This window comes from Phoenix dactylifera, chromosome 4 (assembly GCF_009389715.1).
Source record: "Phoenix dactylifera cultivar Barhee BC4 chromosome 4, palm_55x_up_171113_PBpolish2nd_filt_p, whole genome shotgun sequence".
NCBI lineage: Eukaryota > Viridiplantae > Streptophyta > Magnoliopsida > Arecales > Arecaceae > Phoenix > Phoenix dactylifera.
Window position 1 is genome coordinate 32,124,487 of NC_052395.1, and position 54,308 is coordinate 32,178,794.

General features: G+C 39.6%; 3 protein-coding genes and 1 long non-coding RNA gene across 6 annotated transcripts; 2 read left to right on the forward strand and 2 right to left on the reverse strand.

Moving 5' to 3' along the window:
- Positions 1–14,252: 14,252 nt before the first annotated feature.
- LOC103718226 (eukaryotic translation initiation factor 3 subunit M-like) lies at positions 14,253–21,341 on the forward strand. Its single transcript, XM_008806939.3, has 10 exons — positions 14,253–14,559; positions 15,219–15,348; positions 17,192–17,330; positions 17,407–17,616; positions 17,706–17,850; positions 20,016–20,166; positions 20,241–20,350; positions 20,432–20,529; positions 20,674–20,743; positions 20,955–21,341. Exons 1-10 carry the CDS (start codon positions 14,467–14,469, stop codon positions 21,042–21,044), a joined length of 1,236 nt encoding a protein of 411 aa, XP_008805161.1. The 5' UTR covers positions 14,253–14,466; the 3' UTR covers positions 21,045–21,341.
- A 951-nt stretch (positions 21,342–22,292) lies between these two features.
- LOC103718224 (protein SPIRAL1-like 1) lies at positions 22,293–27,210 on the reverse strand. 3 transcript variants are annotated; one of them, XM_008806937.4, is made up of 4 exons: positions 27,044–27,186; positions 24,896–25,023; positions 23,253–23,498; positions 22,293–22,683 (listed from the first exon to the last, which is right to left on the reverse strand). In XM_008806937.4, the coding sequence occupies exons 3-4, from the start codon at positions 23,493–23,495 to the stop codon at positions 22,603–22,605; spliced, it is 324 nt and encodes a 107-aa protein (XP_008805159.1). In that variant the 5' UTR covers positions 23,496–23,498; positions 24,896–25,023; positions 27,044–27,186; the 3' UTR covers positions 22,293–22,602. The 3 variants fall into 3 exon arrangements, with proteins under 3 accessions (XP_008805159.1, XP_008805160.2, XP_026664701.1); XM_008806938.4 differs by lacking the exon at positions 24,896–25,023 and having other exon boundaries at positions 27,044–27,210; XM_026808900.2 differs by lacking the exon at positions 24,896–25,023 and having other exon boundaries at positions 23,253–23,524; positions 27,044–27,099.
- A 1,571-nt stretch (positions 27,211–28,781) lies between these two features.
- LOC103718223 (putative methylesterase 11, chloroplastic) lies at positions 28,782–32,748 on the reverse strand. Its single transcript, XM_008806936.4, has 5 exons — positions 32,283–32,748; positions 30,612–30,848; positions 29,970–30,113; positions 29,628–29,759; positions 28,782–29,464 (listed from the first exon to the last, which is right to left on the reverse strand). Exons 1-5 carry the CDS (start codon positions 32,676–32,678, stop codon positions 29,189–29,191), a joined length of 1,185 nt encoding a protein of 394 aa, XP_008805158.2. The 5' UTR covers positions 32,679–32,748; the 3' UTR covers positions 28,782–29,188.
- A 19,502-nt stretch (positions 32,749–52,250) lies between these two features.
- Positions 52,251–53,373, forward strand: LOC103718222. The gene is made up of 2 exons (XR_605792.4): positions 52,251–52,534; positions 52,977–53,373. It is a non-coding gene; the product is annotated as an uncharacterized LOC103718222 (long non-coding RNA).
- Positions 53,374–54,308: the final 935 nt, after the last annotated feature.

Consider the following 54,308-nt stretch of genomic DNA (forward strand, 5'->3'; position numbering starts at 1 on the left):
CATGTCACAGACCAAGGTCTAGCCACGCTCATGCAGTTGCGTTAAATGCTGCATAAATGAGTTGGGCATGAAGAATGAGAAGAGGTCATGTGAGCCAACCATACGGAACTAAGAAGCCTTGGAGGTTTTCAAAGTCAAACTAAGTTGTAGGGCCTGGTCGCTCGGAATGCTGTAGCACAACATTTATCTTTGTGGCTCGGCACGAGCTGTCAGACTTTTGTGCCTGGACTTAATATAGCCAGTGTTGCGGTGTTTCGCCCCGACAACAGCACAGTCCCCACCGGTCCTGGACAAAGAAAGCGACTGCGTCCCTTCCGAGGTATCGCGGAGCTCGCGCAGGGGGGCTTGGGCGACCCCTTAGGGTTTTGTCCAACAAAAGGGCCCTCGAGAGGAAAGGTTTTGACCTCCTCATTATAAGCACAGACCTTTCCGATATCCGGCGATGTAGGACTAATTCGAGAACCACACTCACAACAGCTAGGTTAATGAAAAACCAAAAAATAGTTGATATTTACTTGCGAGATTCTATGCTTATTGTTGTTGTCGTATTCGGATCGAGATAGGAGCGCAGCTCGAATGGTCCTGAGGTCGGCTGGAGACGAGCAGGCTGGTTGGGGCATTAGGTGTTGGACTCCTCCACTAGATGGCCTGCAAGAAGTCTACTTGTCAGAAGATTTTCAGTGGGAGATCCTCCGATGCCTAAGTCAGAACAACAAGGTACAGTATGGAAGGAGAAATTTTAGCAAAGTGAGGCTCAATTAGAAGGATAGCGTATTGAGTACTCAGGTCCCCGGGTTGTTCTCCTTATATAGGAGAGCTAGCCTTGTCGTTATCTAGACTGACGTACATGCAATAACGCCAGCAGCGGCTGGTGGTACGGCTATGGCACAGGGTCAGTCTGTATGGACAGAGTGCAATGCAACTCTGATGCAGGACGTGGGGCTGCCACGACCAAGACTATCAGCCCTTGTCGACAATGTCAATGTTCTCCGTGTTGGCGATTTTTCGGTTGGAGCCGAAGTTGTTCACTTGGTTATGTCCGAGAACAGTAAGGTTGTCAGGTCCGAGTCGAGGTGTTCAATATTTTTTCTATCACTTGCCCCCCTACTTTCGAGCCCAAATAGTGCTCTCGTTCGAGTGATAAAAGTTGAGCAGTTACCTCGATTGAGAGTGAGACTTTCATCGGGGGCTTAAGCACACCGATTGGTCCCTTCGAAGCATCACCGAATCTGGCCCATCTCAAGATGTCATCATTGCTGGGCGACCCCGAACGCCATTAATATGGCTATCTGGCGAATCGCCCCTGCCATCTTTGGGTGACACGTCTCAATCTACTCAGGTGGTCAGACCGACACTTCAATTGGGGTCATATACGCGCCTTTATAAGGACGTTCCTGACCTTCATGCTCTGCATTTTGCTCTATTCGTCCCTTCGCCTGAGTGCTCTACACTAGGCCCCCAGGTGGTGCTCCGGCGGAGCCCTTCATTCCCAGCTCCGGCGTTCTTCATGCTTCTCTATTCCTGGTGGGTTCTGCTCTTAGCCGCTGGGCTCTCCTCTTGCCTTCCTCTCCTTTGCCTCTTCATCCTTATTTGTCTTCTTCTTCTTCTTTTTGTTTTTTCGCCTTCTTCATCTCTCTTACCATGGACGTCATGAGGGTAGCATCCAAAGTGGAGTCGGTCGTCCGCATCCTTCCCACATCGGCAATCGTACCTTTGGTTGAGTCTGGAGCCTAATAGGCTCGGACCAGGAGATGCCCGTCCTTACACAAGAGGAGATGGACCTGTTCAAGCCTGACATTTTATTTCTCCCAGTTCATCTTAAAGCTCGTTGGTCCCGGTGACTGATTACCTGAATCCTCTTTGCTCGGCTTGTATAGCAAACTCTGAGGGTCGGGCAAGGCTGCCTTTCCATCCTTTCTTCGTTCAGCTAATGAGGGCCTATAGCTTAGTCCCGACTGGTGCCGAATCCTGGCGGTCCTCATCGCTTCTATCCCTTGTCTTTCTTAGGGCATCTAGGGCCTCGATTTTCTTCTTTCGGGGGTGGTTCACTTTGCATAAGCATCTCCAAGACAGTGGCTGGTGGTATTTTCTCCTAGGAAAGATTGTTAGTTGATTCGAGATGCTCCTTCTCCCTTTCACAGGTGGAAAGGGTGGTCTTTTCTTGTCCCCTTCGAGCAGCTATGGAGGTTCGAGACACAAGAAGGGCATCCTGAACCGACTTGAATTAGCTCTCGGGTATCAAGCGACGATTAGAGGGTCTTCGACAAGCTTTTGGGATCCCGATCTAAGGCTCCTGCCTTGCAAGAGCTAATGTCCAAGCAGACCTTTATTAACGTCGGTCTGAGCTCAGTGACACCCTAGGTAAGCTCCTCTTGAGCTCTCCTTGATCACCTCGTCGTATTCTTTTATGACTTCATCCTCAATTTTGTAGTTTTACTGCATGAAGTTGATCCCTCGCAGATTTGTGAGAGGAGGGAAGGCTAAGATGAGGTCGGCCGCGCTCGAAAAAGATGAGGCTCCCTAGAAAGGAAGAAAAGGGGGAGTCTTCTTTGGCTGCCGTCATGGAGGTTGTCGTGGAGTCAGGGCCCCCTCAGATGAAAAAAACAAAGGGGGATCCTCTTCGGTTGCTGCTGCCTTTGTCACTGTGGAGATCGGGACCCTCAAAAGAAATGACGAGGGGAATCCTCCTTGGTTGCTGCCACCCAGGTCGCCATCGAGGCTCCAACTCCCGAGCCCGCAGCCCGGCATGGTCGGGTCCAAGCTTGTCCGCTCACCAGGAGCGCCCTCCAACTCAGGCCGCATTCTCGAGTTTTACTTGAGGTGGAGAAATTCATACCGGAGGGTGCACTTCGTGATTGCTCCACTACGGTGGCAAGCACAAGACCACCCCTGCTGCTCCCAGACTTAATGACCATCCACGCACAGATCATGGCTGCCCATGTCCTTTGGTTGGGGAGTTTGGTTCTGAGGCACTGCCAACGATGGTGCTAATAAGCGGGCCATCGGGCAGTTATGATTTTTTTCGGGCGGAGGATTAGAGGCACGGACGACGCCCCTTGGTCCTGCTAGCTGTGCACATACCGATCTAGACATCCACGCGGATGAGTGCTTCTGTTGCCCAAGGTGACAACCCAAGAGGAGGGTGAATTGGATTTTTCTAAATTTTTGTGCTTTAAAAGTTTCTTAGTTAGTGCGGTGGATGCTTTCTAAATTATTTGATTGAATTAAACTAGAGCAAGATGAAAGATATGCAAGAATAAGCATAAGAACAGCACAACACAACACAACGATATATAGTGGTTCGGTGCACTCCAAGGACCTACGTCCACTCCCCAAGCGTTCTCTTGAAAATTTACTATAACCCTCGGATTACAGTAGGATTGTTTTCCGGGCTCACAATCTAAACCTTTACAATTGGTTTTCAGGGATCACCATAAACCTAACTGTTGGTTTTACGGGCTCACCCAACACCCTAGCGTTGGTTTAACCGGTATTGACTAACAAACCTAACGTTGGTTTTACGGGCTTTAGCTTAACAACCTAGCGTTGGTTTTAACGGGCTTACCAACAATCCTACAAGATGTTGTCTTTACGGACTGTACCAACAAACCTTACAAACAAAGAAGATAGAGAACAATGGATCTAAGCAAGGCCTAAATGAGCAAATTAAATAATTATAGAAGCTACCAAAGAAAGAGTTTAGAATAATAAGTTATCACTTTAATAAGGTTCTTCTCTTCTTTGTCAAGATTGCTTTCACTCTTCAAGGATTGGTGGAAGCTGCTTTAATGTCTCTTGGAATCTGCTGCAACCACTTTCTTTTGGGCCTCTTTTGAATGAAGCAATTAATGAAGCTTGGCCTTGCTAGGGTTGTCTCGTTGAATGGCACTTGATTGATTTTCAAATGTTGCTTTCTCTGATGAATACTCCCTTTTAAATACTTCTCCAACCTCCAAATTAAACCTTCATGACCGTTGGATTGAAGAAACTAGCCGTTTATAGCCATTGGGAGCTTAAAAATAATTCTGCATAACTAGCCGTTGAGCTGTCAGTCGTGCTCGGGTCGACCCCAATTCTGCCTCGGGTCGACCCCTACTCTTCTGGGGTCGGCTCAACAGTGTTAGGGTCGACCCCAATACTTCTGAGGTCCAGCCGCCTGACATAAAATCCAGAGAGTATGTTTTTTTTTTTGCATTTGCAGCTACAGTGTCTCGAGTCGACCCCGCTATAGTGTTTTCAGGGAATACATTTTCTGCATTGCAAGCTTGGGGTCAGCTTTGACCTTTTCTAGGGTCGGCTCCATTGGGGTCGACTCCAATATTCTTGGGGTCGACCCAAAACCTGTGCCAATGACTCAAAATGTACCATTTGAGTGTCAAGATTCTCTGAATGTTTCGGGGTCGACTCCACTCCTCCTGGGGTCGACTCCAACTCTGTCTCAAGTATTTTTGACTCAAGTTCAAGCTCCGTGCCAAGTGTCCCACTTCGTGCCATTTCGTGCCAAACGTATCAGGGTCGGCTCCACACCTCTTGGGTCGACTCCAGCTATGATTCTCTGCATCTAAAAGTTAGACATGCACAAGGGATCCATAGAGAAATAATTTCAAGTAAAATAGAATGCATGGCACAATAATGTTTCGTATTCTTAATAGTAAAAATTACAGAATTGCCCTTTTAGGTATTCTTAACTTGAAACTTTGTCAAAATAAATTTTCTAAGCTTTCTACCATTATCTATTATAAATTTTATCTCATTATTAATTCTAGAAAGTTATTTTGACCGTATATTCATAATGTATCGTGAATGTATCGAGGGTGTGCCATTTATTAATGATGTATCGAGTTAATTTGCATTTCTAATTTGATATGGCCTCAATGGTTATGTTAATCATCAAAATAACATTATCATCCTCAACTTCAATTTCGTCCTTGAGCTAGGCGCACTCTTTAGTATCATGGCCGCAGTCCTGGTGGAAGCGGCAGTACTTCTTCTAGCCCCTCTTGGCACTGGGCCCCTCATCAGATATGGGAGGGCGTAGGTAGCCTCGACCCTCGATCTCTATGAGGATCTATGCCCTCGGAGCGGTGAGAGGGGTATACTCCTTAAATTTTCGAGAAGGTTTCCTAGGCCGTTGTGGGCCTTTCTCGCATCGAGGCGAGACAGTTCGCTCCCTTCACCCCCTCGTGATCCATTTGGCCCTTTGAGGGGGTCTTCTGCTCGCAGACTCACAGCGGGAAGCCATGGCTTCCTCGGTGTTGGCATACTTGTTGGCTCATGCCAATATTTCAGTAAAATCGTCGGGAAGCTCTTTTCTAGGGAGAAGAGGAAGCTCGACAGTTGGAGGCAACTCTTCATCGCAGACATCGCAACTGACTAGTTCGGGCTATGGACCTCTAATATCACCGCGTCGAAGCGGCTGACGTTTTCTCTAAGAAATTCTCTCTCCCTCTGCTTGATGTCGAGCAGCGCATCTGAACTGCGGTATCATCTTCATTTAGAGACGAAGTGCGGTGTGAAGAGGCAGGCGAGCTGCCTAAAGAGTGGATGAATTCGGACCGAAGCCTAAAGAACCAGAATCGGGCCGTTTTGCAAAGGGTCGCAGGGGATGCCTTGCAAAGTATGACGTTAGTGGCTTCATGCAGCATAATGAGAGCCTTGAAGCTCTCGAGGTGGTCAAAAGGATCAGAGGTGCTATCGTACAGTCCCACCTATGACATCTTGAACCGAGGTGGGATCAGCTCTTCCATGATCTGTCAGAAAAAGGGGTGCTCCGAGGAGAAGTTAAGATTGTTGCTAGCCCTTGAAGCCTATCCTTTAAAGACTTGAATTTGCCGGCACATTTCCTCGATCCTCCTATCGAGATCGGCTTCTTGCTGGGGTGGGGGCTCTACGAGGTGAGCAGGCAAGAGGCTCTGGACGAAATCCCCGCTAGAATGGGAACTTAGAGCACGTCATCTCCCATTCTGGCCAAGCGCGCTCCGCTAAGAGTGTCGACTCTGACGTGACCACTCGAGATCCTAGTCTTGGGGGCGATGGTTGACCGAGTGCTTGTGGTGCGCTAATGACTGGGAGTGGAAGTCGGCTGGCCGGATTTCGGTCTAGCCCGTCTTGGTTGTGCTACTGCCTGCTGCAGGCCCTGGACTACCGTGGTTAACGTCCGTATCTGTTGAGTGAGCAGGTTGAACTGCTCCTTGTCTACAAGTGCAGTGGGATGTTCCGATGGAGCAGGTTCGGGTGCCTATTCCAATGGAGCAGGTTCAGGGCTCCATTAATAACCTTCGGGGAAATTAGAGTGAGGCGTTGCAAAGCACGCCACGCGCCACGGGGTTCCCTACGACTTCATGCCAGTCGTCTCTCTCTTTGATTGAGGTCAATGTAGCCAGAGCCAGGTCTTTCCTGTTGTCGTCGTATTCGGGCCGGGTAGGAGTGCAGCTTGAATGACCCTGAGGTCGGCTGGAGATGGGCTGAGCAGACTGGTTTGGGTGTTAGACTCCTCCATTGGGTGGCCTGCAAGAAGTCCGCTTGTCGGAGGATTTCTGGTGGGGGACCCTCGATGTCTAAGTCCGAATAACGAGGCAATAGTATGGAAGGGAGAGATTTTAGGAGAGTGAGTGCTCTGTGAAAGGGTAGCATATTGCATACTTCAAGTCCCCTAGGTTATTCCCTTATATAAGAGAGCCAGCCTTGTCATTATCTAGGCCGACGTGACGTACAATAACACCAGACAGTAGCTAGTGGTACAGCATGGCGGCGTCCAATCCGTGTGGGCAAAGTGCGATGCAAGTATGATGCGGGCCATGGGATTGCCATGATCACAGACTGTCAGGACTATCGGTTGTTGGGGTTATCAGTCCTTGTCGACACGTGCCAATTGTTCTCCGTGGTTTGCGACTCCTCGGTTGGAGCCGAAGTCATTCATCTCGATTTATGTCTGAGGATAGGGATTGTTGGAATATTTCAACAATTTTTATGCATCAGCCAAGGAGCATTAATATTTTGCTTATGTACATTTGTGTCTTATCCATTTTGAATTAAACAAGTGATGGTTAATTAACTACCTTGTTAAATTCGGATTTGCAACTACCAAAAACTGTTTTGGTTAGTTAACTGAATTTGAACAGTTATAACTGTTCATTTTTTGAACAGTCACAACCATTGGATTATAACCATTCGTTGGTTATTAATTTGGGCTGTAGAGACAGAAGAAAGAAATGGTTACAAAAAATCTTTGTTCAGAAATACATTCAGCCTTGCAATCTGCATGTATTTAAATCAAACAGTGTTGTATCCCCATAACGAAATTGCCAAGTGATTTTTCCCAATTGCAAACTAGTGGGAGGCAATATTCGTTTGTGAGATAGACTTACAATCGCCTCACTGTTTTACGACCAGTAGATTCCCAGATTCTTTTCTAACAATTCTTTTCCAACAATTCACAAACAAATATTGTGTTTCAATGGCACAATCATCAAACATGAGTACTACCATCACTTCCCTCAATGTTATGCCGCAAGATCTGTCAAAGCTTGATCGATTTGATGGCAACAACTACAAACGGTGGAAGGAGAAAGTGAAATTTCTACTTACAACTTTGAAAGTTCGATATGTTTTGGTCACTCCATGTCCCGCTGTTTCTACAGAGAATGCTACTAAAGATCAAATTGCTGCAAAGGCCAAGTGGGAGGATGACAACTACACATGTCGTGGGAACATCCTCAACACTCTTACTGATTCTCTGTTTGATATGTATGCACCAATGAAGCAAGCAAAGGAAATCTGGGATGCGCTGGAGAATAAATACAAGACTGAGGATTCAGGAAATAAAAGCTATCTTGTGAGTAATTATTTTGATTTTAAGATGACTGATAATAAGCCTATTTTGAATCAGGTGCATGATTTGCAACTTATTGTGCATCAAATAATTGCTGAGGGCATTCCTATTGATGAGAAATTTTAAGTTGGTGCTGTTATTGCCAAGTTACCGCCATCATGGAAAGACTACCGAAAGATCCTTAAGAGAAAGGGTGATTTTCTCAATCTTGAAAGCCTTCAAAGGCAACTTCGGATTGAAGAAGAAGCAAGACTTCGGGACAAGCAAGAAGAAAATGCTGAAATGACGAAGGCTGCCCATGTTGTTGAGACAGACAATAAAAAGGGGAAAGCGGCCTTGGGCTGGAGATTCCTCAACTAAAGAAAATAACAAAAAGAAAAGGAAGGGAGCATGTCATTTCTGCAAGAAGAAAGGGCACTACATTAAAGAGTGTAGGCTCAAAAAGAAGAAAGATCAAGCCAACACTGTTGAAGAAAGTCTTGTTGCTGTCATAACCGAAGTGAATTTGGTATCTCATAATGCTGGTTGGTGGGTAGATACTGGAGCAACTCGTCATATTTGTAGTGACAAAAATCTGTTCAAAAAATATGAGAAAGTTGGTGACGAGATAGAGCTCTACATGGGAAATTCTTCTACTACTAAAGTTGCTGGAAAAGGCACTATAGAGTTGAAGTTCACATCTGGCAAATCAGTGACTTTACTTGATGTTTTCCATGCACCAGAAATTAGGAAGAATTTGGTTTCTGGTGGTCTTTTGTCTAAGCATGGTTTCAAGCTAGTCTTTGAATCTGATAAGTTTATCTTGTCAAAGAATGGAATGTTTGTAGGCAAAGGCTATGCAGAAAATGGGATGTTCAAACTGAATTTAATGAAAGAAAGTGTTTCTGTTTACATTGTTGATTCCTTTCATTATGGCACGCTAGACTAGGACATGTTAATTATGGTTCTGTCCAAAGAATGGTTAATTTAGGATTGCTTCCATCAAATTTGAAAAATGATAAAGATAAATGTGAAACTTGTGTGAAAACAAAGTTAACAAGAAAGCCATTTCATAATTCGAATAAATTTACTACTCAATTGTTGGAGTTAGTGCATTCCGATATTTGTGATTTGAATAATAAATTGACAAGAGGTGGTAAAAGATACTTTATCACATTTATAGATGATTTATCAAGATATTGTTATGTTTATTTGCTTAAATACAAAGATGAGGCATTAGATAAATTTAAAGTGTATAAAGCTGAAGTAGAAAACACCTTTGGATGTAAAATTAAAACTCTTAGAAATGATAGAGGTGGAGAATACTTTAGCAATGAGTTTGATATTTTTTGGGAAGAAAATGGCATTATACACCAAAGAACAGCACCTTATACACCACAACAAAATGGTGTGGCTGAACGAAAGAATAGGACACTTATGGATATGGTTAATGCAATGTTAGATTATTCTAGCTTACCTCTTAATTTTTGGGGCGAAGCAATATATTCTGCTACACATATATTAAATAGAGTTCCTTCTAAAAGGAACCAAATATCACCTTATGAATTATGGTTTAAACGAAAACCTAATTTAAAGTATTTTAAATTGTGGGGATGTGTAGCATATGTTAGATTACCTGAAATTAAAAGGTCTAAATTAGGACCTAGATCTACTAAATGTGTGTTCATAGGATATGCAATTAATAGTAAAGCATATCGGTTTCTAGACTTAGAGTCTAATACTGTTATTGAATCAAGGGATGCTGAGTTTTTTGAAAATGTCTCTTTTAAGAATTCTAAGACTTCTGAATTTAATCCTTCTAAGCAACAAGTTGCTGTAAAAGAAGAAATTCCTACTAAAGAGGAGGATATAGTGGTTCGAAGGTCAAAAAGAATTAGAAAAGAGAATAGTTTTGGTCCTGATTTTATGACATATTTTGTAGAAGGTAGTATTAAACATATTTTGTATGAGTTTGGACTTTGTTGTAATATGGAAGATGAGCCTTCCACATTGGAAGAAGCTATGAAATCAAGAGATGGCACATTCTGGAAAGAAGCAATTGATGATGAAATGTCATCAATTATGTCAAATAATACTTGGGTTTTAGTTGATTTACCCCCTGGTTCTAAACCGATTGGATGTAAATGGATCTTCAAGAGGAAGAAAAAACCTGATGGATCTTTTGACAAATATAAGGCTAGATTAGTAGCCAAAGGGTTTAGACAATCCAAAGGGATTGATTATTTTGACACTTATGCACCAGTGGCAAGAATTTCATCTATTAGAATCTTGATATCCTTAGTTTCCATATATAACCTAAAGATTCATCAAATGGATGTGAAAACAGCATTCTTGAATGGATTTTTAGATGAAGAGGTATACATGGAACAACCGGAAGGTTTCATAGTACATGGACATGAAAACAAAGTTTGTAAATTAATTAGGTCATTGTATGGTTTGAAACAAGCACCTAAACAATGGCATGAAAGATTTGATAATGTAGTTATTTCTAATGGTTTTAAATTAAAAGAAGCTGATAAATGTATTTACTCTAAAGTTGTTGGTGATGAATTAATCATTATTTGCTTGTATGTTGATGACATGCTCATTTTTAGCAATAGTGATTCATGCATTAATTCTACTAAGGATTTTCTGTCATCAAATTTTGATATGAAGGACATGGGTATTGCCAACACCATACTTGGAATCAAAATACATAAAGATGACAATGGATATGCTATATCTCAAAGTCATTATATTGATAAGATTTTGAGCAAATATAGTCATATGTTTGATAAAGTTTCAAAGGTTCCATATAATCCTAGTTTGAAACTTGGAGTAAATGATGGTCGATGTGTATCACAACTTGAATACTCACAAGTCATTGGAAGCCTGATGTATGCAATGCATTGCACACGTCCAGACATAGCATTTGCCGTGGGCAAATTGAGTAGATACACGAGCTGTCCAAGTTTAGATCATTGGAAAGCAATCTCCAATGTGTTGGGTTATCTAAAAGGAACTAAATCCTATGCTCTACACTATGGAGGAAGTCCATTTGTAGTGGAAGGGTATAGTGATGCAAATTGGAACTGTGTGGATGATGGTTCAAAATCCATAAGTGGTTGGGTCTTCACCCTAGGTGGCGCTGCCATATGTTGGGCATCAAAGAAACAGACTTGCATAACTCACTCAACAATGGAGTCTGAGTTAGTAGCCCTTGGAGCAGCTGGAAAAGAGGCTGAATGGTTAAAAAATCTTTTGATAGACTTGCCATTGTGGCAAAGTCCATTGCCTCCTATTTCCATACATTGTGATAGTCAAGCCACATTGTCAAGAGTGTATAGCAAGTCATACAATGGAAAGTCAAGACACATAAGCCTTAGACATAATACTGTGAGACAATTATTGGAAGAAAACATAATCACAATTAATTATATAAAGTCGTGCACAAACTTGGCAGATCCTTTGACAAAAGGCCTAAATAAGGATCTGATTCATAAAACTTCGGTTGAGATGGGTTTAAGACCAATTGAATAAGTCACTAAAAGATGGCAACCCTACCTATACTTGTTCTACAAGCTCATAGGTTCAAAGGGAAAAACAAGTTTTGAAGGTGATTGTTATAGCACTAAACTAAGCCCATCAAACCAAATAGTATTAGTGCTAGTCCTGTAATGATAATGGGAAGGTTGAGTATAACTCTTAATGAGTTCGCATAAAAGGTGTATTAATCTACAGGAACACCTAAAAGAACTCTACCTATATGAGTGTAAAGTCAGGCCGCTTTTGTTGGGGCTTGGTTAGCCACCTAGAGCGCTCATGAAATTGGGATAACGCGTAAGGCCTCAAATGCGCAGCTGGTATAGAACAAAGAATCGCATATGTTGATATGTGAACATTATCCAGTTTTATCATAAAGTTCGATAGTTCAAGGACATCAAGTCTACTATCCAACTGATAAATCTTTGAGAAATGTTTCACTACGTGAAAGTTCAAACCCAAAAGGTACTTTCTCTTTAAGTATCAACATATACTAAGGTAACCGTAAAATTATTTAAAATTGTGGGGGATTGTTGGAATATTTCAACAATTTTTATGCATCAGCCAAGGAGCATTAATATTTTGCTTATGTACATTTGTGTCTTATCCATTTTGAATTAAACAAGTGATGGTTAATTAACTACCTTGTTAAATTCGGATTTGCAACTACCAAAAACTGTTTTGGTTAGTTAACTGAATTTGAACAGTTATAACTGTTCATTTTTTGAACAGTCACAACCATTGGATTATAACCATTCGTTGGTTATTAATTTGGGCTGTAGAGACAGAAGAAAGAAATGGTTACAAAAATCTTTGTTCAGAAATACATTCAGCCTTGCAATCTGCATGTATTTAAATCAAAACAGTGTTGTATCCCCATAACGAAATTGCCAAGTGATTTTTCCCAATTGCAAACTAGTGGGAGGCAATATTCGTTTGTGAGATAGACTTACAATCGCCTCACTGTTTTACGACCAGTAGATTCTCAGATTCTTTTCTAACAATTCTTTTCCAACAGGTCCATCAGGCCCAAGGTTGAGGTATTCAGTATTTCTCCCATCACCTATAGTTTTCCATTGTCAGTTAAACTCAACTTGGATTCTATGGCAGGAAACCCTGTTGGACCATATGACAGTTCATCATATAAATAGTAGCCATTACATGAAGAAACTAATTTGGGGCTATTTTACTCTTTTATTTTTGGTATGTTACTCTTTAATCGTGTAAAGTTAACCCTTAAAAAAGCCTTTTATCATCAACTCTTTGGTAGGAAATAAGCATCAAAGAACACCTCACGGTAACCCAAAGAGTAAGCTCCTCCCCATTGCTGGAGAAATTGAAAAGGAATCTGAGTTAAAAGGAGAGAAAAAAATATAATCAAAACAAGAAAAGCTTAGAGCTTGTAGGAGCGTGAGTTAAATCAAAACTAAGGATCAGCAAGTGAACTAACCTTCTGGATAATGAGACCTCCGCACGGGCATGTCTGAACCTGTCGTCGGGTCGACCTCCGTAGAATGTTGTAGGCTTGTAGAGTGCATCCTAGAGGGACCTTTGCACGACCTTCGAGGCATTTTGCCATGCATTTCTTAGAACTAATGCTGGGTTTGGTATGCTGCTGAAATGAGTGCTGTAGTGAAATGGGAATTGCAGTTTTGGTGTCATTGTAGTACTTGATGACAACAATTTAGGAATCAGCTTTTTTTTTTTTTTTTTGGATTCACCATTTCATCAGTTGAAGAAATTGTGATTCCACAATAACATTAGAAAAATGATCATTCCCACGAAGATGGAAATCGATGATATTTCAAAAATGGATTCATGAATAATTTTTATGATACAAAATAGCAATAAATAATATATTTGATCGTTGTTAGTCATCAAATAATTATATGAAATAAAAAACAAATACTATAATTAATATTAGTTAAAACTTTTATTTCATTGAAATCATAAAAATATTTAGCAACATATATTTATGTATCATAATTGTATACCATTTATGACTTAAACATTTACTATGTAATATACTGAGAATTGCATAATGCATGTTAATGAAGCACCTTATAAAAAAATGTATATAACTATATACTAATAAATAGTAGAAAATACAAAAATAAAAATGTATTAGATAAATACTAGAAAATCAATGTTAAAATAATATAATAAACTAAAAAGTAAATTAAAATTAAAAAAAGGAAGTAGAGACTATAGCAAACCCCATTAAAATGTCGAACAATACTAGATAAATCGTGGGGTCATGGCAAAAGATTTGGTATAACGCATAGGATGGTTGGATATTACATTACCAAGTTAGCATTAGGAATTTCTTTTGGGTGCACAAGCGGGGAGCCTAGAACCATTTTCCAATAGAATTTTTTTACATAAATATCTTTCTAAATATCGAATTTTGCATAAATATCCTTTTAAAATTGATATTTGTATGAATACCCTAGTAAAACACTTATTTTGCTATTCTATTCTTTTTTTAATCCTTATTTTTGCATATGTACCGACATCATCTAATACTATTAAAAAATTAACGGTTTCAAATTAAAATGACTAAAATATTTTTAATGAATAGATGTATAAAAGAAATAATTATAAGGCGATCGCGATGGAGAATAAAAAAAAATAATTTCAAAATTTTATTTTATTTTAAATTAAAATAAATATGATTTTTATTAACTATATTAGAAGAACTATTATATTAGGAGTATTTGTGTAAAAACAGTATTTTATAAGAAGACAGAAGTAAATATAAAATTTTAAAAATATTTATTTAAATTTAAATTTTATAAGGGTATTCATGAAAAAAAATAAGACTTTTCAAAAAACTATCTCGCATGCCTGATGCGCTGCGTGCAACTGGAATAACCACCAACCGATCTCCTCACCATAGAAACGGACGGCAGAGATTAATAGGCACAGTCGGACACCAGGGAGTAGCCTAGAGGGTCGCTATCCGAACTCCTCCTCATCGGCTGGTTCGCGGGAGAACTAGGGTTGGGATTAGGGTTTTGGGGCGTCCTCCTCCGAACCCTAGTGCTCGTCCCGTGACTCCGAGCCCAGGTTCTTTCTCTTTTCTTCGGATTCTCCTCCATCTTCGGTCCAAAATGACGACGATCGTGGCTACCTCGGAGGAAGATCCGGTGCTCGCCGTCGTTCGGTTCGCCTCGGAGCTTGCCTGGGCTGACGCAGGCCCCGAGGTATGGGAGCTTCCCGCTTAGATCTATTTTTACCCGCAAGCTTCCATTAAATTTCCCTCTTTTTAGATTTTTTGAGGATTTATATTCCTTTTTTTTTTTGGAAGAAAGGGGTTTGATTGAATGGAATTCTTCGATTCTACTATAAGGAATTTGAACGGTTTATATATCTGTTAGTTTTGTTATCTTTTTGGGTAATCAGCAGCTCTGGATTTTTTCCCCATTCTTTTGGTGGTTGTTAGATTTTCTTTTGTCCCTGAGTAGAATTGATCAGAAAATTAGTAAAAATTACATCTTTTACATATTGTTCGCATAAGATGACGTATCGATCTCATGATAACCCATTTAGATTCAGTTTCTAGGCATCACAGTTCATATGCTTGAGAAGATTCTATGTTAAGCAGTGTTGGACCATCAGTAAAGTCTTCATGTAAGGAAAAAGGAAGGATCTACGGGATTCAAACACTTGCTGTGCTGCCAATTGTTTTTTTAGAATCTTCTTCATACAAATAAAACAAATGGTTGGCAATTGAGATGTTGTGTGATTTTTCTGCTGTTTCCTGATGCTTCTGTGCTTTCGCAATGAGGAGAGGAATGTTCACATGAAGAACTGAAGCATTAAATGGTTCCCTGTTTAATTTCTTTTATTTACTTTTTGATAGGTTGCAGAACCTCAGGTGACCAGACTTTGCATTGAAGCCCAGGAATGTATGGTTATGGGTAGATGGTTGGATCTGGCATCTTTAATGCTTACTTCAGCAGATTTGATTGCATCACGAGTGTCAGAGAAAGGTATGAATCCATCACTTGTTTTACTCAACAGTTCCAGGTGACTTCGAATTTGGTATGATGATTGGTAGATGGGATCTGTAGCTAATAGTTATGTGCTTTCCATCACCTTTTATTTGTGAAATTTACCAGTTCTTAGGCCAATAAACATTCGCAAGGTGAAACCAGATCATCAGGGTAGTCAAGATGCTCTACGTCTATGTGGTCATTATTGTATATCCAGCAACTGATATACCATGCTTATGATGAAATCTCAACCTTTCTAGTTCTTCTTGAAGTCTGAATGATCTGCTGAAATTCTATTTTATCATAACATGCTGCGAGTTGATGTTTATCTCAAAAGGATTATCTAAAATATGACTCTAGTTTGCTGTTTTTGGCATGAATTGGTTCAATACTTAGCATCCAATAAATTATAACCACATCCTTGCACAAGACCAATTGGATCATCTACCACATTTTCTAACTTTTGCTATCACAACTGCTTGTTGGAAGTTGGTGGTATTTTTAATTTCTTATCAGCTATTCCATTTAAATAACATCAGTTTTCTTGTGCGGTATTCCTCTGAACTTTGGTCCTTAGCCTTGGAAGACAAGACTTGGTAGCATGTGCATGTATCGTCATCATAATATGCTGTTTAAATCATCTCTTTATGTGAAAGTCAAGTACTAAGTGTTTTTTGAGTCTTAGGTTACAATTTACATATAATTAAATTTAGCAGTTCTAGGCTATGAAAACTTCCAAAATCAAAAATAAGAATGATTACTTTACCAGATATGGCTAATCATGCAGTAGTTTGTTAACTAAAGATTTCCAGTCTTAATGATGTTTTGCCATAGTCCCATAAGCTAAATACAAACAGAGATGTATTACTTTCTGGTACATTTCCAGAATATTTCTGTCTTGTATCTGGAAGGTCATCGAAATGAAATATTCTTGAATTTCTCTCATATTGAGAAATTTATAATGGTATTTTTCCATAAATTTCAATACACTTTGAGGGAAAAGGGTAACATGGTGATATGCGCATGATTATTTGAGATATCATTGGGAGAAGTTTTAATGATGCTGAGAATTTTTGTAGGATTTTCTACTTGTGGCATATTGGGTATCCTTGTTTTAAAACTGATTTAATTATCATAAAATTGTTGTAACAGGGATCACTTGTGCCTCGCTTACGCAATCATTTTTTTTCTATAATTGTTCAGGCTATAGGAGAATCATATTTTTGTTCCATCCATGCTTTATTGCCAGAGCAGATTGTTAATTATTGTATATTTGCTTGAAGTAGTTTAGAGGATTGCAGTGTTATGTATTTGTTCATCAAGTACCATACTGACCAAATATTCATGTATTTTCTAGAACTCCTATCAAGATGTTTATTTTAGTTTGTCTGTAACAACATACAATGTCTTCAATTGGAAAAAAAATAAATTTTACCTGACTAAGAAATACAAGACTCCCAAATAATCATATCTTTGTGCTTGTAGCATTCGCTGATGATCTAATCAAATTGCAGATACTGACTTGCCTTCCGTCAACATTTACTAGCTTTTGTTGTTTATTTGAGTAAAACCTACTATGAGACTCCTAAATAATCATATCTTTTTGCTCATCACATTCACCGATGAGCTAATCAAATTGCGGATACTGACTTGCCTTCGGCTGACATTTACTAGCTTTTGCTGTTTATTTGAGTAAAACCTACTACAAGACTCTGAAATAATCATATCCTTTTGCTCGTAGCATTTGCCGATGAGCTAATCAAATTGCAAATATTTACTTGCCTTCAGTGATATTTACTAGCTTTTGTTGCTTGTATAAAACATACTTTTTTTCTTGTAGATCTGGAATGTATATTCACTGTTATCTGCAACCTTGTCACAAGAGCTAGCACTCCTGATGAAGAACTAGAGATGGCAAAGCGTATTTCAGCAAAAGTTGTGCAGCAACCAAATGATAAGCCTGCTTGGCGCCTGAAGATGTAAGGAAAATAAACTAGTGATGTTTAAAGATTTTACCCCCAAGCTGTCTCTTATATGTCTGCATGATCCAAACAGCCTGTTCAATTTGTACAATCTGCTAGAGAATGCCCACAGCAGGTTCCTTGTCTACAGCAAAGCACTTAATTTGGCAGCCAGTGGAAAAGTTACTGAAAGCATTATACCTTCTTTCAAAAAGATAGATAGTTTTCTGCAAGAGTGGAATATTGGAAAAATGGACCAAAGGGAGCTTTTCCTCACCATTTCGAACATTTTAAAGGACAAGAGGTGTACATTCAGATTGATGATCAAGCTATTGTTAATCCTTTTCCTTTTATATTTGGCTGTATGAACTTCCCTTTTTTCTAAATCTGCAGCATGGTCAAAGATTCTTTTGCTTTTCTGACCAAGTATTTAGCTACTTTTTCTGGTACTGGTGAGGAGTCATATACAATGAATGAGGCCAAAGAGGAAGCTGTGCGTGCTGTTATAGAGTTTGTGAAGTCTCCTGACATATTTCAGGTACCTAAGTGGAGAATCTGCAAGTTTAAAGCATTTAGCCTGTGAAACGAGTGTTCTGATTGAAGAAATCAACGCTATATTTTAATTTCATAGATAGTTTGTGTGCTATGGATTTCTATATTCTATATCTATTTTCTTATGAAGTCTTTTAGCGATATTCTCTTTGAATAAATGCTGCCGTGCTATCTCTTTATGTTGTGGGCTGCTATCTCTTTGTTTTGCAGTCCGATGTTTAACCCTTCTTTTGGTGCTGCAATTATACTCCTTGCAAATGTTCATTCCTCCACTTATTCCTTGTTTTATTCATTGTTTTTGGTTGCTTGGTTATTATTTTTTTGAGGGTAGATTATCATGTAGGAAGGCACAAGCTTAGGGCAGAAGCCTGTGCTTCATGTCTTGTACTTACAAGTGCCTTGAGAGTGCAACTTTCTTTTGCATCTTTTGTTTTACTTAAGGAGTCTTGAAGTCCTTTCATCAAGTAGCTGTTGGCTAGTTGAAATATTCTTTCCTAAGAAAGATAGAGGAAATTGATGGTTTGAAGCTGGAGTTGTGTTTTTGTTGGACCAAGTGTTCCTTACCTCAGAAGAAGACAAGATATGTTGGTCGGGCCATTACTGGAGTTGTAGAAAGCATTACACTGCAGAGGTTCTAAGCAGAAGAGTTAAGTAGACACTGGACAGTGATGGCAACATCTCCTTTGGGGCGGGTGATAGTAGGTCAATTCAGAAGGATGCTCAAAAAATAAGGAAATTATGTCACATGAATGCTGAGGTTGTTTGAAGCACTTCTCAGGATAATTGATGCCCATGCTAGGAACTTTGGAAATGGTTTGAGAATTGGAAGATGAAAGCCCATATTCTGATCTATCTTGCTTGAACAATACTTAAAATTTTTTTATAAATACATTAAGAGGGCATCTGATACTCTTTTGTTTTTCCAAAAAATACTTTTATAATCATGTCAAGACTAATGTTGTAATGAATATAGTTTTCTTGTACCGATCCTCAGGAGTGGTGTCAAAGGTGTGAATTAGTTCAGGCAGAGCAATCTCTTAAATTGGTTGCAAATGTCTTTTAAGCATCGGCCACAATATCTAAGAAGATGCTATTTGTTGTGTTTAGCCTCTGTCTGTTTGATTGAAAGTTATTTCTGTTTTGAATAGTCTCATATCTGTAAAGGAATCCAGGTATTCCAAATATGCTAAAGATGTAAGGTTAATTTGTAAGCTTGCATCTTGACTAAACATACAACAGTGTGTTCCCTAGTGATGAATGCAAATTTCTCTATAATAACAGGAGTTTTCTCAATTGATTTTCTTAGGTCTATCAGAACAATTCTGTTTTCATTAGCTCCATGGTATCCACTCATGGTGGTCTCCCTTACTAGATTTCATGGCATGTCCTCCTAGCCTAATATATATATTAAAGCTGGTAATTCTCATTCCTGTATAATATCTTAGCTTGATCTTGTCGATAGGCTTTATATAATTTCAATATGCAATCAAAACCTTACCTTAACATAAAGCTGAGGAAGGCTTGAATCCAGAAATTTCTTTTGCTGATGGCAGTCTGAAGCAGGCATGGGCCGACAATGGGAAGACATTAACAAGATCTCATTCATGGGCTGTCATCTTCACCCAGCCACCTTAGATGACCTGGTTGGGTGGGTTCCAGGTGACCAATCTCGGTGAACCATGAAACTAGCGACCTGAGTTTGGTTTTGTTTAGCATCCGCTATTGGCTTAAATTCTGTTGTAGCCTCTGGCATATGATGTAATTTGGGGGGTTGGGGTTCTTGCTTTGTCCAGCATTCTTCATTTGGATTATGATTTCTGATATCATTTTAACAAATCTGTCTCCATTTCTCACCTGGGGAGCATGTCATCCACCTGACTACAGCGAAGTAAACAAGAATGTAGTGAAAGGATAAAAAATGAATAACCAGGTTGAATCTCTCTATGATGTACGGTTTTAAATTTTTTCCCTGTGAAACGAATTATCATTTTCTTCTTTTTGAATTTTAAGGATATTATAAACCATTCTCTATTGATTGGTGGGTTCAAATTCTGACTGTTTATTTATTAATGCATTTAGTTATATATTTCTATCTCTTCTTACTATTTACAATTTATGGAATGACTTTTCAGAATTATGATGTTCTTGCAGTGTGATCTTTTAGACATGCCTGCTGTTGGGCAGCTGGAAAAGGATGGAAAGTATGCATTGGTTTACCAGCTATTGAAGATCTTTCTCACTCAAAGGCTTGACGCCTACCTAGATTTTCATGCTGCAAATTCTACTTTACTGAAAAGCTATGGTGGGAAGCTTGTTTTGTGGATTTATCAACATCCATTGCTTTTGTTTAATTTTTTAATGACAAGGGATCTACAGGTCTGGTTCATGAAGACTGCATAATGAAGATGAGGTTGATGTCATTGCTAGACTTCAGGTCCAATGATTCTGGTGAAATTCCATATTCTGTCATCAAGGACACACTTCGGGTAACCCATATCTTTGAGCTTGCCTTTTATTTTTTTATTATTTGCAATTGTTGTTTCTTGTTTAAATAAGTTGTCATGCAGATCACAGATGAGGAGGTAGAATATTGGGTTGTTAAAGCAATTACCTCCAAACTTCTGGACTGTAAGATGGATCAGATGAATCAAATTGTGATTGTGAGGTAATCATTGCCTAGTGAATGTTCATTCGTTCTATTTATTTTGTTGAGTGGTGGGGTGAAGATAACAGGGTTTATACTGTTCAGATGGAATTCAAGCCAAACCATTATTTTTTATTCATGCAAGTTTCATTGTTTGATGTGCAGCCAACATACAGAGCGAGTGTTTGGGCTATCACAGTGGCAAACTCTCCGTTCCAAGCTTGGAGCTTGGAGGGTAATTTTCTTACTTTGGTTCTTTAGACATGCTTCTACATGGTTGTCAGGCCCCAATCCACCTGAGGCGGTGGAAGGCCTCACAGCATGCTGATTGTTTGGGTGCCAAACTGTGCCCTGCTTCTAATTTCGTGAAAAAGCTAGCTGAATGTACTTGTTCAGCCATGCAACTAATGTTTTTCAATTGTTTATCTGCTGAACCTTTTATTTAGGGCAATATTGCCAATGCCATCAGCACAATCAAGGCTAACAAGGTATCTGAAGAAGGACTACAGACAATGCAAGGATTGATGACACGCTGAAGTTTATCAACATTCATAGGCAATGGAAAGTATTGAGCAATTGGCGAGATACTTCATTTGATTTAAGAAGGTGAAAGGGCATGCTTTCTTCCAAAGAACAAGCCCCTCCAATGAAATCCAATGGGTTTCTGTAACGCTTGATTTCTTATTTGGGGTGATCATATATTTGCTAAATTCTTGTGTACACCTTTAAATTATCCGATGACTCTGCAGATTTGGCTGCAAGATTATCAGTTGTGACCCAAATTAGCAGAGAACATAATCTAGAAATCATGCAATTGATTTTTTTTCCATATAGTGCAGGCATTCCTGATAATAATCCATGTTTGAATGTACCGTATCTTGATGGCTCATAATGGTTGAGTCCTGTAAAGCACATCTGTCATTAGTGCAAGAATACTAGACCTCTAGTTAGCCAGCTCTAATGCAATTGTTGGACCTGACGGTGGAGCATCATCAACTGACCAATAGTAAATTGCAGAATTAACTATATGTGAAGCAAATCTAATTTCATCTGAAGAATGCAGGGTCCAGTGTTTGGAAAAGAGAGGAACGCATTCCATGTGCTTTGGCTTTTAAATGAAATTATATGAGCTTTTTGGAGGCATGCTTCAAGAGGGAGTCGAGCTTCATTCAGACACTAATGGTGGACTCTGAAAGCTTTCATATGGTGGAATTAAAAATATAACTTGCAAGACTTGAGCTGATCATATACGAGACGTTCTGCATAACTGGCTCTATATGTGAGTTAAATTCTGTGCTGAATATTTCAGATGGCAGTGTAAACAGGAACAATGATGAAAAAGTAACATCAAATGTTAAAACGTGAGCAAGCAGAATGTTAATCTGGCTCTGGTTTGTATGTTTCAACAGTTAGCAGTACGAACACTGATGAACGGAAGCTTTGATAGTGGTTGCATGAAACTCTTCAGGAATCTGAGGAAACTCTGCAGTGGATTCAGAAGTTTCCGAGTTAATTATTGATTTAGTTGAAGTGAATGAAAGAAAAAAAATAGTGACATCTGTTAGAGAGAGAGAGAGAGAGCTTGCTGGTGCACGTCATCAAGTTTCCCATTTATGAGTGGGCTGTTATCCTGTAACCAGCCCTGACTCACTTCGCATGATAGGTCCATTTGAGTGTTGGATTGAACAGTTAAACATAACAGGGCGCAGAGATAGACTACCCTGGTTAAGAGAGCAACACTACAGAACTGCAGTTTTAATCCTATTCGCAGTGAAATCAAACAATTAGCAGGAAATAGAATACCATATATTAGTATTTTAAGCAATAGGACAGAACTATAACACCTATTTCAGAGAACCAATACTAAGAATGGTGGAACACACTTCTTAAGGATGAAAGTTTGTCATCTATTCATCAATTAGGCAAACATATTGTCACCAAAAACATCTTACGTTGGCGAGTTATAAAGTACATGATCGGTCTCCCAACAATAAAATGAAATCATCATCCATTTGAAATCTGCAGGTCTAAACAGTGATATCATTTCTTCATTTGTTTGATACATTCTCACAGTTGTAACCACCAATTAGTTCATCAGTTGCCCCCGCCACCAAAGAGGTAACTGAGGGAAGAACCGCCACCAGGAGCAGCTTGAACCTTTGTTGAAGGCCGGTCCTGCACAACGGAAAACTAGTATTATCCTTCCAGATATGCAGAAATGTGAGTACCTAACTTGTTTACTAACATGTAAGAAGATCGATCTCCTTTTTGGAACTCAGAAAAGCAGGCAGTGAAACTGTTTTCTTGGCTTCCACACAATCCTCATGATGCGAGGAATTCGTTACAGTCAAACAGATCATAATCTGGAAAACAGGTTTACCAAGAAAAGGAGGGAGGGTTCTTCTATGCATGACTGATGCGGATAGAATTGTCTCAGGATTTAAAAATGCATAGCTGAGCCGCAGGCAATGCAGATACAGAAGTTACCTTTCTTTCACGAGTTTGATATCATGGGCTAATAGACCAAGCCAGAGATGAATGAAGGAAAATGAAAAAAAAATAGAACTCACAGTTTGTGGTCAATAATGGTCACAGATCAATCAACAAGGCAATAGAAATGAAATTGTACAGGTAAAAGAGTACGCCAAGAACTATTGGCGAGGCAAAATGCAATCCATCAAACAGAGAACAGCCAAGCAGCAGTATGTACTGAATAGCTTAACTTAGGGCAAGTGAGTTTGTACCGTAAGAAAATTTCCACTGTTCTGGCCATCCGAACGGTGGTAGTTGTTTGCCGTCTTTTGTTGGATGCCTGCTGGAATCTGCTTACTGACATCAACAGGTGGTGAAGCAGTAGAAGGCTTTTGGGAATGTGCAGTGTCGTCAGCAGCTGAAGTTTGATTTGCAGCAGGTTTAGGGGTCTCATCACTCCCAAAGAGGTAGCCCAGCGAACTCTGCCCTCCTCCGCTGCTTACACCGCGACCCATTCTCTAGTTCTCATATAAAGTAGCCCGAACTTTCAGAAAATGGAAGTTTAATATATATCATTTGCAAAATGAAGCATAGAAATCCAAGATTTATCGAGAAAACAGGTGCAAATATAATGAAAATGAAATCAGATATTAAAATGTGCCAGTGCATTATCTTATAGCAAATAAGCTTATATTAGTCTCGGTAATATGGCTATAGCATGGTTTAGTGGTTGTTCCTGAGCCAAAAAGAAAAGAGTAAGAACACAAATCTTTCAAAGGTGGTAAATAGATAACATCATTTTTTATAAATGGCCTGCCGTGAATATAGATCTATTGATTCTTCTGCCTTCCGCATTAGCAGGAACTTTATTAATTGAGACATAAGATTACAGAACTGGAACTCTGCTGTTAGATCATTTGTGAGGCTATCATAAAAAAAACTTATAGTGGAGCAGTCAGATCCTTCTTACATTATGAGTCATCAAAAATAGGTGACACAGATGAGACCCTCACATTATCTATAAAGAGTTATCAGAGATAGGTGACACAAATGAGACCACTCTTGCATAGTTCTCTGAACTTTTCCACAATCTGCTGCTATAAAGCACTACGTACCTTGCGATGGCAAATGAAAGCAGTTTCTATTCTAGAGAGCATAAATAATAGCAATAAGACTAAATTAGGGATTAACTTCGTAAACTTTTCCACAATCTGCTACCATAAGAGCTATGTTCTCACTTAAGCTATTTCAAATCCTTAGATCTCATAAAGAAATCCTTAGGTCTCTCCCTCCTCCCTTATAATCATTTCACATGAAACCATGCCCTTCCATTAAGGACCTTCCTCCAATCTTTGTCCCAAATATATGTAAGAGGATACTGCACAGATATTAAGGGCTTTAAGGCATTTAAAGATTCTTCTTCAAATTGTGTAATGTATTAGGGTAAAATATTGTGAAGTGACAAATAAAAGGAAAAAGTTGTATTTGGACAGAATTTTGCAACCCATCTTCAATCTGCAAGGGATCCGATCTTTTTGTATAAACAACTCTTCTAATCACACCAGAAACATCATACAGAAAATGATCCAATTATATGTAGTATTAACAGTCAAACCAAGTGATATCTTCCTCTTTGGACCTTTAACTCAGAGCCTTTCCTATAGTCCTTATCCATTTGGAATTTTTTTTGTTCTGAAACCATCAATTGACAGATATCACTTGAGAATTTGTTGACAAATATGTCGAAATCAGGTTATAAATCATCTCCTGCCTAGCCTCAAAAGAAATATCCCAGTAAAAGTAATAGGTATTAGGAAAGCACAATATACTCATGCAAGGAGAGGTGTCACAATTATTTGGGGAAAAAACTAAAATGAAATTCAACATCAGTGCCAAGAGTTATCACATAACTAACCTGACTTGGCTGCGTACGACCTAGATAAGCAGATGACTTAATCTGCACAATTCACTGAATCTTATTTAAGCTTATTTCGCAGTCAAAGTCCCATATGTTTGTTCATTTTCCTCCCAGCTAGGAAATTCCTGCAGCATATTTAAGAGTGGGAATCAAATGAATTAAAAGAACTATGTTAGGTCTGAGAATATACACACAGGGAAATTAATTTTAACATAATTTTCTTCCAATATATGATTAATTAGCTATTAGAAAAGCCAAGGGATCTAGAGCTCTACTTGATTTTTTAAACAAAAATCACATAGGGAGGCCATTAAGTACCTCTAGATGTTGAGCATGCCTACAGAAAATGGAAATGTAAATAATTGATTCTTGAACAGATAAGAACTCTAAATAGAAGAACTAGTACAAAATTTGTTCATGTTTTTCATGGCAGTTTCAATGGTTTTAAACTTACAGAAATGACACCCATTCTTTTAAAGAAGAGAGCAATTAGACAGCTATAAAAGTAATATTTCTGCAAGCTACGCATGGTATAGAACTATGATGAAGCAAGTGGTCCTGACAAGATAACGACAAAGGAACCTTTAGGAAAGGAAGAGATACAACAAGACGTGTAGGACAACAAGGAAAAAAGAATATTTGTGTTATCTTCCATTAAAATGTGAGGTGGAGAGGAATGTTGGACAAAATAGATTAGGAGTACAGACAGGCTTTGTTTGGATATTCAGGTTAGGTAGAATTCTTTTATAGTATGGAATTCAATAGATCTTTTACAATAGTATTAGTCACTTAGCATCATAGCATGCAGAGCAAGTGGTTGACATAGAAATCTTTAAACATCTCTTGAAGACACAGCCCAGGTGCTACACTAGAAACAAATGATTATATAAACACAACCAAAAACATAGAATCAACAATAACAGTTCTTCAATGATATATGTGATCGTGTGCCTCAAAGTTGGCTATATACCTCAGTTTATGTAACTTTATAAAATTTAGGGCTCGTTTTGATAATCCTGTGCAATCCAACAGGATTCACAAGAACATAGGCCAGGCAAGGCCCATATTCACAGCATTCACAGAATTTTTTTCAGAGTGGACCGCCTTAAATCCCATAGGGAGAAAAAAAGAACATCATTAGGTCTTTTTTTCCATCCTACAAGAATAGACTGGAAGAGGTGTAGTAGGCTAGACCTCATTTTCTATAATACTAGGCATAAGCTATGTACATAGTTTAGAAGATATATGCTGGACGGACCATGCTTGATTTCTGTGGGATTTTCAATCCAATCCTGCAGGAATATCCAAACAGGCTCTTAAAAGAAAAATTGCCGGACTAATAAATTTTATCCAAGCTACAGATAGAAACATGAGGGTTCATAAGCTATAAAATTTCAGGCTGTTCTGAGATTTGTTGTTCATTACTATGAAATACTTATGAGATGCAGTACATTTTAAATTGGACAGCAGATTTTGCACAATCATTAAGTAAATTTTATTACATTGCATGGTTCATATCTTATGATTAATTGGTTTTAACTTTTATGATCATCCAAAACAGTTGCAAGCGTTACAATGACAAAGTATTGCCAACTAAATCATATCAATCAGGATACAAAAATGAAACAAGCTAAAACTTAAGCTGAGGACCACTCCAGGCAGTTGTTACCCATTTTTCAAACGGTTCATATCAATCATAGCTAGATTAAATATTTGAACTTCTTCCATTATAGACAAATTTAAGCTGACGCCCACTCCAGGCAGTTGTTACCCATTTTATAAACGGTTCAAGTTGGAATCCGGCATCACAGCATACAAATCAAAGTTTGGAGACAGTGAAACCAAAGATTTCCACGCATATAATTATTTGCGCGAAATTGTCATATAAAACGACAAGAAAACATGAAAACGACCACCCGAAAAACCAAAAAGAGAGGGAAAATAGCACAATTTAACCTCAGATTGCAACCCAGTGATCTCTCGGAGAGGAGAATCCAAAATTAGACCAGCAAAAGCTAAGATACGAGCAGAATGTCGCAAAATACAACGGATCGGCAATAAAAGAACGGAAATCCGAGGTTCCAAGTGAGATCTACAAACGCAGCGAGCTAATCGAAGCACAGATTTAGGGTTAGGATTTCTCACCTTGCTCCTCGGATCGAATGGGAAGAGCTCAAGTTCGGGAATTGGGGATTCGGAATGGAGAGCGGAAGAACGGAGGAAGGCGAGGCTCATTCATATACACGGAAAGTAGATAGACGTGATTAATCCCCTCTAAACTAAAAGTAATTATTGGATTAAAATCTTTCTTACGGCCTATTTGGTTTGGACTGAAAATTTGGTAGTATAATTCATGAATTAGATCGTCTATTTAAATATGATTCCATATCAACCAAACTCGATCTTGTGGGAGATTTTTTTTTCTCTTCTCATAGTATAAAGACTAGAATTTGGACAAGTTCTTAAAAAATGAAAACTATATTGATCAATAAGCCTGATTTCTATATAATTTTCAGCTCCATCCTACATGAATATCCAGATATTTTTTTATAATTTAATTTTAATAGTTTTAATCGGATCATTCCGGATGGTTAGACTTGTAGAAGATTGACAATGAAGGGCATGCGGACGATGTCCGTCAAATTATTGAATTGTAGCGAATCATTCGAAAGGTTTTATAGACCAACCCTCAAGCATAATTTATATTATTTTGTATTGATTATTGGGTCAAAATCTATTTAAAATTCTGCATATGTTTTGTTTACCATCGCCATTCATTTATAATGATCCAATAATATCATTATTATAATGATTATTTTGCCATGATTGCAGGCTTATCTTGTAGTCACACTTTTTTCTTGCCAACCAAAAATTCTAGGTATAATTCTTGGATGCTGCATCCCAATAATTTGGACATGAATAATTAAATTGCAGGTAGATCTCTCTCTGCTTTTCTCAAAAACACAGTGATTATATAGTCAAAATATGCTTGAACTGAGATTACTTGAGAATAAGATAACAACAATTGTAGTACTATGATTTGTTTTTGCAATGGAAAATAATGATCAATAACAAAAAAATTGAGGTATTATTTGTCCAAATCATTCTCTACCAATTATTTATTGCATCTTTTACATAATTTTTAAGTCAGTAATGTTACTTCATTTGAATGGGTGCTGCAAATGTTACAAAATAATTATTTTGAATCCTCTTCTTTATATTTATTCTAAGAGGATTAAGGAAAGAGAGAAGAATGTTGAGAGTCAGCATAAAGTGACAGTACCATATCTTATCCAAAACAATTTTTGATTAGGCCTGTTATTTATCAAATATTCTCTTCTCTTCAAAAAAATATGTGATAGATATGCCGGATACATGTCTATAAAAACTGAGAGTTGCCCAAACTATTAGTTTGTGCACTTGTTTTGTCTATGACTGTACATTGACCATCCACAAAAGACTCTTGGTTTAACAGCATGCTATTTGAGCATGTTATTTGATGAGAATGAATATTCTTTTAATCCATTCGAATCATCAAATGCATCTAATTTTGCTCGAGAAAAGTGATGATATGATCAGGATAACTCTTCGTTTAAAAAGCCTTAATTAACACTTGCACGGCCACCGACAGCCACAAATAATTAGAAGTCAAGTACCATATAACAACAGAAATAATCACCACAAACAGTAGTGCACTCTTTGTAATCCATCAAATATTGAACTCTATGAACAAAAGTTTTTACTCATGTTCCACTTGGAGCTTTTTTTTCCCCTTTTTTTTGTTATTTTCTACTTTTATCCACAGGGAAAACAAAGGTTTTTGAAGTTGTAGAACTTAATAACTGCATCAATCACAAAAACGTCAGCTTCCCTTCATCTTACCTGAAGGCATAATCCACCACCCACCCTGTAGTCTTGCTGATATCTGAGAATAACAAAATGATCTCACATGGCACAATGTTCACAAAAACAGAGCTTATGGCCTCACAACAAAAATTTCTGAAAGAAGCACCACCAAAATAAATGGTTCAAATAGTCAATTTGGAACAAGCCTCAAGGGGGCTTAGCAGGCATCAACAGGCTTGCTATGATGCTGAGAACTCAAATTGCCATATCCATTATGAGGCTAAAGAAGGATACAACAAGCCGGGGCCACTCACAATATGCATGCATCTGCGAATAAGGGACCAAGGTAAGCTGTGCATGCAAGCATCTGCATCATGTGTATGGCCATGAGTGCAGGCAATAGATTAGTCATGGGAATCCTTCCAGAAAGAGTTACAATGTGTTTCAGGAGGAAATTTTTGCGATCTCCACTAAGTACTTGTGCAGTGCTTGAGGTTTGGAAAAAAATGGTGAATGATCAGCTCCTCTCAGCTGGAAAACCCGTTCCGGAGGATTCAAACCGCACATGCTCTTCTGTAGGGAAAGGGGTAGTGCATTGTCCTCGGTGGTCTCTATATAGTATCTCCTAATGGAATCATGGTTCTTCACTGAAAGTGATATCTTCTCCAACACAGGCGCAAAGGGGATGGGCCTCATAGAAACAGAAGCCAATACAACATCCTTGATATGACAAGAAGAGTTAGAAGTCACTGTAAGAATCCATCCAACCAAAGATGATACAATTTAGATAGACAGACTCAATTTTTTTGTTAGCAGTATCATAGTCATCCAAGGGAAATCGAGTTTGGAGTGTAATGAACCAAGCAGAAACAGCAAAACATACCTTAGCAGGACTTGCATTGAAGAATAAGTCTTGTAATAGTGACTTGTCATAGTCGACAGCAGTAGGAGGATTATCATTTCCATTAGCATACAAAAATATCCGGGCTTGCTGCAGCAAGTCATTTGAGAGTGCCTAACATAGCAGAGAGCATACGAGTTACAAGAATGCACAAAGAATTTCTTCATCTACAATCCAATTTCCTTCATACATGCACACAAGTGCGCACGTGCACATGGAATCTCAATATTGCTTATCACAATGACAGTATTTGACATTACTGAAATGTCTCCTATGTTTTCTAAAATGGAAAAGAAGAAGGGAATAGAAACGACAGATCCCCACCTGTTGAGCAAGCATATCCGCAGCACTCTGACCATTTGTCAACATAGCTGCAGAAACAAAAACAGCTTTGGCAACCTTAGATGCAAATGCTTCCATGGCATATGATATGCAGGTACCACCAAAATCATGTCCCACCAAAATAACCTACAAAATATTTTAGGAATTACTGCAGCCTTCGAGCGTAAATGGTAAGACAAGAGGTTATACTGCCTCTGCTAGTAAAGCAGAGGCCTAAGACCTTTGTTAAAGCCAAATCACTGTTTTCTTTTCTTCTTTATTCACCTAAAAAGGTGGAGACACCTGACAATGTGTCACAGACGAATATATTGGCTGTTTCCTGGCCATATCTTTGATATGAGATGAAAATGGAAGAAAGAAAGGAGGAATGAAGGAAAAAGAAAACAACTCTTACAGATACCACAATTATATGATTTTTGCTCAAGGGTGCTATTCTAGTATTATCTCTGTATTTCATGTTATTTATGACCACAATCAGTTTCAGTCGCGCTTTTGGTATGCATCTGTGAATCGTGTCTTTCCAGACTCAAGTTTAATATTTTTTCCCACTAAACTCATCAGAAAAAAATGCATATGAGAAGCTATTTGAACCCTTTTTCTTAAAGAAACAGGAGGCATACCAACCTTCTCCCCATCACTGAGCTTCTCAAGGAAACTAGTAAGTGGCATTACATACTGGGAAAGACTTGTAACGTTGTTTGAATCAAAAGCGTGAGTTCCAGAACCTGTCAGGTCTATGGCAGTGGCTTTAAATCCACCATCTCTTAGAAGCGCAATAGTTTTATACCAACACCAAGCACCAAAGCCACCTCCATGGACAAGAACAAAGTGATTGGTCTCCAAATCGTCAATCTTTACATCCTGTTTCAGAAAACTTGAAAAAATTGTTTGAGGATAACAAAACATTTAACCAAGAAAAAAAGCGAGGAAAAATTAATAACTCAGTCCAGCAGGACTCTAACATCAATATATAATTGGCTTGTTTCATTTATCAACATTTAAGAGCAGAAAGCAAGGAAATGCTGGATATGTGTTTGGAGTAGTATATCCTCAAACCGTTTTTTCTCTTCTCTTCCCTTGGCTTTCTTTTCTTTTCTACCCCACGTCTAAGGACAATTAGTATGAATACAAGATAGCAATAAACAAACAATTCCAAAAAAAGGATGGGAGCAGACTTTTTTCTTTAAAAATAGTTGATACAATCGCAAAATCAGATTCAAGTAATTGACACAGCCTGCAAACAACATAACACAATTCTAGAAGCAAGGGGACTCTCACTCTTAGAAAAGGAGCAGACATTTGACCAGCAAAAGAATTATTTTTTCAGTCAAAATGGCAAAAGGGAGAACATGAGCCAATCAATATGTTAGCAAGAATAAAAGAATGTACAGCAACTTTATTCTTGCATCTGAAACCTCCTGAATGAAAGGGAACAACATGATTATAAAAGGGCAACCGAGAGGCTACTGTCAAAAATCAATTCCACACTTCCTTTTGTCAAATAAAGTGAGGCATAATCAATGAGAACAGATCCAAAAGATTTAAAGATCCATCGATTACAAAGAAATCTAAACTTAGCAGGCATGTATTTTAATGAATTGCGAAATGGTGAATAAAATCAGAAAATTAAAACTCAAGGAACTGGCAGAACAAGACTCTAAATTCTAATGTAGCTCTACAAGCCAAGCAATAGCCAGTTCACTCATTATATCCTGGGATTCGAACTGGGAAAATCAATAGTTTTCATTCATCAGTTCTATAAAATAAGATATCATCATGGTTCCTTGCACACAGAAGGATAATAAGACATTTAGAATAGAAAGCAAAAATGTTATTAACAATCATAAACTTTAAACAAAAGTAATCAACAAAATATAAGACTAACACTGCTAATTCTCAACACCCCCCTCCCCCCCCCCCCCCCCCCCCCCCCCCCCCCCCAAAAAAAAAAGAGAGAAAAAGGAAAAGAAAAAGAAAAAGGTTAACAGTGCTAATACACCATTTGATCAGTGTTTGTGACAGGTTGATCAACCACTATCGGCATTCCTGTGTGCGTAAACCCGATCGACAACAGACAATAGGCGGAAGATATAATGATACAAAAGAATTCTCCAATTAAGCAAAGCAAAATTCGATTCATTCATCTTATCTCAGAAGAAGTAGATTCATTCATGTGCAATTTGTCCATGGAAAAGCTTCTCATGTTGCATACACATGATTGGAAGTTTTTTTTTTTTTTTTTTTTTTTTTTGATGTAAAGAAAAGGTATTGTATAACCACGATTTTTTTTTTAACCTGATTGATGAGCTGCTGAGGTTGGACGAGGGGATCGGCGAGGGAGCGGGGCCGGGAGCTGGAGCTCCTCGGCAGCGCCTGCTTCTTCTTCCCGGCGGGAGGCCGGTCGCGGACGGAGGAAGACCGGTCTAACAGCACATCCGCCACCCCCGCCGCCCCGCCGTTCTGGCGGAGGAGCAACGAGGCCGCGGCCTTCGCCGCCGCCGCCAGGGCCTGCTCCTGCTCCTGGGTCAGGCCCTCCCCACCCGGCTCCTTCCTCCCCGACCGGTATCTGCTCGACCCTGCGGGGTCGGCGGCCACGCCGGTATGCGGCGGATGGGCGGATGAGATGCCGCGCCGCCTCCTCTTCGTCTCCGCCGGCGCGGCGGGAGAGAAGCAGGAGAAGAGAGTTCCCATCGTCGCGTCGTCTCGACGTAAGCAGCACAACGAGAAGTTTTCGAGGCGACACGCACCAAGGAAAAGCCAAAAAGAAGTTTATTCTATTTTATTTTTATTTTCCCAAAAGAGAGAAGGTTCAAAGCTGGCGTCTTGGGGTCAGAATTCTCGCCTGCCAGTCTGCCACCTTTCCCAGTCGCAACTCGCAGCGTTAAGCAGAGGAGAAACGCGTTTCCGAAATCCCATTGTGGATACTTTTTGCGGAGCGGAACCAACGTGATCTTGCCGTGGCAAGGAGTCGGTCGAGTTGGTTAGAATTTCAGCCGTTCCCTTCCTGGGTCAAATCCAGCCGCTACTTGACTCTGAGCAAATCAAAACATACCCCCAAAATCCAGATTCGGATTAAAACTCTAGGAAAACGACCACCAACTTTAAGCAATTTTTTTATATTTCGCAATAAGTTGATTGATCGGCTACACTCAAGTATATGTGTGCACTATCTGTCACATAAAACAATAGATTGGACAGGTCTATGTTAGATTTAAATAACATAAGATCTATGCCTAGGCAATCAGTTTTATATAACAAAAAATAAATTGGCTTGCATATTGTAGTTAAAAAGTATTTAGCTCCCAATATGTTTTACATTGTCTGATTTTATATAAATTTTCTGACGTGATCCAAGATCCGCATGGCAATGAAATCCCAGTAGTATAGGTTAAAATAGTGAGATTAATTTGAAATGATCATGCAAGGACACAAGATTGTGGAGGAACCGAATTGCTACAAATTATTGTGCATGAATGGAAAGATTAGCTGTAATAACCAGAATTTTTTTGGGCTCCGAGGCTGGCCCGGAGTGGCAAGGCTCGGCCCGACCCATGACCAACCCAATCTTGTGGGCTTGTGGGCCGGCCTGAAGGGGACAAGCCTAGCCCAATCGTGCACTGCAGCATGATCCAAGCGGAGAAGAATCCAGTGGAGTCGAAGAATCCCATAGGGTAATCTGAGTTTGATTCGAATCTAAGATCACACATATTTAACTCTTTTTCTCCTCCTCTAATTTCCACCACCTGAATCGCCAGGAATGGCTGCTGATTCCAAGTGTTCCTCTCCGAGCCTCCTCTTCGATTCGTCGCCGAGAAGAACAGCCGGAAGCGTCGTCGGACTAAGGTAATCAGTCAAGCCTCTTCATCTTATTTTTCTAGCTCCATGGCTTTTGCTGCCATTGATTTGGGCCAATGAGCTGTCGGATTGGCTTGAAATAGGGTATTTCCTATTTTTTTCTTTTTGTTTTTGCTGACCATCGCTGGCCACCATGTCGCCCTTGGTTGTCTCTTGAATACACGGCGAGCGATTGGCCGCCCACCATGGTTGAAAGGGAAGGGAGGAAGAAAAAGACCGAGCCCTTCAATCTTTCCTCTTTCCTTTTGTCCGGCCGATCTTAATCGCTGTGGACGTCACTGGGCCGACCATCGTCGTCGGGGCTGGGCCGCTTGGTGGTCGTCACCCCTGTTCTGAGAAAAGAAGGAGAGTGGGCTCTCCCCTATTTCGAGAAGGAAGAAGAGAGTCTCCTCTCTCCTCTTTCTCTCTCCTCTCTCTTCTCTCTCTTCCTCTCTTCTTTCTCTTTCTTGTTCCTCTCGCCACCTTGGATTATTTCTCTCTCTTCGCGTGGTTCTATGGACCCCAGCAAGAGGGTCCCAAATATTTTCATTGTAGACTCGAGTTAACACTAGTGGAGGATTTTAGACCAGTGTCGCTGCGTCCATCTATCATGCTATCCTTACCCCGAGCATCGACAAGTATCGTTGAACTCTATCATCATGAATCTCTATTGTGTTACCTGAATCATAGGCCGATTCTTGTTTCGTGATTTAATTGGCTTGATTGGCTAGAGCGGACCGTCCTGGATCGTCGGATGTTGCTACCTAGTTGACCTTGTCCGTTTTGCACCCAACTATTGTCAGCTACCTTTGGATCCATAATTGATAACTCATGATCTATTCTCTTGATTTGATATATGATTTTTGAACAAATGAATTGAGTTACGCCATACTGACTGACTTAAATAATTAGGCATTGCCATCTAGCTGACCTCATATGTCTTCTTATATGAATCTTTTTTCATGGTCAGCCCTAGTTTCGTATGGGGCTATAATCATCCAGGCAGAAAAAAATCCAATAAGATCTTATACTCTAATTTCTCTTCCTTTCTATTTCCTTCTCTTGGTATTTTCTCTCTCTAGCTTGATCCGAAGGATTTTTGGTTAAAGGGACTCAAAGGGTAGTCCCAGATTGCTATGTGATGGTGGATCCTTCAGTAGACCAGTAGAGAGGTCTTGGTTGTCAGATGCCTCGAATAATTTTTAATGTTGATTTAGTTTTGTAGGAGAACAATTTTTTAGACAAGAGGATATTGAGTAGGGTTCTGCACACCCAATTCGTAAATTGTGGTAGTCTGTCTGGGTTGTCAGCAAATAGATAAAAATCCTTGTACACGAACCTGCATAATATAGATATTTTTGTACCTATATATATATGATATGCTAATGATTTAAATAAGTAAGAAGCATGATGGTTTTGGTATTAAATCATATTTTGATCATATATGCTTGTGACTAATAGTACGATGGATGTGTATATGAGCATAACTTACATTTGCATAATCGGACTAGTGGATATGGTGCTTTGGACTAACCATGCCCTGTCACGGAAAACATGACTGTGGTTAGTCTAAAGACGAAAATAAAATTAAAAAGAAATTGATATATGGACTTGAACTTGATTAAATGAATAAGGACTTGGTCTTGTCTCGTTATCATTGGTTGCCCCATCACGGGCTGGAAATGTGATATCACTGTTGGTCCCATCATAGGCTAGAAATGTGAAACTACTGTTTGTCCCGTTACAAGTTAGAAATGTGAAACTACTGTTTGCTTTGTCACAGGCTAGAAATGTGAAACTACTATTTACTTTGTCATAGGCTAGAAATGTGAAACTATTGGTTCCCTGTCACATTCTGGAAACGCTACCAGGATTTGGCCCAAAGTTAAAATGATAATGGATTCGGATCAAATTAAAAAGAAATAGAATCAAAAGCATTGAAAATACTAATGCAGATTCATGAGATATCGTATGATATATCATTCTTGAGTGGTCGAATTTCAATTGATATTTGATGTACATATTTATGCCGATTATTCGAGCATTATTGATAGCCGGTGTGTGATTTCATGATGTGTGCAACGATTTCTTGTAGTTTTTAAACTTATATTATCATTGTGTTGATGTGGATGTATGGAGATTCTAACTGGGCTGTAAAGCTCACAACCTCTTTCTCTTTTTCTTTTTTAGAGTTGCAGGTTGCATAGTATATGGCTATGGTTGAGATCACAGGTGGAGGAAATAATTAGATAGAGCATCGTTGATAATAGTTGGATGATCAAATTTTATAATTGGACTAATTTTATTATTTGGTATGAATTGAGATCATTGTTGATTATGGATATTGTGGTTGTAATATATTTTTAGGCTTTCCATAATTTTAGGGCTCTGCCTTAGGGAGTGCACAACCGTGTCACATACCGGACTCAGGTGCTCAGTTCGGGGTATGATAGAGTGGTGTCAGAGCTTAGGTTAAGAATATTGGAGATTATGAAAGAGTGGTATCAGAGCTTAGGTTTAAGATCATTAGGACTTGTGATAGAAAAAACTATCAGAGCTTAGGTTTAAGGTCATTAGGGATTGTGATGAGAAAAACTATCAAAGCCTAGGTTAAGATCATTGGGGATTATAACAGAAAAACTATCAAAGACTAGGTTTAAGATCATTAAGGATTGTGATAAAATTTGAATTAGAGCATAGGTTTAAGATCACAAGGGATTGTGATAGATATGTATCATATTTTATGGTTATGATCCTTTGGGACATGACAAAAATAGTAGAAAAAAATTTAGTGCTTAGGTATAAGATTACTGGGCATTGTGATAAAATGTATGCATTGAGTTTGGTACATGATGAGTATAGAAGGGTTAGATGATTTGCTCTGACCATGATAAGAGAAGTTAGACCTAAGGTAAGTGTAGAAAGGTTAACCATGGCATGTCATATTAATTGCTTATACCATACCGTTTTATTGGTTCATATGTTGTTTAAATGACTCGGAAGTTTAAACTTGATACAGGTGTATATGTGATCGCACTTTTAGTTTTGCTGCTAATTATTAGAGTAGAATTTGTGGTATTGGAATGAGCTAAGAAAGATTTTTCATAGTATTAGAGCATATTGCTCTTCGAGGTTAAATCTGCAAGTGGATTATATTTGGTATTAATATGTCTGGATATTGCAAATAGGTGTATTTCTATTGGTGGATTAAATTCTTAAGGCCATAGAGTATGCAAATTGGTGGAGAAATTCTAGTAAATTGAATTTTCATATTTGGATCGGGCTACTAGGCTTTTTTTCTTATAATTGTTGGAGACTATTAGATGTGTTAACTTAAACTCAAGTCTAAGTTTATGATTTGACCAGAGATCTTTGTCATTGTAAAATACAATATTGAGTGGAGACTTCGATTTTAAGATTCTTATATGAGTTATCATATATAGCTTTGATGATAGATATTAAAAATCTTGGTGAAGAAAGATTTGGAGGTTAATAAAGATAATTCTACTCATAGAGATATTGGCTCAAAGACTCTAACCCATTGAATTGGAGTAAATTCTTTTGGAAAAAAGATCAATATAGGTTGTTTAATTGATAAGGGAATCCAGGGTTAACCCACTTTAAATTAAACCTAGATATTTTAGATTCTAAAATGGTTGTGGAGATTATGTAGTAACCTTAAACTTGACTGATGGCTTAAGGGTTAGTTTTGGTAAGTATACCATACATAAATTGAGGACAAAAAAATCTAGAGGTTCTATTGTAGCTGAAAATTTAAAATTTGGATTTTTTTAGTCCTGATACAAAATGATATTTTGGTCAAATATTATTTAGCGGCCTTAGAGTATTTGATAGGTTAGATCAGAGTGCGCAACGAAAGAGTGGTGGTTTGAGTTATTTTGAAACTGATTAGAAACAATAATACTTTGATTCAAAAGGTATTATAATGAAAGATTTGAGTCGGTTTTCTAGTAGAGAAGAATGTTGTTGATTCTTTGGATAATTTGGAGATAGCTATGTAATTTTCACTAGTGGGTTCTTCTATTGTTGACAATTCTTGAAAAAATCTTGAACAACTCAAATTTAGCTTTAACGGATTGATGATTCCTTGGTTGGGCTTAGACCTCGAATGTTTTAATATGAATCTCCTACTCCTTGTTAGATGTATGCCCTAGAAGCCAATCTGGCTGACACATTGTTAATTCTAGAGACATAATTTTGTACTTGACTATTTATTATTGAATAAATAAAAGGCATCTTTTCATTCATATTATTTATGTGTCTATGAATCGTCCAAGAAATTAATAAGATGATGATGCATATTCTCAAGAGTTGAGAATTTGAGCCATGTATCATTGGTGATTAATTTCTAAATGCTCCTGATCAATGGATCATCACGAGGACGGTGATCGATCCGATCAGTGCACAGATCACTTTCCTTCTGGATGGACGAGACTTGAGTCCACAGTGTAGGGACACTGAAGTGATAGTGCAGGTGCTTGTTAGAGAACAAGGGTACTGAGCGTGACCAATACAAGAAGTCACTTGGATGTCTATCCACTCGTCAGTGACTTGCTTGATGTTGCAGTAGTGTGACTGGTCCTTTGACCTGCGGTGCTTCGGCTACTCACAGTGAGGTTATTGTAGTTTGACTGCACACATACATGGTCTCTAGCCATATGGGTCCATGCAGTGTAGATTGGCTGCAGTAAGTTCACTGTAGGAGTAGGGTATGCACCTATATGGAATCTATCGACCTTGATAGATAAGGAGAGATCCTATGTGATTTATAAGACTGAGTTCGTAAGACCTCGGCCGGGGCAGTATGCACAGTGGAGAAAGAGTTTTTCACTCTCGAACTTAAGTCGAATAAATTTTGACATATGACAGACGAAGGGGTTTGACGAGTTATCCATGACCTCCGTCTTGTAGGGATCCATGATAGAAGGACTGTAACACATGACAACTGCACCTAGAGGTTCATCATTCTATTCTGCTGGGTAGCCACTACATGCTGCTAGGTGTCACTGGTGGATGGTGGGACTCATAGGGATTATCTTGATGATCGATAAACCCTAATGAGTAGAGTTGGAATCGTTCCAACCCATTGAAAGGAGTTTTCAATGATACTGAGATGGAGATCTCAATATGTCTCATTACCAGTCAGATTAGAACCTATGAGGTCACACACATTAGAGGTTCTGATTATTAGGATTGTCGATTTGTGATTTGGAATCACAATGTCAATTGTCAATAAGATTGATGCACAAAATAACCCACTAAGAGTTAGTGAGTTAAATGGAAGAATTAAATAATTATAATTAGATTATAATTAAGTCTTTTGCTGATTAATTGAGTCAAATTATGTTGGGTCTGACCCAAAGAAATTTGACTCAAATCCTAGTCAAAAGTTGGCTAGATCGAGTCCTTGAAAATCCTGCCAAATTCAGCCTTTTTCCTATTATTGGAGCCTCCCTCTTGATGCCTTATTTTGAGGGGTCAAAATAGGCAAGAGGGGGCAGCCAAGAGGACAAGGAGGGGCGTGGCCCCCTCTCCTTCTTTGCTGGGAGCCAACGCCCCTTGATTCTTTCCAAGAATCAAGGGGCCCGCCAATAAAGAAAGGCACCAGGAAACCTATTAGGAATAGGTTTCCTGGCGCATAGGGTTTTGAACCCCATAAAAAGGGAGCCCCACGTCCCATGTTTGAAGAGAAGAACTTCTCCCAGCCGTGGGGCAGCAAGAAGGAATTTTTGGGATTTTTAAATCAGCAAATAGGGAGAGAAAAGAATAAAAAAAGGTGAAGGGTTTTCTTCTTCTTTTGAAGGCTGCACAAGGTGGGATCCTTGTGATTTCTTCTTCCTTCTTCTTCGACATCCAAGAGAGGCTTTTGCAAGGAGCTAGCACCCCGGTGAAGCCCCATCTCTGATCTTCAGCAACCTCGTGTGGATACTTGTAGAGGCCGGACGTTTGTGCGGCTACAAGGAACCAAACCACGATCATCGGTTGCGGTGTTCTTCTACCCGCACAAAGGTGAAGATGAGATCTTCATTTGAAATTTTATATTTCTGATTTTCTAGTAGTTTAACAATTCATAATTAATTATTAGATCTTAGTTTAGTCCCCATCTTAATTCAAAAGGGTTCTGAATCGTTTTGATTCAGAAAAATTTTGAAATCTACCCGATCCTGTTCCGGCGTATGCGATGCACCGGGCCCGGCATGCGGATTCCGCCGCGAACGTCGCGCCGCTGTGGGGCAATCCAACAGTGGTATCAGAGCCATGGTTTTGGGGATCCAATTAAGATAATAGTTAATTAATTATGAATTAGTTCTGATTTTTTAATTATTATGCATACTGAAATTTCGTGTTGCTGAAAATTTTCAGCATGCTGATTTTGTTAGATCGATCATGCGATGTTAATTTTAAAATTATAATATGATTATGATGTTTAAAATTAAGGTATTGCATGATCTGGATCTCAGATGGTTGCATAATAAAATTAAAATCAGATTAGATAAAATCATGCATGAGATGCATGTGGTGATGATCATAGGATTCAAACCCTTTTGGTATCGAATGTAATGACCTGCGATGTGATCTGTAATGTCATATAATTTTGCAGATGCTTGCATGCATCTTATTTAATATTTTGAGAGGCCTGCGTGCCTCCTAAAAGGGAGATGTAATTTATTTTTATTTTTATTTTATATCTGGTTGTATTTCTGTGATGTGATGTACGTCAACGATCAAATCAAAGATGATGCATGAGATGAGCAGGGGTCTAAGCGGTTGATGGCGATTGGATCAAGAGTTGGTCAAGGATCGAATCAAGGAGGCTTGGAACCAATTCAAGAGTTGAAGACCAGTTGATCGATTGACGTGCATGTGCTTGTAATACGACCTAACTAGAATCCATGATCATCACCTATTTAAAGTTTAGCTTTAATTATTGCTGCGATCATAACTGCCTGCAATGTGCCGTTTGCATGTGATGTGAATGAAAGTCGGGTAGATAGGTTTACATGTGATGTAGCAAACCCAATTGAGACCTAAATTAAAACCTCCTCAATCAAGTCGAGAGTGAACCGACATGAGCAAGTCATATTAGATTAATTGATCTAATTGGTGTCTAGGAAAGCATTAAAGGTGGTTACTTAATTAGGACCTTACTCTCTGAGTAAGGGGAGCCTCCCACCTGCTTACCTGGCCAATTGTTCGATTACCTCTTATGAAGAGCTCAAGTTGCAAACACTAAAGACCTGATTAACCAATATTAAGTCAATAGGTCTTCCACTGTAGTAGAGCTGCTAAGGCCTTTCTGATGTTGATTTGTCTCGGCTGGACACAGTGGTCAAGTTGCATCGGGGGGCTGGACCTCTCTATAGACATGAGATGTTGTAGGGTAAAGGTGGGGTTGGGCACCAATAACTGTTAGGTGAGGACCCAATGACGACTTTATTCCTACGGTTATACGGTGGGTCTGACTTAACTAAGAAATGGGACCAATAACTGTTAGGTGAGGTTTTCATGGCTTAGAGACCAAGTTACACTGCAACATGCTTCAGAAGCATTGTACAAGAGTGGTACATTCATCAATCTATGTGTCACCAATAACTGTTAGGTGAGGTGGCATGTAAATTGATGGGACCGCAGTACCCACTAGAAACCCTAGTCGTGTGGGATTTCCGTTTCCCTACCAGGGGAGTGTGAGGGATTCGAGAAAATAGTGGGAGTTACATTTGTTCTAAAAGACCTTAGAACAGATTAGGATCAAGTACAAAAGTCTAACTAGAATCTTTACTCTCTGCAGATACAATGTCGGCTTCAAACCCTTTGACCCGTATTCTTGAGACCAACCGACTGACCGGAACCAATTACAAGGACTGGCTTAGAAATCTCAAAATTGTTTTGGACTGTGAGAAAATAGGCTACATACTCGATTCAGATATCCCCACACTACCAACACGTCCTACTGATGTTCAGCGTGAGATGCATAAAAAGTGGTTGGATGATGACATTAGAGTAAAATGCTATATGATGGCATCCATGTCTAATGAACTCCAATGCCAGCATGAAAATATGAAGACTGCTAGGGACATACTGGCACACCTGCAAGAGTTGTATGGTGAGCAGAGTCGCACAGCTCGTTTTGAAGTGTCCAAGAGGCTCTTCAAAGCGAAGATGCGCGAAGGGCAGTCTGTCCATGATCACGGTCTGACCATGATCAAGGACCTAGAGGAGCTTGAGAAGCTCGGTATGGACATGCACAAGGAATTACAAGTGGATTTGATCCTACAGTCACTTCCTGATTCATTTGGTCAGTTTATAGTAAACTACCACATGAATAAGATTGAATGCACTAAGACTGAACTAATCAACATGTTGGTAACTGCTGAGGGAGCCTTGAAAGGTTCAAGGGGCAATGTCCTTGCTGCTGAGTTGACTTCTGGTTCCAAGAGAAAGTCTACTTGGAAGAAAAAGAAGCCTGCTAAGAAGCAGAAGAAGGACAAAAAGCCAAAGAAGGAAGTTCAAAAGAAAAAGGCTAACGACAAAGGAAAATGTTTCCACTGCAATGTCGAAGGCCACTGGAAGAGAAACTGTCCTTCATACCTCGAGAGCCTGAAGAACAAGAAAGGTGACACACCTTCAGAAGGTATAGACTTGCTCATAATTGAAACTAATCTAACGGTTTCTTCTACTTCTAGTTGGGTTATAGATTCTGGTTCTAGTGCTCATTTGTGCACTACCACGCAAGGTCTAAAGGAAAGTAGAAGGCTGGCGGAAGGTGCGGTAACCCTTCGGGTTGGCAACGGGGCAAAAGTTGCTGCTGTGGCTGTGGGCACCTACCATTTGCGACTACCGTCTGGATTTAGTTTAATACTTAGAGACTGCTATTATGTACCTGCTGCTAGCAGAAATTTGATTTCTGTTTCATGTCTAGCACAGGAAGGTCATGTTTTTACATTTGACAAAGACTGCTGTTCTATTTATTTAAGAAATAAAATAGTCGCACGTGGTTTCATGATTGACAGTCTCTATCATTTACATATGGATGTATCTGTGAATGTTACCGAGCAAGATGTGAGTGCCAAAGGATCCAAAAGATCCAGAGATGAGATAAATCAAAGATATTTGTGGCACCTCAGGCTTGGCCATATTGGAGAAGACAGAATGAACAAAATGGATAAAGATGGGCTTCTCGGCTCATTGACTTCCGAGTCATATCCAGTTTGCGAGTCCTGTCTTCAAGGAAAGATGGCTAGACTGCCCTTTGTAGGACATGGGGAGAGGACCACTGAAATACTTACCCTAGTACATACAGATGTATGTGGCCTATTCGATGTGCTAGCCAGGGGACGTTATTCTTACTTCATTACCTTTACCGATGATTATTCACGGTATGGGTATGTGTATCTTATGAGACACAAGTCTGAATCTTTTGAAAAGTTTAAAGAGTTCAAGAATGAAGTAGAAAAACAAACTGGAAAACCTCTTAAGGCTCTTCGATCAGATCGAGGAGGAGAATACCTTAGTGGGGAATTCCAGGACTATCTCAAAGAAAACGGCATAGTCTCACAATGGACACCTCCGGGTACACCTCAACTCAACGGGGTGTCAGAAAGGAGGAATCGGACCCTATTGGATATGGTCAGGTCCATGATGAGCTTCACTGATTTACCTATGTTCCTTTGGGGAGATGCCTTACTCACAGCGATTTATTTATTGAATAGAGTTCCCTCTAAATCCGTTCCTACCACACCGTATGAGATATGGCATGGTAAGAAACCAAGTCTGGGTCATCTCAAGATTTGGGGATGTCCGGCCCACGTCAAGCGACTACAGGCGGACAAGTTAGAGGCTAGGACCATAAGTGCTCGTTTTATAGGATATCCTAAAGAGTCATTAGGATACAATTTTTACGTCTCAAAGGATCACAATGTGTTTGTGAGCCGTCATGCCATCTTCTTGGAAAATCAGTTTATCCTTGATAGAGGCAGTGGGAGGAAAATTGAGCTTGAAGAGAAAGTCTCTGAAAAGCAACGAGTCATGGATCCTATAGAACCTATTCATAAGGAGCCAGTACACGATGTCCCTCGACCACCTCGTAGATCTAGTAGGGTCTCCCATCCTCCCGATAGATACTTAGGTATACTAGAAGAGGATACCGAGGAAATGTTCCTAGTGGGAGATAGGGATCACATACAGGATCCCAAAACCTACAACGAGGCGATATCTGATATCGATTCCGAGAAATGGCTGGAAGCTATGAAGTCAGAGATAGACTCCATGCATTCCAACCAAGTCTGGACCTTAGTAGACCCACCAGAAGGTATTGTACCTATTGGATGCAAATGGATCTACAAAAGGAAAATAGGTTCGGATGGAGAGGTAGAGACCTATAAGGCAAGGCTTGTGGCGAAAGGGTATAGTCAGCGCGAAGGCATTGACTATCAGGAGACCTTTTCACCTGTAGCCATGCTAAAATCCATCCGAACATTGCTTGCCATTGCAGCATTTCATGATTATGAAATCTGGCAGATGGATGTGAAAACTGCTTTCCTGAATGGATATCTTGATGAAGATATCTATATGGAACAGCCTTTGGGTTTCACTTCCAGTGATAGAGATCACAAGGTCTGCAAGCTGCAAAGGTCCATCTATGGACTAAAGCAAGCATCTCGGAGTTGGAACACTCGTTTCAATGAAGCAATCAAAACGTTTGATTTCATCAAAAACGAAGAGGAACCGTGTGTTTACAAAAAGGTTAGTGGGAGTGCTGTCGTTTTTCTCGTACTGTACGTAGATGACATTCTCCTGATTGGGAATGATATTCCCATGCTAACCTCGGTCAAGGTCTGGTTGTCAAAAGAATTCTCCATGAAAGACCTTGGGGAAGCATCCTATATTTTGGGAATAAAGGTCTATAGAGATAGATCTAAAAGAATGCTTGGCCTGTCACAGAAAATGTACATAGAGGAGGTGCTTAAGAGGTTCAGCATGAAAAACTCCAAGAGGGGTCTCTTACCCCTAAGGCATGGAATTCATCTCTCCAAGAAGATGTGCCCCAACACATCTGAAGAGATTCAACGCATGAGCAAGATTCCTTATGCGTCGGCAATAGGGAGCCTCATGTATGCCATGCTATGTACACGACCTGATATAGCTCTTGCTGTGAGTGTCACAAGCAGATATCAGTCGAATCCAGGTGAAGAACACTGGACAGCTGTGAAGAATATTCTTAAGTACTTGAGAAGAACTAAAGATTTATTCTTGGTTTTTGGAGGATCATCAGAGTTAAAGGTAGAAGGGTACACAGATTCAGACTTCATGACTGATGTCGATGACAGGAAGTCAACATCTGGATACGTGTTCTTGTGCAATGGTGGTACGGTGAATTGGAAGAGTTCTAAACAACCGATCATTGCTGATTCTACTATGGAAGCTGAATACATCGCCGCCTCTGAAGCTGCTAAGGAAGGCTTCTGGTTTAAGAAATTCATTGCAGAGTTGGACGTGATGACATCAGATGCCATAACACTCTACTGCGATAATAATGGCGCCATAGCCCTTGCTAAGGAGCCAAGGTCTCATCAGAAGTCTAAGCATATAGAGCGGCGCTTTCACCTCATACGCGACTATGTGGAGAAGAAATATGTAGAGGTGCAGAGAGTAGACTCCGCGGATAACGTGGTAGACCCGTTCACTAAGCAGCTAAGTCAGCAGAAAACTGAAACCCACCTTGAGAAGATGGGGCTTAGATATATGACTGATTGGCTTTAGTGCAAGTGGGAGATTGTTAGATGTATGCCCTAGAAGCCAATCTGGCTGACACATTGTTAATTCTAGAGACATAATTTTGTACTTGACTATTTATTATTGAATAAATAAAAGGCATCTTTTCATTCATATTATTTATGTGTCTATGAATCGTCCAAGAAATTAATAAGATGATGATGCATATTCTCAAGAGTTGAGAATTTGAGCCATGTATCATTGGTGATTAATTTCTAAATGCTCCTGATCAATGGATCATCACGAGGACGGTGATCGATCCGATCAGTGCACAGATCACTTTCCTTCTGGATGGACGAGACTTGAGTCCACAGTGTAGGGACACTGAAGTGATAGTGCAGGTGCTTGTTAGAGAACAAGGGTACTGAGCGTGACCAATACAAGAAGTCACTTGGATGTCTATCCACTCGTCAGTGACTTGCTTGATGTTGCAGTAGTGTGACTGGTCCTTTGACCTGCGGTGCTTCGGCTACTCACAGTGAGGTTATTGTAGTTTGACTGCACACATACATGGTCTCTAGCCATATGGGTCCATGCAGTGTAGATTGGCTGCAGTAAGTTCACTGTAGGAGTAGGGTATGCACCTATATGGAATCTATCGACCTTGATAGATAAGGAGAGATCCTATGTGATTTATAAGACTGAGTTCGTAAGACCTCGGCCGGGGCAGTATGCACAGTGGAGAAAGAGTTTTTCACTCTCGAACTTAAGTCGAATAAATTTTGACATATGACAGACGAAGGGGTTTGACGAGTTATCCATGACCTCCGTCTTGTAGGGATCCACGATAGAAGGACTGTAACACATGACAACTGCACCTAGAGGTTCATCATTCTATTCTGCTGGGTAGCCACTACATGCTGCTAGGTGTCACTGGTGGATGGTGGGACTCATAGGGATTATCTTGATGATCGATAAACCCTAATGAGTAGAGTTGGAATCGTTCCAACCCATTGAAAGGAGTTTTCAATGATACTGAGATGGAGATCTCAATATGTCTCATTACCAGTCAGATTAGAACCTATGAGGTCACACACATTAGAGGTTCTGATTATTAGGATTGTCGATTTGTGATTTGGAATCACAATGTCAATTGTCAATAAGATTGATGCACAAAATAACCTACTAAGAGTTAGTGAGTTAAATGGAAGAATTAAATAATTATAATTAGATTATAATTAAGTCTTTTGCTGATTAATTGAGTCAAATTATGTTGGGTCTGACCCAAAGAATTTTGACTCAAATCCTAGTCAAAAGTTGGCTAGATCGAGTCCTTGAAAATCCTGCCAAATTCAGCCTTTTTCCTATTATTGGAGCCTCCCTCTTGATGCCTTATTTTGAGGGGTCAAAATAGGCAAGAGGGGGCAGCCAAGAGGACAAGGAGGGGCGTGGCCCCCTCTCCTTCTTTGCTGGGAGCCAACGCCCCTTGATTCTTTCCAAGAATCAAGGGGCCCGCCAATAAAGAAAGGCACCAGGAAACCTATTAGGAATAGGTTTCCTGGCGCATAGGGTTTTGAACCCCATAAAAAGGGAGCCCCACGTCCCATGTTTGAAGAGAAGAACTTCTCCCAGCCGTGGGGCAGCAAGAAGGAATTTTTGGGATTTTTAAATCAGCAAATAGGGAGAGAAAAGAATAAAAAAAGGTGAAGGGTTTTCTTCTTCTTTTGAAGGCTGCACAAGGTGGGATCCTTGTGATTTCTTCTTCCTTCTTCTTCGACATCCAAGAGAGGCTTTTGCAAGGAGCTAGCACCCCGGTGAAGCCCCATCTCTGATCTTCAGCAACCTCGTGTGGATACTTGTAGAGGCCGGACGTTTGTGCGGCTACAAGGAACCAAACCACGATCATCGGTTGCGGTGTTCTTCTACCCGCACAAAGGTGAAGATGAGATCTTCATTTGAAATTTTATATTTCTGATTTTCTAGTAGTTTAACAATTCATAATTAATTATTAGATCTTAGTTTAGTCCCCATCTTAATTCAAAAGGGTTCTGAATCGTTTTGATTCAGAAAAATTTTGAAATCTACCCGATCCTGTTCCGGCGTATGCGATGCACCGGGCCCGGCATGCGGATTCCGCCGCGAACGTCGCGCCGCTGTGGGGCAATCCAACACTCCTAGCTCTAACATTGTTAATCTATCTATTTGAAAGGGTTTGAGGTTTTTCTAGGATAAAGGTTCATTATTAAATCATGGGCGAAGTTAAGAAAAAGGATTATAGATTATGAAAAGCATTTGATGCTAAAGCTTTCTCGTATATTTGTTAAGTTGATTACGAACTCTATGTGGGATTAATCAAGAGCAATTCATTTCTTGGGCAAAGAATTATGGTATTTAAATCCAAGGTTGGAAGGTTGGCCATCTTTTAGAAGAGATCAAGAGAATTCAATAAATATTGTGAATTCAATAAGTATTAAAATTTTGTGAACATGCATTCTAAGAGGAAGATTATTTAGGAGCTTGAGAATGATATGACGGTTGCATACTTTCAAAATTTGAAGCTTCAAGTAATTTAATTTTGAGGATGAATTTTTTTAAGGGGGAGAGTATGTAATAACCATAATTTTTTTGGACTTGTGGATTGGACCGGAGTGTCCGGGCCTAACCCGACTCGTGACCAGCCTAGTTCCGTGGGCTTGTTGGCCGGCCCGAAGGGGCCTGGGCTAGCCCAACCGTGCACTGTGGCATGATCCAAGCGGAGAAGAAGACTCTGATGGGAATCTTCTTCCTCCCCGATTCCAGCAGAGTTGGAGACTCCCATAGGGCAACCGAGTTTAATTCAAACTTTAGGATCATGCCTATTAAACTCTCCTTCTCCTCCTCTGATTTTCACCACCTGAATTGCTAGAAATGACTGTTGATTCCAAGTCCTCCTCTCCGAGCCTCGTCCTTGATTCGTCGTCGAGAAGAACCGCCAAAAGCTTCCCCCGACTGAGGTAATTAGTCAAGCCTCTTCCTCCTTCTGTTTTTTCGGCACCATGTCCATTGCCAACGTTGATTTGGGCCGATGAGCTGCCGAAATAGCTTGAAACAGGGCATTTCCTATTCGTTTCTCTTCATTTTTGCCTCCCACTGTGATTGAGAGGAAAGGGAGGAAGTGAAGAGCTGAGCCCTTCATTCTTTCCTCTTTCATTCCCTTCGGCCAACCTTAGTCGTCGTTCCCTTCTATCCAGCGACCTTCGTCACCGTCAATGTCACTAGGCCGGCCGTCGTCATCGAGGCTGGGTCGCCTAGTGGCCGCTACCCCTATTCTGAGAAGATAGGAAGAGTGGGCTCTCCCCTATTTTAAGAAGGAAGAAGAGAGTCTCCTCTTTCCTCTTTCTCTCTCCTCTCTCGCTCTCTCTTCCTATCTCCTTTCTTTTTCTTGTTCCTCTCTTTACTTGGATTGTTTCTCTCTCTTTCCGTGGTTCTAGGCACACTGACAAGAGGGTCCCAAATATTCTCATTGTAGACTCGTGTTAACTCCAGTAGAGGATTCTAGACCAATGTTGCTATAGCCATCCATCGCGCTAGCCTTACCCCGACCATCGCCGAATGCCATTAAACTCGATCATCATGAATCTCTATTGTGTTACTTGAATCATAGACTATTTCTTGTTTCATGATTTGATTGGCTTGATTGGCAAGAGCGGACCGATCTGAATCATCGAACATTGCTACCTAGTTGACCCTGTCCGTCGTGCACCCGATTGTTGTCAGCCACTATTAGACCCATAATTAATAACCCCTAATCTATTCTCTTGATTTGATGTATGATTCTTAATAAGATGAATTTAGTTACACGGTACTGATTGATTCAAATAATTAGGTGTTGTCATCTAGTTGGCCTCGTATGTCTTTCTATACGAATTTATTTTCATGGCCAGCCTTGATTTTGTATGGGGCTATAGTCATCTGGGCAAGAAAAACCTAACAAGATCTTATACTCTAGTTTTTCTCTCTTCCTATTTTTTTCTCTTGGTATTTTCTCTCTCTAGCTTGATCTAAGAAAATTTTGGTTTAAGGCACTCAGAGAGTAGTCCTAGATTGCTATGTGATGGTGGACCCTTTAGTGGACCAGTAGAGAGTAGTTTTGGGTTGTCAGATGCCTCAGATAATTTTTGATATTGATTTAGTTTTGTAGAAGAACAATCTTTTGGGCAAGAGAACATTGAGCAAGGTTTTATGCATCCCAGTTCGTAGATCACGGTAGTCTTTTTAGGTTGTCAGCAAAGAGGTAAGAATTTTTATACCCCAACCTGCATAATATAGATATGCTAGTGATCTTGATAAGTAAGAAGCACGATGGTTTTGGTATTAAATCATATTTGTTCATGTATGCTTATGACTAAAAAGCACGATGGTTTTGGTATTAAATCATATTTGTTCATGTATGCTTATGACTGATAGTACGATGGATGCATATACAACATAACTTACACTTGTATAATCAGACTAGTGGATGTGGTGCTCTGGATTAACCATGTTATATTGATTGTCCTGTCACGAGCGAAAAACGTGCTGTGGTTAGTCTAAAGCCGGAAATAAAGTAAAAAAGGAATTGATGTGTGGATGTGAACTTGATTAAATGAATAAGAATTTTGAGCTTGTCTCGTTATTATTGGTTGCCCTGTCACAGACTCGAAATGTGAAACTACTGTTTGCCTCATCACAAGCTAGAAATATAAAACTACTGTTTGACTTATCACAAGCTAGAAATGTGAAACTACTATAATCGTAGGCTAGAAATGTGAAACTACTATTTGTTCTATCAAAGACTAGAAATGTAAAACTACTGATTGCCCCATCACAGGCAGAAAACGTGATCAGGATTTGGCCCAAAGTCGAAAAGATAATTGATTTGGATCAAGTTAACAAGGAATGGAATGAAAAACATTGAAAATACTAATGAAGATTTATGAGATATCGTATGATCTATCACTCTTGAGTGGTCAGATTTCTATTGATATTTGATGTACATATTTATACTGATTATTCGAGCATTATTGATAGTCAGTTTGTGATTTTATGATGTGTGCAACGATTTCTTGTAGTTTTCAAACTTATATTATTATTGTGTTGGTGTGGATGTGTGGAAATTCTTACTAGGTTGTAAAGCTCACAACCTCTTCCTCTTTCTCTTTTTTACAGTTGCTAGTTGTATATCACATGGCTATGGTTGAGATCACAGATGGAGGAGATGAGTAGATAGAGCATCACCGATACTAATTGGATGATCAAATTTTGTAATTGAACAAACTTTGTTGTTTGGTATGAATTGAGATCATTGTTGATTACGGATATTGAGGTTGTAATATATTTTTAGGCCTTACAATTTTTCTAGGGCTCTTCCCTAGGAAGTGTGCAGCTATGTCACGTGCTAGATGCTGGGCTTGGGGCGTAACTTTAGCAGTTTCGTCTCAACTCACCAGTAAAATAGTAATGCATTATAGGCCTATATCTCTATGCTAGACCACATTGTTATGTTGTGACTAACAGGGATACAAAGGAGTGGGTCACGTTGGGTAAAAATGTGAGTTGATTAATAAGTTGTTAGACTCAATTATTTATCCTCATCAGTTATCATCTTACAAATTTACATAAGATTTTGAACTCTCTCTCTCTCTCTCTCTCTCTCTCTCTCTCTCTCTTTCTATGTAAGCAGCAGATTAACTCACTTTCTTTATCCGAAATAAAAGTAAAATACCAGACTTAACTGCCTAGGATCTCTCCATATCTCTCAAACCCAATGTAACAGGAAAGAGTGAAGGCACACCACTTAGGGGTAAGTATAGGTTGGCCCCTCCTTATCTCATCATAATAATATTATGATAGAAGAAGGGTGTGGATAGGATTCTCAATGATTGACCAAACTCCCCTCCTCTTGAATCTATTTACGTCTTAAAAAAATTAAGCCAGGCCAAAATGCTGTGAAATCTTTTTTCTTTTAACCTAGGGTTCCACCAAATCATTTTTTTTAAACAATGTTTAATTGGAGAACCTGAGCAGTGAGCTCAAGCTCCCGGAAATATATGATATTTACAAAGGTTTTCTGTAAATTCTAATATCTAGAGCGTATGATGCTCTGCACATCTCCTTAAAACCTATTTTTTTTCTGAGAAAAGACCAAATGAAGAAGGAATAGAAAGAAGGAGAGCAAGAGGGAAGATAGGAAGAAGGGAGGAAAGAAAGAGGAAAAGAAAAAAAGGGAGATAGTAAACAAGACTACCAAGGCTCGCATAATAGGTTTACCTCGCCGCCATTGGCGAGTGCAACCCACATGTAGATGGGTATCACGGGGCCTGCACGTGTGATGTGCACCCTCGTGTCTATAATTAAGCCGGGCCAATCATAATCGGAATAAACTAGAGCAGCCAAAATGATCAATAACAAGAGCAAGAACTCCAACATTAGCGTACAGGGGCGGCCCAAGTCTTAGGCAACTTAGGTGGTCACCTAGGACCCCGGCCCAAAGAAAGATCCACTACATGGACCAGTCGTGTGCTGTTGGGGATGAACACCCGTTAAAACGAAATTCCTGAATAAGTGAGCCAGGGCCCCCAAATACCATTTAAAATTCAAATTTCCCCCTCCTGCCGCCATCAAGAAACTCCCATCCCGCCCGCCCTTTCACCCGAACGTCCGTCAAGATTCCCAAGAACCATCAACCTCCCCATTATATCAACCCCTCCTCCCCTCTCGGTTCTCGCACCTCCACCGCTCCCTTCCAGATCTCTCCCCTCTCCTCCCACCGCCATTGCCGACCTCCTCTCTTAGATCAGTACATCTCCATCTCGGTTGTCTGTTCTTCTCGGGTGTCCTTCTCCGCCGTCCGATCTACTTCAAGATAAGGGAAGGAGGCCACTACATCGAGGGCGCCGAGCTCATCAATCCTGTTCTCGATATGGTCCGGAAGGAGGACGAGAACTGCGATTGCTTGCAAGGTGAGATTTCTTCACTCTTTATCACTAATAATCTTGAATCTTTTCTTTCTTTTGTGTTTCTATTAGCTTTTACTTGATTCTTTTCTGGGTTTTCTTCGAGTTGATTACTCGGTCTTGTATTTAGTTGTAGATTTGGTGTTTAGTTTATTTGTACTTGTTTTTCTGCTTAGATTATAACGTCCTTTGTCCGATATGTTCTTCTCCCATGAATATTGTGTAAATCTTGAAATTTTTCTTATTTGTGATGTTCATGACATCCTTTTTTTTTTTTTGGCCTCCGTTCAAATTCCTCGGGAGCCTCAGACTTTCAGTGATACTTCTAAAAATGGGTGTATTTCATGCTGAGTGATTTACTAGTGTTGCTATCTTTTAGATTTTATATATTCTCGTCATGTGTTTCTTATTTGATGTCCCTAGCTTTGTATTTGGTTATTGATATCAGATACTCAAGTAGAGGTTTGAGCTACTTGATAGCGTGGAAGAAATTTTACACCAATGCAAGACAGACAGTGGATCACCATGCTTGTTTTCCAGTTGTGTATGCGATTTGACTGCATAATAATAAGTCCCAGCTGAATATTTCTTTTCTAATTTATGTGTCTTATTCTTGTATTTATGGGACATTTATATTCTAGAAAATGTCAAGGTGTTGTGCATCAGTTTCTCTCAATTTCTTTTAGCAAGCTATTGTTCTTCTAGGGTTGTAAATAAGCACTGTCATGAAGATACCTCAATGGGCAGCTCTTCCATTTCCGAGGTTGGCTTTGGTTTGATTTGCTTATTTTTCTTTTCTGTGACAATTCATGTGAATATAGTGAGAATGTCTCTGCAGTTGCAAACTTGCGCTTTCTTGAATGCAGAATCTCTCATTTGAAACTATATAGCTTTTTTTTTCTCCTTGTTGCACAAATATTTGCTCTCTTAAAAAGTATTTTGCACTTATTATTTTTTTTTTATATAAAAGGCCTCTCTCGGTGAGTTTGCTTTAGGCTTCCAAATATATTGAGCCGCTCTTTTAATAGCGTATCTGTGGAAGGAAGAGAGTTGTAGTTTTTGGAGTGCAAGATTGAAGAAATTTGGCAAGCTTGATTACGAGAAGTCAGTAACCTTCCAAAAGCCTAAATTCATGGTTCCTAGGCATGGTATACCATCAGCAAGATGGCAAAGATCTGCACACTAACAAAGAAAACGAGCATCTCCAGCCAGGTATAAATCTGGCCAACAACCAAAATAGGGGATGAAGCTTAGGTGAAGGTTGAAGAAATTAACAAAGAGCTTCAATAGCTTGTATACTCCATCTTGTCTTTGAGATACAAATGAATGGCTCAAGGAGTCCGAGATCAGTAGCTTCTCCTTCAACTTTGGAGCCACCCATCAAAAAGGTTTGATGCAAAATGATCTATAAGTATGAAAACCTTGCTCAAACTTAGTGACACTATAGGAATAAGGAAAATTGCCAATGCTCGATTGAAGCATTAGCAATTTTGCTACTGCGCCTAAGTTTTTCAACGCTTTTTAGAAGCATTAGGATATTAAGGGCTCTGCTGATGCTTTGCTTAGCGTCGCCGGAAATCGTTAATTACTGATGCTTATAAGCATCGGAATGCCTAATTACTGACGTTTATAAGTGTTAGTGAAGTCAAAACCTGATAATGCTTATAAATGTCATCAGACTCCATTTAACAACCCCACTCCGACTAGCCCCCTCTATTAGCCCCAAATCCCTAACCCAAATGTTGTAGTGAGAGTAGCCCATGTAAGCTTATGGGCTTTT

Bases quoted from the DNA above. Each gene is read 5' to 3' on its own strand.
- LOC103718226 (XM_008806939.3), top strand. From the start codon at position 14,467: ATGACGACGATCGTGGCTACCTCGGAGGAAGATCCGGTGCTCGCCGTC. The intron at 15,349-17,191 runs GTATGAATCCAT...TTTTTCTTGTAG, and splicing joins ATCACGAGTGTCAGAGAAAG to ATCTGGAATGTATATTCACT. The intron at 17,851-20,015 runs GTACCTAAGTGG...ATGTTCTTGCAG, and splicing joins AGTCTCCTGACATATTTCAG to TGTGATCTTTTAGACATGCC.
- LOC103718223 (XM_008806936.4), bottom strand. From the start codon at position 32,678: ATGGGAACTCTCTTCTCCTGCTTCTCTCCCGCCGCGCCGGCGGAGACG. The intron at 29,760-29,969 runs GTGGGGATCTGT...CTGCTATGTTAG, and splicing joins CGGATATGCTTGCTCAACAG to GCACTCTCAAATGACTTGCT. The intron at 29,465-29,627 runs GTATGTTTTGCT...TGTCATATCAAG, and splicing joins TCAATGCAAGTCCTGCTAAG to GATGTTGTATTGGCTTCTGT.
- LOC103718224 (XM_008806938.4), bottom strand. From the start codon at position 27,133: ATGAGCCTCGCCTTCCTCCGTTCTTCCGCTCTCCATTCCGAATCCCCA. The intron at 23,499-27,043 runs GTGAGAAATCCT...TATGAGAACTAG, and splicing joins CATTCGATCCGAGGAGCAAG to AGAATGGGTCGCGGTGTAAG. The intron at 22,684-23,252 runs GTACAAACTCAC...TCCGTTGTGCAG, and splicing joins ACAGTGGAAATTTTCTTACG to GACCGGCCTTCAACAAAGGT.